This window comes from Pongo abelii, chromosome 19 (genome assembly GCF_028885655.2).
Source record: "Pongo abelii isolate AG06213 chromosome 19, NHGRI_mPonAbe1-v2.0_pri, whole genome shotgun sequence".
NCBI classification, from domain to species: Eukaryota; Metazoa; Chordata; class Mammalia; order Primates; family Hominidae; genus Pongo; species Pongo abelii.
Genome location: NC_072004.2, coordinates 18774506 through 18844256, shown reverse-complemented (window position 1 = coordinate 18844256; position 69751 = coordinate 18774506). Strand labels below are relative to the sequence as shown.

General features: G+C 47.5%; 2 protein-coding genes and 1 pseudogene across 3 annotated transcripts; 2 read left to right on the top strand and 1 right to left on the bottom strand.

Moving 5' to 3' along the window:
* The first annotated feature begins 29132 nt into the window (after positions 1–29132).
* Positions 29133–29972, top strand: LOC100432342 (tRNA-splicing endonuclease subunit Sen15-like; annotated as a pseudogene).
* Positions 29973–51317: 21345 nt separating this feature from the next.
* On the top strand, positions 51318–66088 carry MED9 (mediator complex subunit 9). Its single transcript, XM_009251362.4, has 2 exons — positions 51318–51633; positions 64103–66088. The coding sequence occupies exons 1-2, from the start codon at positions 51410–51412 to the stop codon at positions 64317–64319; spliced, it is 441 nt and encodes a 146-aa protein (XP_009249637.1). The 5' UTR covers positions 51318–51409; the 3' UTR covers positions 64320–66088.
* Positions 66089–67288: 1200 nt separating this feature from the next.
* RASD1 (ras related dexamethasone induced 1) lies at positions 67289–69310 on the bottom strand. Of its 2 annotated transcripts, none has more exons than XM_002827099.6 (2): positions 68750–69310; positions 67289–68538 (listed from the first exon to the last, which is right to left on the bottom strand). In XM_002827099.6, exons 1-2 carry the CDS (start codon positions 69033–69035, stop codon positions 67979–67981), a joined length of 846 nt encoding a protein of 281 aa, XP_002827145.1. In that variant the 5' UTR covers positions 69036–69310; the 3' UTR covers positions 67289–67978. The 2 variants fall into 2 exon arrangements, with proteins under 2 accessions (XP_002827145.1, XP_009249638.1); XM_009251363.4 differs by having other exon boundaries at positions 68382–68464; positions 68750–69306.
* Positions 69311–69751: the final 441 nt, after the last annotated feature.

The window sequence follows — 69751 nt, the reverse complement described above, 5'->3', positions numbered from 1 at the left end:
GGCACAGCCTGCCAGGCCAAGTGGGCAGAATGAGCCCAGAGGGTCCAAGCAAAACTCAGGCAAAAGTTACCACTGGCCACAGAGGTTTGTGGCCACAAAAGCAACACCTCAAGGATCCCATAACATTTTGGAGGGCTTGTCCAGCGTCTGCAGAAGGGTGAGTAAAAGCAGATCTACTCTTTTTATTTTATTTTATTTTTATTATACTTTAAGTTTTAGGGTACATGTGTGCAGATCTACTCTTTCTGTCCTTTTTTCAAAGTCTCTAAACTCCACAATAGTCAAAATGAAAGAAAAATACCAGGCCTCTATCAGCCAGTTAAGAGCAACTAGTGTGGCTGCCAGACTTAGGACACGGAGGACAGGCTTGCTGGGGAGGACACTGTCAACCCTCCATTACCCTCAGATGTTGGGACTGTTGGCTTTGTTCCAACCCAGTTTTCTTTCACAGAGGTCTAGCCATTGTGTGGGACCAGAAGGAGGTCCTGAGGCAACTGAGGGTATCTGGCCAAGGCTACCCTTTGGCCTAATTCAAAGGCCCCTGGACTAACTCCAGTCCCTGACCACCTGTTACAGTGTCAGCACTAGGACCTCCGGTCTTTCCTAACATTCTTTCTTTCTTTCAGGATATCAAGGTTCCTATTTCTTCTTTATGTACAATGTTAAATGTTAAGGATGTTGCCAGGCACAGTGGCTCACGCCTGTGCCAGCACTTTGGGAGGCCGAGGTGGGTGGATCACCTGAGGTCAGGAGTTCGAGACCAGCCTGGCCAACATGGCAAAACCCTGTGTCTACTACAGATACAAAAAAATTAGCCCGGCATGGTGGTGCCTGTAATCCCAGCTACTCAGGAGGCTGAGGCAGGAGAATTGCTTGAACCCGGGAGGCGAAGTTTGCAGTGAGCTGAGACTGTGGCACTGCACTCCAGCCCAGGTGACAGAGCAGGACTCTGTCTCAAAAAAAAAAAAAATGTTAAGGATGTTGTTGCAAACCAGAGCTATTACTGGATTGAATGAGCATTTGGTTTAGTCATCAAAAGTCTAAAATGGAAGGTTAAGAGTAGCACAGAAGCCAAGTGTGCCTTGGTATCTGTACATAAATTTGTGGCAAAAATGTTCTTGTCATTTCCTTGGGTGACAACTTAGTGCCAACACCTTGAGGCACAGAAAAGAAGCACGGCCTCAGGAAGGAAGCCTTTCTGTAAACGTGGGGGCAAATGGTCCATGGTCCCATATGTGCAGAACTTCTTTGCCTTGCAGGGTAGCCTGGAACTTTGCTGATGTAGGATTGATTCAGCCCTCATACTGGCCATCTCAGGAGAGGCTGCAAGGGGCAATACCAGGGAGGCAAACCCCAGAAATACCTCCAGCAGAAGAGTCAACCCCCTCTGCTCCTCCCTATCCAGGTTATCTCTCAAGCTTGCCCCAGCCTAGGAATCCTCGTTTTAGGCAGGTCCCAGTCTCAACTGCCCCTACAACAGATGCCTGGTGAATATGGCCCCATTAAGGTCCAGGACCCCTTTTCTCTACAAGACTTAAGGCAAATTAAGGAGGATCTTGGCAAGTTTTCAGGCAGCCCTGACAGGGATATAGAGACTTTCCAGAACTTAATCAAAATATTTGAGCTCTCCTGGAAGGATGTCATGTTACTTTTGAATCAATCCCTGACCACCACTGGAAAGCAGGCCACCCTGCAAGTGGTAGAGAATTTGGGGGATGAGCTTTATATCTTATATAGGGCCAAGGAAGGGAATGAGACTTATATAATTGGAAAAATAGCAGCACCACTGGAGGACCCTAAATGGGACCCTAAGGATGAAATGGGAGAATAGAGGGGGAAACACATTCAGGTGTGCATACTGGAGGGCTTGTGAAGAACTAGAACTAAGCCTCTCAATTCCTCCAAGGTCACCATGATAGATCAGGGATTAGATGAGAATCCCACTGCCTTCCTGGAAAGGCTAAGAGGGGCCTTGGTAAAGCACACCTCTCTAGCTCCTGATTCAGTTGAGGGACAGCTAATCCTAAAGGATAAGTTTATCACAAAGGTGGCCTCCAGATATTAGGAGGAAGCTACAGAAACAGGCTATAGGACGAGATAGTACTTTAGAGAACCTCCTAAAAGTGGCCACCTCAGTCTTTTACAATAGGGACCAGAAGGAAGTCCAAAAAAGAGAAAGGAAATACAAGAAAAAGGCAGAGCCTCTAAAAGCCACCTTGCAGGCTCACAAACGTCAGAGTTCCCAGGATGCATGACCGTGAGGGGCGTCTCAGGTCTTTCCTCCACCATGTCAAGAGTCATGGTAAAAATCACTGTATTATCTGCCCCTCCATGAGTTCAAAAGCTAGAAGTGTTGAAGTATTGGCCATTTGGCGTGGCTAAGATCAGGTAATAAGAGATTTAAAAGGACTTCTTAAAGAGGAGCCCTGTGGTTAAAAGTCAACTTTTGGGAGGCTAAGGATCATGAGGTCAAGAGATTGAGACCATCCTGGCCAACATGCTGAAACTCAGTCTCTACTAAAAGTACAAAAATTAGCCAGACATGGTGGCATGCACCTGTAGTCCCAGCTACTCAGGAGGCTGAGGCAGGAGAATCGCTTGAACCCTGGAGGCAGAGGTTGCAGTGAGCCGAGATTGCGCCACTGTACTCCAGCCTGGATGACAGAGCAAGACTCTGTCTCAAAAAAAAAAAAAAAAAAAAAAAAAAAAAAAGATAGGTATCCAACCTGCAAGCTATAGGTCAGGTTAATTAAAGATGGATGTCCATGCTATAGGTATATTTAAAAGGCTTTTGCTGTCTTTTCTCTTCATGGATCTTGTTTTTCTGGAAAAAGGTTTTTTGCTTCTCAGTCGATTGAATTATTTTTCTTCATTTTTGTCTTGCCACTCTTAATGCACACATGAGAGGCCCCACGAGAACTTCTGATGGCTGAGACTCCTTGGGAAAATGGAGGAGGCACCACGGACCCTGTTTTGGGAAAAACCTGTTTTCCTCACAGAACTCCAGGGATCAGACGCAGATGCATCCCTCTCAAAATTTGTTTTTGTCTTCCAGCTAGGCCTACCTATTAGGGCTTAGAAACTGCACGTTTTCCTAGCCCTTGTTCTTGAAGGACTCCACCCCAAGGGCAGTAATCCAACTAGGAGACTGGCAATCCAATTAGGAGATTGGCAAGTGAAAAATTTTACAACTACTGGATCTTCTTCTGTCTGTTCGTGTAGTTATACATGTGTCAGGTGTGACACATTAAAAAAAAGCTCTAATTGATTGGCTTAAAGAAAAATAAGTGCCTAGATCAAATATTTTGAAAGAAAGATAAAGCTGTAATGCCTTTTAGTTCACGTGACTTTCATCTTTGAAAAATAAAATATCTTCAACATGTAGACATATGGTCCAAATTATGCAGGTCAGATATTAGGTTTGCTAAATGCTTTAAAGGTTATAAACCGCTTCTTTCATTTTTGAAAATTGTTTAACTTTCCTGCTTTACAGTTTCATAGGGCCCAGGGACGTAGAGAGTTAACTACATCCATGCTAGAAAGAGTCAGACCTTATCTGCACCTAACACATAATTAAAATAACTTACCAGGTTTTACACCAAAATTAAAAATTGCCAAGAGTTACCATTATAACATGTAATTTGAGACTACTTAAAAGGAGATTTACATGTAAAATGTGTAAGGAAAGTAAAATGTGTCTTTAGTAAAAGAATATAAGAAGGCACGGGAATGTAAATTTTTGCCTAGTTTAGAGGGTTAAAGGATTGTTTTAAATTAGATAAGATAAAGCTAAAGGTTTAAACAAGTTATGGGAGGTTTTTAAAGATTAATCTTGAAAAAGAAATGCTGTGTGTGAACATATTGACTAAATTCAGAAGGGCATTATTTGGTTTTTCTGTAAATTGAACATTGGAATAAAAGCACAAGAGTTTCTCAGAGCACTGACCTCCTCTTTAACAAAGATTTGTAAAGGGTTATAAAAGGATTAGGAGAATCTCAGCTCATGGTCAAACTGATTAAGATTTTCAGGTAATGTTAAAGGATGATGAAAGATTTTTGTTTGCTTTGCAAATAAACTACCGAAAGAAGAAGGGAAAAACAAGAGACAGATTGTTTGGAAAGCCAAGTCTTTTCTCTTAATGTGTAAAGGTTTTTACCTTCTTTTTTTGAGTCATCATTTTGGCTAAATAAGTGACTTATGGTAACCTGGAGTTCTATTTCATAATGTCAAGTGTTTTAAACTTTTAACACATTTGATAGGCTCCCCAAAATCAAACTTCAGCTTCAAAATTGTCTTTTCTGACCCCTGGAGCATCCAAAGGAGAGGTAAACAGGATTATTTGACATGTTTAGTCACATGGAATTGTCAAAATAAAGTGGTGTTTGATCTTCTTCAGGTTACATTTTAGTGAATAATGTTAATATGTGTTTCAAAATGTATGGGATTTCTAAAATTCTGATGTCTGAGTATGTGTTTTCAATCATAATTAGGGTTATTGTGTTAGGTTATTGTTGACCACAGAGGTGATCAAATTTCTTTGCCAATCGTGTTTTTGACTGTGACTACCCTAGGACACTGTGATATTCACAGGCAATTGCTGTCTTGTTTTAATCCTCTTCAAAAGATGGATTATGGTCCTCGAGTGCAGGTTTCTGATAACTTTGGAGATTGTGAACAAGAGTTGACTGGGTGGACTGAACTTATGGAAGACTGAAGTAATCTTTTTTGACTTTTTGCTTGGAACATTGCTGATCCTTTGTTTTGTTTTTCAGAATCAAGGAAGCTTTTCTTTTGAGTTATTTGTCGCCTTTGACAATTATGGGCACAACCAGTGATTTCTGACTGCAGAGAGTGGGCAGAATGATCCCAGCGGGTTTGAGCAAACTCGGGCAAAAATGGCAGCAGCCATAGATGTTTCCGGCCAGAAAAGTGACATCCCAAGTATCTCATAACAGTAGTGGATTTTGGAAAGAAAAGAGCCAATTACAGGCTGAACACAAAGGAAGATGATTGCTCTGCAAGAAGTCACAGTGCAATGCTCCTGGTCTCCTCCTTCCAGCTATAAGAGATAGCCTTTGTTATTTAAAAATGGGTAAATATAAGGTATAAGGAAGGGATCCAGTTTCAGCTTCCTACATATGGCTAGTCAGTTTTCCCAGCGCCATTTATTAAATAGGGAATCCTTTCTCCATTTCTTGTTTCTGTCAGGTTTGTCAAAGATCAGATGGTTGTAGATGTGTGGTATTATTTCTGAGGGCTCTGTTCTATTCCATTGGTCTATATCTCTGTTTTGATACCAGTACCATGCTGTTTTGGTTACTATAGCCTTGTAGTATAGTTTGAAGTCAGGTAGCATGATGCCTCCAAACCACAATGAGATACCATCTCACACCAGTTAGAATGGCGATCATTAAAAAGTCAGGAAACAACAGGTGCTGGAGAGGATGTGGAGAAGTAGGAACACTTTTACACTGTTGATGGGACTGTAAACTAGTTCAACCATTGTGGAAGATAGTGTGGCGATTCCTCAAGGATCTAGAACTAGAAATACTATTTGACCCAGCCATCCCATTACTAGGTATATACCCAAAGGATTATAAATCATGCTGCTATAAAGACACATACACCCGTATGTTTATTGTGGCATTATTCACAATAGCAAAGACTTGGAACCAACCCAAATGTCCATCAATGATAGACTGGATTAAGAAAATCTGGCACATATACACCATGGAATACTATGCAGCCATAAAAAAGGATGAGTTCATGTCCTTTGTAGGGACATGGATGAAGCTGGAAACCATCATTCTCAGCAAACTATCACAAGGACAAAAAAACAAACACCACATGTTCTCACTCATAGGTGGGAATTGAACAATGAGAACACTTGGACACAGGAAGGGGAACATCACATACCAGGGCCTGTTGTGGGGTGGGGGGAGGGGGGAGGGATAGCATTAGGAGATATACCTAATGTAAATGACAAGTTAATGGGTGCAGCACACCAACATGGCACATGTATACATATGTAACAAACCTGCACATTGTGCACATGTACCCTAGATCTTAAAGTATTAAAAAAAAAAGTGTAAATATAAATGAGGCTGCTGGACTGTGTTTCCCTTCTTTGGTCTCTGCTTAGTTCCATCATATAGATATGATTGGCAGTTTTGAGTCAAATCTCAAAAGAACAAAGAAAAGTAGTCATTAAACAAAATAACAGGGAAAAAAATTGGCCCCTGCAGCCACTTCCTCAGGCCAGGAAGGGTGGCCCCTGCCCCCGAGTCCTGAGGATGAGGTGGAATCTGAGTTCTCCACGTGGTAGCGACAAGGGACCTTCTCAAATCCAAATATGCTCACACTCTCTTTTGCCAAAACCGTGAGGCCAGCCAGGTGGGAAACCACAGATGGATCTCAGCACCATAAAGAGAGGCGCCAGACGTCATGCACTCAGGGTGGAACCAGGAGGGGGTACCTGGTGCCAGGTGCTCAGCGCCGTCCATGAAGTTGTCTTGCAAAAGAAGAAAGACAAAGCTGGGAACCTGGGGCTATGCCTCTGGATCTCCCAGTTTATGGAGAGCCTGTGGGACAAGAGAACACACAAAACACAGGGGACTGAAACCAAATTACCTGGCTTCTTCCTGGAGGAAAGAACAAAAGGACAAAGAGGGCGGGGAAACTGCAGACCCAAAGAGGCTTCAGGGCCAAGTCCACCAACCCCAAGGAGTGGGCCTGTTTGGGTCCTGAACTGGCCTGAACTGAACAAACCAACCAAGAAACACTCACTTAGGAGGCAATTGTGGAAATGCAAATACTGACTAGATACCTCACAATATTAATAAATTACTGGAATTTTTTCAGATGTGGTTATGGTTTTGAGCTTATGTATGAAAAAGAGCTCTTTCAGAGGTACATGCAGAAAAATTTATAGATGAAATTATGCAGTGTCTGGAATTTGCTTTAAAAAATTTCAGTTTTTTGTGGGGGGAGGGGAAGTGGAATAAATGAAGTAATATTGACCATTTGCAGATAATTGTTGAAGTTCGATGATGGGCATCTGGAGATTCATTATCGTATTATTTTTACTTCTGTGCATGTTTGCAATTTTCCTCAATAAGAAGTAAAACAAATAAATAAATAAAAGAGCATCCTGGTTCCCCAGCACTATCTGTATAAAGGCCACGCTTGTAATGTGGGTGTGTCACTTTCTCCCTGCAGCTGTGCCAGCTCCCTCCATGCACCCCCACTTCCTACTCTCCAGGTTTGCTGAGAGCTTCCGGGCAGCTCCCTTCACTGCCTTGTGCTTTCTCCCTTTAACCTTTATTTATTATTATCTTTCCAATAGGCAAGCATTCATATGGTTCAGAACGCAGCACTGCACAGTAACGACTCTCCCTTCTTCCTTGTCCCGAACACGTAGTGTCTTAGTTTCTTGAGATTTTATGCATATGCGAGCAAACAGAAATAGACCCTCATTCTCTGTCTCCCCCTCCCTTTTTACACAAAAAGTAGCCTGATGACACGCTACTCTGTGCCTCACTTTCTCACTATATTCTGGAAAGCTTTCCGGATTTGTCCACTGTGAGCATCTTCTTATGCAGAGAAGATGAAACCTTTTATGTAGAGATCTCCTAAGAGAGGTCTCTGTGAGACCTTGATATGGTTTGGCTGTGTCCCCACCCAAAATCTCATCTTGAATTGTAATCCCCACGTGTCAAGGGCGGGACCAGGTGGAGGCAATCAGATCATGGGTGCAGTCTCCCCCATGCTGTTCTTGTGATAGTGAGTGAGTCTCACGAGGTCTGATGGTTTTTATAAGCATCTGGCATTTCCCCTACTGGCAGTCATGCTCTCACCTGCTGCCCTGTGAAGAGGTGCCTTCCGCAATTATTGTAAGTTTCCTGAGGCCTCCCCAGCCATGTGGAACTGTGAGTCAATTAAACCTCCTTTCTTTGTAAATTACCCAGTCTCGGGTATTTCTTCAGAGCAATGTGAGAACAGACTGATACAGACCTCTTATGCAGTTGCACAACATTCCGTTGTGTGGCTGCACTGCATTGCATTTACCCCCTCTCCTGTTGATGGGCAGTTAGGTCATGGCCAATCCTTCCTCTTTCCAACAGTGCCATAAGAAACAACCACATGCTCACGTCGTTTCTGGTGCTTTCTCTTTAACTCCCCCCACCTGCTGCCCCTCCCCCACCAGCTTTTGCCCCTCCAATTCCTGTTTACCCTTCAGCTCTTGAATTAGATATCACTTTATCTGGGACACATTCTCAGATTGGAGATAAAGAGGTGGATGTTAAGAACAAAGGCTTTAGGCTGGGCTCTGTGGCTCACACCTATAATTTCAGCACTTTGGGAGGCCAGGGTGGGCAGATTGCTTGAGCCCAGGAGTTTGAGACCAACCTGGGCAACACAGTAGACCCTGGTCTCTACAAAAAATACAAAAATTAGCTGAGCATGATACAAAAATTAGCTGGGCATGGTGGCACACGCCTCTAGTCCCAGCTACTCGGAAGGCTGAGGTGGGAAGATCACCTGAGCCCAGGAGATCCAGGCTGAGCCATGATTGCACCCTTGCACTCCAGGCTGGGTGATAAGCAAGACTCTGTCTCAAAATAAATAAATAAAGACTGCAGAGTCAGGGTGGAGCTTGACTCTTGCCTCTTCAACTTAAGAGGAAAGTTACTTCACTCTTCTGAAGCTATTTTCTCTCTGCAAAATGCACATGATACCATCTCTCCTGATGGGTTGCTCTGAGGATTATATGAGATACTATATGTGTAGAGTCTTAGAACACCACTGGGACCATAGTAGATGCCAAATAAATGATGCTATCATCATCATCATCATCATCATCATTGTACTGATGAACTTTTCCTTTAGAATGCCTTCTCCAGCCTTCAAAATACAAGTCATTGTTAAGGCCTAAGTTACATGCTTCTCAATCCATTTCTCGCTAATCCATTCAACTGGAAATTAATTTCTCTTTTTTCCATACCCCTGCAGTATCCAAATGGAACAGCCAGGAACTTTTTGGCAGCAAGTAACAGAAAACCTGCCCGACAGTGGCTTCATAATATCTGGAGTTATTTCCCTCATATATTAAGAAGTTGGGAGATGGGCAGCTACAGGCATTGATTCAACTACCCATGGAATCATTAAAGACCAGGCAAATCTTTTCTTCCTTCTCCTCCATTGTCCTCATAGTGTTGCTTATTGGTCTTTAAGAGTGTTGCCTTTTAATTACAATGTGGCTGCCGTGCCTCCAGCCATTATTATGCAACTTTCAAAGCCAGGAGGCAGGAATGACTGCAGTAATGTCTTTCCCAAAAGCCCTCTCGGACATTTCCAGCATCCAGAACTGGATCTAAAGCCCACCCCAAGACTGGGACTTCCTTCCCTGAAATCTAGAGCTATCAACTTCCTCCCTGAGTAGGATGAGGATTCTGAGTTCTGTCAATAGGAAGGGAAGAATGCCTGGGAGGGTCACTGTGGTGTCTGCCACATTCAGACACTCAAACTCAGGCTCCTGTACCTCTCTTTTGACAATGATAGTTTTCTACCTTTTATTATAGTTTTATCTCCTTTACTAAACTGTGGGCTTGGATCCATGTCCAAGTATGTCCATATGCCCCCAAGTGCCAAGCACAGCATCTGTACACAGTAAGAGCTCAGCCAGCATTTGTGGCTCTAGGGATGAATGGACAATCTCAAAGACACCATCTGATTCTAGCAGACAAGGATTCTGATTCAAGAAGCTGCCTGGGAAATCTGAGTTCTGTGTGTGCCAGTGACACGGCCCTAAGATGCCCACCTTATGCTCCCACCCCCAGGGGCTTTGAGTGTCTTCTTGTGGCTGTGACAGTGAAAATCAAACCCCTCCCTCACTCTCTCTCCCATTCCTCTTTCTTGTACTTATCTCCTATACCCTCCTAGGGAACCTTAGGATTTTATCTCCATGCCTGTGTGTGTTTAGGTTAACTGGATCATGGAGGATGAGTCACCTGTCAGAAATACTTGGAGAAAAGGAAATTTTGCCTGCAAAGCTCTGATTGTATCATGAGCACACTGTCTGCAGATGAGAGAGACCAGGCTGTTTATTGCTTTTGGGAGGCACCAGAGTCCAATCGGCGTGTGAGTCACTTTTCAGAGGCTGGATCGATGGGCAGCCCCCCCGGCTGCAGGAGCTGAGCCTGCCCCACCTCCCAAGAGTGCTGTTGGGCTGTGAGCTGGCAGTTAAGTTACTGCCTTGACCTCCAAAGTCCCAGCTGCTTAAGAAGCCTTTATCACATCAAATAGTGCTGCATCCCCTCAAGGTGGTAAATGAGGTGGCTGGTGAGGCGGCCAGGCTCAGCGTCTGTGTCACAGCTGCAAATGACGCTGGCCAGGGGACAATGAATGAGGTGAAGATACAGACGGAGGGATGCAGGGGTCCATTTGGCTGTGGTCCCCCTCCTACCCCCACTCCCCTTCATTCTTAAGAATCAGGAAGTGGGCAACAGTGGGTGACTCATTTTGGTGAGTGGAGTGTCAGCTGGTGGCCACATTATAGTTGGCTAAAATTCAGGATATTCAAACATAATAAAATACAATAAACACGCCGGGTGCGGTGGCTCATGCCTGTAATCCCAGCACTTTGGGAGGCCGAGGAGGGTGGATCACTTGGTCAGGAGGTCCAGACCAGCCTGGCCAACATGGTGAAACTCTGTCTCTACTAAAAATACAAAAATTAGCCAGGCACGGTGGCAGGCACCTGTAATCCCAGCTACTCGGGAGGCTGAGGCAGGAGAATCACTTGAACCCGGAGGGGAGGAGGTTGCAGTGAGCCGAGATCGTGCCATTGCACTCCAGCCTGGGCAACAGAGTGAGACTCCACCTCAAAAACAAAAACAAAAAACAATAAGCACTAAAACGAAATGGGATGCAGCCGGGGCTGCTTGTGGGGTGCTAGTTACTGGAGTTTTTTGTTTTTGTTTTTGTTTTTGTTTTTGAGACAGAGTCTCCCTCCATCTCCCAAGCCGGAGTACAATGGCACAATCCCGGCTCACTGCAACCTCCACCTCCCGGGTTCAAGTGATTCTCCTGCCTCAGCATCCCGAGTAGCTGGGATTACAGGCACCCACCACCATGCCCAGTTAAGTTTTTTGTATTTTTAATAGAGACGGGGTTTCACCAGGTTACCCAGGCTGGTCTCGAACTCCTGACCTCAGGTGATCCACCCGCCTTGGCCTCCCAAAGTGCTGGGATTACAGGCCTGAGCCACCAGGCCCGGCTGGGTTACTGGAGTTTTGATGGCTGGAGTCTGGGAGAGCGGGAGTGAGCAGGGGGAGTGGTCTTCTTTCCTTCAGCATCACTGGACAGCTGGTGTGACTGTGTCTCACTTGAGTCCCAGAACAGTGAGCACTGGAGTCCTGGTTTCTGTCTGGCTCATTTTACGAACTGCTTTGTGTGGGGGCCCATTTCACTCTCTGCCCTTGGCTAAGTCCAGCAAAACACTTTACCTGGCTGTAGAGGACCCCACTTTAGGACAGCTCAGCCACTCTCCTTCAGTGCCGACCCTTCCCTCTGGGGCCCAGTGATACCCACCTGCCACACAGGTAAGCTAAGAGTGGTTTCTATAGACCTGACAGGACTGGGGCTTGTCAATGGAGCACTGTAACCCAGGGTCATTCAGGGCTGCCTGCGACCCCGCCCACGGAGAAAGTTCTGGTACCATTAGGCATGTAGCAGTGTCCTCCTGGGGCTTGGCGTAAGCTCCCTCAAGGGTCTCACTCAGGCCCCCAATTTCATCGCCCATCACTTCTCTCTGCCCTCTCACTTGGCTGGCATAGTCAGGTGGTCTGGGGAGGGTGGTCTCACTTAGGAATCGCCCTCTCCTCCCCCTAAAAGGCCAAGAGGCAATCAAGTTGAGGCCCAGAGGGAAGGAAGCCCAGGCCAGTGGGAAAGAAAAGAGCTCCTTTTTTTTTTTTTTTTTTGGAAACGGAGTTTCGCTTTTGTTGCCCGGGCTGGAGTGCAGTGGTGCAGTCTTGGCTCACTGCAACCGCCGTCTCCCAGGTTTAAGTGATCCTCCTGCTTCAGTGTGGCTAAGTTTTTTCTGTTTAGTAGAGATGGGGTTTCACCATGAAGATCAGGCTGGTCGTGAACTCCTGATCTCAGGTGATCCACCCACCTTGGCCTCCCAAAATGCTGGGATTACAGGCATGAGCCACCATGCCCGGCCAAGAACTCCTTTTTGAGTCGCTTCTGATGTCTGGGCTCCATCCTTGTGGGAGACTCCCAGCTAAGCCCAGGGCTCATAGGGCCCTGCTGTTTTGTTCCACCTGCAGATGGCAGCAGGGCTAGCTTTCTCATGCCTTTAGAGTCCCACACATCTAGGGTTTCTCTGTCTATATTGTGGACTCCGTGGGGGCTCCGGGTCTCATCAGGCAACATGGCTGATGCGCAATACATATGTGTTGAATTGACATTAAATTCAGCTAGGTATAATGCCCAGAAAGACAAATACTGCATGTTCTCACTCCTATGTGGGGGCTCAGAAGGTGGATCTCACAGAGGAAGTGAATGGAGTGCTGGCTACCAGAGGCTGGGAAGGGTAGGAGGGAGAGGGGATGGAGAGGTTGGTTCATGGGTACAAGCATACAGTTAGATAGAAGGAATAAGCTCTAGTGTTTCACAGCACAGTAGGTGACTATAGTTATCAATAATGCATTGTATATTTCACAATACCTAGAACAGAAGATTTGGAATGTCCTCAACACAAAGGAATGATACGTGTTTGAGGTGATGGAAATCCCAATTACCCTGACACGATCATTACACATTGTATGCATGTATCAAAATATCATGTGGACCCCATAATATGATTATGTATCAATCAAAATTGTTAGCCAGGTATAGGATGGCAGTTCCTTAAAAAATTAAACATAGGCCGGGCGCGGTGGCTCACACCTATAATCCCAGCACTTTGGGAGGCCGAGGCGGGCGGATCACCTGAGGTCCGGAGTTCGAAACCAGCCTGACCAACATGGAGAAACCCCGTCTCTACTGAAAATACAAAATTAGCTGGGCATGATGGCGCATGCCTGTAATCCCAGCTATTCCAGAGGCTGAGGCAGAATGGCTTGAACCTGTGAGGCGGAGGTTGCTGTGAGCCGAGATTGTGCAATTGCACTCCAGCCTGGGCAACAAGAGCAAAACTCTGCCTCAAAAAAAAAAAAAAAAAATTAAACATAGAATCACAACATGACCCACAATTCCACTTCTGGGTATATGCCCGAAAGAATTGAAAGCAGGGACTTGAACAGACATTTGTTTATAGTTGTATTACTCAAAATAGCAAAATGATGGGACAAGCCAAATGTTCATTAACAGATAAATATGTAAACAAGATGCAGTATACCCATGCATAAACCAGGAATAAAATTCTAAGCCCCCCTAACGAACCGAATGGACCTCCTCTTGGCCAAGGGCATTCCAAAGTTAATCTGAGGCCAGGTGCGGTGGCTCATGCCTGTAATCCCAGCACTTTGGGAGGCTGAGGCGGGTGGATCACTTGAGGTCAGGAGTTTGAGACCAGCCTGGCCAACGTGATAAAACTTCGTCTCTACTAAAAATACAAAAATTAGCCGGGCGTGGTGGCAGGTACCTGTAATCCCAGCTACTTGGGAGGCTGAGGCAGGAGAATCACTTGAACCTCGGAGGCAGAGGTTGCAGTGAGCCGAGATCGTGCCACTGCACTCCAGCCTGGGCGACAGAGTGAGACTCTGTCTCAAAAAAAAACAAAAACAAAAACAAAGTTTTTGTTTGGCGGTCCAGCTGTGATGGGAACAAGGGCTCAGGCATGCCTCCTTATACCCTCCCTACTTTGAAATTCAGGCATAACTGACCAATATTAACATTAAAACAGAGACCTTAAGAGAATTTACTCTTTCTGAAGCCTGCTACCTCATCTGCATAATAAAAACCTTGGTCTCCACAACCCCTAATTTTAACCCATACACTCCCTTCTGTTGATTCCAGGTCTTTAGATAAACTCTTTCAACCAACCGCCAATCAGAAAATCTTTGAATCCACCTATGACCTGGAAGCCTCCCGAGGCTGTGTCACCAGCATGTCCTTAACCTTGGCAAAATGGACTTTGAAACTGATTGAGACTTGTCTCAGATACTTTGGGTTTACACATACAATGGAATATCATTCAACTTTAAAAAGGAAGAAATTTTTAAAGGAAGAAAATTTTGACACATGCTACAACATGGCTGAACGTTAAGGACTTTGTGCTAAGTGAAATAAGCCAGTCACAAAAGAACAAATAGTAAATGTGTAATTCCACTTATATGAGGTACCTAAAGTAGTCAGATTCATAGAGACAGAGAGTAAAACAGTAATTGTCAGGGGCTGGGGGAGGACGGGATAGGGAGTTACTGTTTAATGGGTGCAGAGTTTCCGTCTGGGAAGATGAAGAATATTCTGGAGATGAATGGTGGTGATGGTCCCACAACAATGTTAATGCACTTAATGGTGCTGAACTGTACACATAAAAGGGATTAAGATGGTAAATGTGTTACACATTTTTCACCACAATTGAAAGCATATATTATTTTAAATTAATTTTAGCCTGGTAATCTCTCAATGTCACCTTGTTTTGGTGCTGCTCTATGTAGATTGTTCAACGTGATACAAAACACGACTGGAAAAGATCAATCTTGCTGACATTTACTCGGGCTTAAGATAGGGCTCAAGGGCCTTGCTCTTTTGGTCTTGTGCAAACTGCCTATAGTCCACCTGCTGGCTGGATGCCCTCATTGCAGGCAAAGCACGAGGATTTCTTATAATACCACCCATAGACCCAAGTAGGACGCTGGTGGCCTTGTGGTAAGCTGTGACAGGAATGCACAAGGATCTCCCGGCTTGTTGGCTGGAATCGCTGGCCCAGTGATGTGAGGTGAAGGGATTCTTTGCTCTGACTCAGTTCAATCCCCCTATACAAAGGGACTAGGTGGGCTTGCTGTGCTTTTGGAAGGACCAGAAAAATCTGCTTCCTTCACTCACTGGGAGCCATATATTCTCTTTGACTTTTGTTTGCAGGAGCAAAACAAACAGACGCTTGGGGAAAACAAACCAAAAAAGGGGGAAGGGGAGGCTGGTGCTGGCTGGCAACCTTGACTCAGCGCTCGGCAGGAGGTCCATTCGGAACAGAAACCCTCACCCTGCACTTCCCTCACCCAGCCCTGAAATCACAAACAACCCCTTGGCCAGGGTCCTAATGAGCCTCCGACAAACACAGCCCGCCCTCCTGACACAGAAAACACAATTAGACATGCACAAGTGGCCTGTGAAATGCCAGGCCGGGCACTTGAGCTCTCCATGAATGGCACCCCCTGTACCCTGGGCCTTCTCGGAAAAACATTGCTTGGGCTCCTTACGGGTGGTAATGGCTAATAACGCAGAGAGAACACCGTGTTTTGGTTTCAGGCCTTTGGCCAGGGCGGTGAGAGAGGGGTGTGTGTGTGTGTGTTTAGTGATGGTAGTGGGGTGACATCTATTTTCATTTCTCCATCATAAAGGAATTGAAGTCCTATAGCATGTCAGCAACGTCAATGTTTCAGGGTGAAATAAACAAGTAAAAGGTGTTAGCGTTCAGATGAGCTCCAGCAGCCTGTGATGTTAGGAAAATCACCAACTCCTGGGGCCTCAGTCTTCTCATCTGTAAAATGAGGATAATAATAGAAACCACCTTCCACTCATGGTGATTGGGTGAGCCATCGCAAGTAAAGCACTCAGCCCCAGGCCTGGAACATAGTTAGGACTCATTGAATGTTGGCTATTAGTTTAAAAGCAAGCGTTACGCGTTTTAGTCTATTTAAGGAGCCACTTTTGAATATCTGTTTGTAAACTCCCATATGAAGTTGGCTGTGAAAACACAGAAAACACAGTCTTTATGCTCACAGAGCTTCAGGACAACCAGGGTGACAAGACAACCATCCGGGCAGGGCCAGCTCAATGCTGGCGCATTGGCACCAACCAGGAGACAGCTGTGGCTTGCTTTAGGTCTGTTTGTTTCTTCTAATTTGTGTTAGCTTTTTTCCTTTGGTGGTGGAGGAAGGGCGGTTTCCATAGGCTGCAGACAGCAGGGTATGGATCATTGGTCTGGTCAGGCTTTAACCAAGTGAAAATCTGCTCTTCATTTGTTTGTTACTGTTACAAAGCACATGATTTTCAAGGGATAAATTGTTAGGATGTTTTCAATTGTGATGATGAAATTCCAGCTCAAGTTAACTTAAGCAAAAGTAAACAAGCAAAATTCCAAAAAGGGAGTTTACTTTCTTACATAATTTCAGAGAACAAAGATGGGTGTCTTGCTAGCTTCAGTCATAGCTGGACCTAGGAGCTCAAATCTCTCTTTTTCTCTCTCTTCTTTCTTCATTGTCTGATAGCTTCAGGCATACACAGTAAACCCTCAGCTCATGATTTCAGAGTAAGAGAGAGCCTCCTCTTGGACCAACAACTCTAGACAGGGAAATGGGGCACCACAGTTGGCCAGACATGGGTCGCATTCCCCCAAAGCCAGGGGATGGGTTGACCAGCAGCTCCACAGGACCCACATGGGGCAGATGTGATGCAAGGCTGACAAACTATCAGTGAGACTCTGCGGGTAGAAAGCATGAGTAGGCGCCAAACATTCCAGGTAAGCAGCGAATATGCAGCCTTTCTCTTTGCATCTCACCCAACTGTGCTTAAAATGGCTTGCATTCAAAAGGTGAAGAGTTTCTAACTCTTTGTTCTTGAATCAAACCCAGTGACTGAAGACTAAGTGTTCCAGATGGGCCAACCACGCAGCAGCATGGTGGCAGCTCTGAGATGCTGCCCAGTGAGCCCCAGTAGTCACATCCTGGAGAGTCCTCTCTTCACTGAATAGGACCCATCTGGCAACCAGTAGGACTGCAGAAATGATGTCCAAGGCTAGGCCATAAAAGACATGGTTCCTGCCTTGCTCTCCTTGAATCACTTCCTCAGGGGCAGCCAACTGCCATGTTGTAAGGACACTCAAGCAGCTCTGTGGAGGAGTCCATGTGGTGGGAAACTGAGGCCTCCCACCAACAGCCAGCACCAACCTGCCAGGCATGTGGGTGCACCACCTCAGAGGTAAATCCTCCAGCCCCAGTTCAGCCTCCAATGACACAACCCCAGCTGATACCCTGACTGCAACCCCATGAAATCCCTGAGCCAGAACCACCCGGCTAAGCCACTCCTGAATTCCTGACCCACAGAAACTATGAAATAATAAATGTTCATTGTTGTTTCAAGCCACTAAGTTTTGGGGTCATTTGTTACACAGCAGTAGAAATCTGATACAGGCATATTATGGTCCCTTCCTCCCTTCCCAGGGACAGAGTCACTTTGGAAAACTTCCTTGGATCATTTTCAAAGCACTTCTCAATAACTATCTTAGTTCTTGTTACAAAGTTTCAGTTTCACAAATGGACTCACACTGATATCACAGGCTGCTCCATCCCTCAACAGTGAATTTGCCGATAAAACAAAATCAGGGACTGGGCGTGGTGGCTCATGCCTGTAATCCCAGCACTTTGGGAGGCCAAGGCGGGTGGATCACCTGAGGTCAGGAGTTTGAGACCAGCCTGACCAACATGGAGAAACCTCATCTCTACTAAAAATACAAAATTAGCTGGGCATGGTGGCACTTGCCTGTAATCCCAGCTACTCGGGAGGCTGAGGCAGGAGAATCGTTTGAACCCGGGAGGCGGAGGTTGCAGTGAGCCGAGATGGTGCCACTGCCCTCCAGCCTGGGGAACAGAGTGAAAAAAAAAAATCGGATTTCCACTGCATTTACTTCCCTCTCCTGTACTAGGTATGGAGGTAGTTGAAATTCTAACAGGAAGGATGCCTTCAAGGTTGGGCCAGTCTCCCTCCTTGTTACTGCGTATAACGCGTGGTATCACACGCTATCACAATACTGCAAAGTCATTGATAACATGTGGCAGGAGTGCCCTGGGTTCTGAAGCCCCATGAAGTCCACCAGGCGGTCTTCTGGCTGAAGTAGCGCCTCCCTGGGAGATGAGCTAGAATTCAAGGAAGTCTGATCCTAGGCTGCTTGCATCAAGGGAGGACTCGGGGAAGAGGTGGATCCTGAGCACACCCTTCAATGCCCCCCTTCCCTGAGGTGACTGGGACATACCCCACACATACCCCACCTGGGTCCCCTGCTGTTGCAAAGCAGTTTCCCTCCCCCTCCCAGAAGCCCTTAGTCACGTAGGTGCCAGCACCTGGGCCCCTCCCACAGAGAGCCCCATGCTAAGCACCTTTCTGATCCTATGTCATTGCTGGCGTGTGCTTTTCTTCCCCTCTCAGGATCCAGATATTATCATTCCCCAGGGGCTCAAACTACTCCATCTCCCTGCTCTCCCATCGTTGAACTCCAATCATGGAAAGAATGCCATACAAGCTAGTGCTCCTCAGTGTACCAGCCAGGACTCTGCAAGTGACAGAAAGCCCCGCACACAGGCTCCAGCCCATCCTCAGGTCTCTGCCTCCTGCTCTGGCTCTGGCTTCCTCCGCATGTTGGATTCGTATGGGTTGGTCCCCAGCTGCCCTGTGAGGCAAGGCAGGCCTTTGATGTTCACTTGCCGTATCAGGTCCCACCTGCCTCTGCAGAAAAATTTTAGGCTCCTCAAGGTCAGGGTCCACTTCTACTCCTCCTATCAGAGTGTAAATAAAAACCGTCTCCTCATCCTGCCCCTGATCATATAACCTCTGTGACAGGACGCTCACTACTTGCAGAAGTAACTCTTTTTGTGGAGCTGGTCTCCGCCCTTCTGTGACTGCCACCCACTGGGCCAGTTCTGCCTAATAGCAAAGAACACTGCTCACCAATCTTCTTCTTTCCTTTCCTTCCTTCCCTTTTGCCCATAAGTCACTGATGGACAGACTGGCCCCATGGGCAATGTCTGTGGATGACGCTGTGTTTGTCCTTCCACAGGGTGTGGGGCTCCTCCACCCTGCATCAGGCACAAGCCTGCTTTTGGGGGAAGTCCCACCATCTCATTTTCCCTTGCCTAAAATAGCTACTTCCTTTTTGGGGAATGCAGCATGGTGGGGAGCAATGAAAGTGATGAGGTAAGTCATCCACAGATGCCTGGTTTGGAATCATTCCTGAAAAGGTCAGTGTTTTCATCAGCCAAACAGGAGGCAGGGCGCTTCCGGCTGGTCATTAACCAAGGCAAACAGCATGGCGGGGAAAGTCAAAGCCATAGCTGACCACAAACAAACAAGTCATGTATCCTCTGTGGAGGTGACTTTCTTCTAAAGGAATGTGTGGTTGTTTGCAGATAATATCAAATCCATTTCACGTCAGATCAGGATGACAGACAGCCAGAGGCTATTGGGTTCTCACATTAACTGGCTCTTTTATGGTAATAAATTGTTTCCTTTTCACGGTTGCATGAGCAATCTCAAGTTTTATTTTGAAGTGTCAACTGCCCTCAGGGACACCTGCCACAGGCGGGATCTTGGGTCCTGGCCACCATATGTGAGAGAGCAGACCCTGGCTGAGTCACTCAGCTGTGGTCGCATCACCCCTGTCCCTGCCCCACTCCTCAGCCCCATGCAGGCCGGCAGGGGAGGCCTCCTCTCCCCCACGGGGTCTCCCTTTCTTCCTCTCATGCTGATCATTGGAAAGAGTGGCTTGCATTTGCCACAGTGCCAAGGACTGTCAGTCTTCACAGCTGAGGAAATGACACGATTTGTTGGGAGCCACTTAAAATAACCAGTTCCCCAGCTGGTCTAGCTGTCCCTGTGCTGGCAGCCCTGCTGGCACGGGGCCTGGCTAGAGGGAGGTGGGCCTTCTGTGCCCTCACCCCGGCCATCACCACCATGCGGTGAGGTTGGGTTACATCCAGCCAGGAGGCAGCTGGCAGGATCCCGTGGCTTGTCTGAGGACCCAAGGGGGAACTTATCAGAAGGCAAGAGAGAAGGAGGTCTGAGGGGTGGTACATAAGAGGGAGGGGGCTAGGAGAGTGTAGATGCTTCCCAAAAGGTCACGGATTCTATAGGAATTTCCAGCCAAACTTCAGGATTGGGAAGCACCCTTCTTAGGAGGCGGCTAGGGGCTCAGGCTGGCTTGGCTCATTCCTGGCCTGCAGGCCTTGCTCCTGAGCACAGGGCAGGGGCTGCCGGCCCCGGTTCAGAATGGGATCTGAAAGCTGCCTGGAGAGAATGGGCCTCTGGATCAGGATCACCAGGGTGGGACCTGGATATTTCCCATAGTCACCAGACGTGTTGCTCAGAGGGAGGTTCCTGGCCAGCAGCTCTGTTGGCATCACCTGGGAGCTTGTTGAAAATGCAGAATCTTGAGCTCTGCCCAGACCTTCTCCCTCAGAATCTTCATGGTAAATGATCCCTGAAGACCCGGGCACTGGGGTTCAAGGACCTTGGCCCTGCCAAATCTGAAATCCAGAGCTAGGCCAAAGTACACTTGTGGAATCAGGATGCTGAATCTAAGTTAAATGCAGAAGCATCCTTTGAGCAAAGGTGGTGGAGTGGGCTGAATTATGACCCTCTCAAAAGATGTCCATGTCTCAGAAACGCAGAATGTGACCTTATTTGGAAACAGGGTCTTTGCAGATACAATTTAAAATCTTGAGGTGAAATCACCCTGAGTTATCCAAGTGGGTCCTAAATCCAATGACAAGTGTCCTTGTAAGAGAAGAGGAGAAGACACAGAGACACAGGCAAGAAGGCCATGCAAAGACAGAGACAGAGATTGGAGTGATGTGGCCACAAGCCAAGAAACACCTGGAGCCGCCAGAAGCTGGAGGAGGTAGGAAAGATCCTCCCCTCAAGCTTCTAGAGTGCACACCCCTGCAGAAACCTTGGTTTTGGACTTCTGGCTTCCAGAAGAGTGAGACATTACATTTGTGTTGTTGTAATGATTACAGCAACCACAGGAAACTAAAGCAGGTAGCCTTTTCAGACTCTGCAGAGGAAAAAAAAGCATGGCCAAAGTTACCCAAGAAAGAGTTGATGACCCCACCAGTCCCCGGTCACAGCAATCTTAACTTTGTTCCCAGAATTAGCTGACCTCCTCCACCCCATTTCCTTATTCCTTTTTAATGCTCCACAAAACCCAAGGACAGTCGAGACCTGGTCCTGTGTGGCTGCCTGATCACCAGACCATCAAAAGCTGCCAGCTCCTTCATGCTCCCAAACATGACTATTTTATTTACTCCTAACTTCAGCTTGTTTGGAAATTATTTAAAGCAGTTTCAATGGAGTCAATCTGAGTCATATTTTAACTGCTTAAGTACCACTTAAAAACAGACTTTATGAGTTCACTTGGATTAAGAAACAAAAAAGGAAATAAAAGAAAAATGAAATAAAATAAAATAAAAAAGAATAAAAACAGATGTCAGCAAGTCCTTTGGCAAATGATCCCACGATGGCTTCATTTTCTGAGCTTAGATGGCGCCAGATGAGGTTAATTTAAAACGAGGTATACTAGTACTAGATTCGAATGGACAGAAACTCTGAAGGTTCTGGGATCGTTTTCCTTTTGGAAAGTTTTCAGGATTCAAAGATAAAAAGATTGAGGGCAGTGGTTCTCAACTTTGACTCACACTAGAATCATTTGGGGAGCTTAAAAAGAACAGCCACGTTCCAGACTCTCCCCAGATCAAGTAAATCAGAATCTTGGTGGGTAAAGCCCACCCTGGGGCTCCATGGAACCCCTGAGCCAGACCCTGCACCCAGCTCCGCACTGACCCCCCATGCTGCAGGGTGTAGTGTGGTCACGTGCCCAGGGCTGGCCAATCAGACGTGTTCACCCTGAGCTCAGCTGTGAAGGGGCAGGCACCATCCAGGATCCATTCTGCCAGGCGTGGTCAGGGCTCCCAGGCAGTGCCGGTGTGGACGGTGGTGGGATAAGCTGTGGGCTGGCACCCCATCGTACAGATGAGGACACAGCTCAGAGGGACCCAGAGACTTGTCCAAAGTCCCATAACTAAGGACTGGCAGAGCTGGGATTTGAACCCAGCCCCTCTGGCTGCAACGCCTGCCACCTTTTCCTCCCTTGAACCAGCTCCATGCCTTAATTAGGGGCAGTGTTGGCCAGGCACGGTGGCTCATGCCTGTAATCCCAGCACTTTGAGAGGCTGAAGCGGGCGGATCACCTGAGGTCAGGAGTTCGAGACCAGCCTGGCCAACATAGTGAAACCCCGTCTCTACCAAAAATACAAAAATTAGCTGGGTGTGGTGGCAGGCGCCTGTAATCCCAGCTACTCAAGAAGCTGAGGCAGGAGAATTGCTTGAACCTGGGAGGTGGAAGGTGCAGTGAGCCGAGATGGCGCCACTGCACTCTAGCCTCGGCAACAAGAGTGAAACTCCATCTCAAAAAAAAAAAAAAAAAAAAATTAGGGGCAGTGTTCTGGACTCTGGCTTTCAGGCCTAGCTCTCTGACTCTCCCAGTGCATCCATGAGCAACCCAAACATGCCTTCTGCTTTTTTTCAAAGTTAACTTTGTTATTGAAGTATTGGATACATACAGAAAAGATCACAGATCCTAAGTGTGCATTTCAATGAATTTTGACAAAGCAAACACACTCATGTAATCAGAACCCAGACCAAGAAACAGAACAAGGCCAGCACCTTAGAGACTCTCCTAGGGTCTCTCCTCCCAAACGTAACCACCACCAGATTTCTAGATTGGTTCTGCTTGGTTTTGAGATTTATAGAAACAGCATGATATAGTGCACACTCTTTTCGTGTCTGGCTTCTTTGAGTTAGCGTGGGTGAGAGTCATCCACGCTGCTGTACGTAGCTGAGGTTTCTCCATCCTCCGTGCTGTCTGGTGTGAAGGGCCGTAGCTGGCTTACCTGTTCTATTGTGAATGGACATTTGATGTTTGAATGGTGCTGCTAGGAATATTCTATTCTTATGCCTGTCTTTTGGCACCAGTGTGTACCCAATACCCTCTTAAGAAATGCTTCTGCTAAAGTGAGCAGAGTTGGTCTATGTTGCTTACAGCCAAGCACCTTGGTTGATGCCATTTATAAGCACTACTATTGTCCCCACTTCACAGAGGAGGAAACTGAGGTTCAGAGAGAGGTTCAGCCACAGGCCAGGCACAGCTGCGGCCTTAGTTACAAGGCCATGTCACTAAAGAGTAGCAGAGCTGGGATTTGATCAGAGCTGCCCTCTCAACCACTAGTTAAGGGACACAAGTGCATCTCCATCCGTTAGACCTGCCTGATGCCGCACAGTGGTTTAACCGATAATATCCACCCCCTTGATGGAAATGGCTGGGGCGGGGGACTGAGAGCTGCACTGACGGTGCTGTCCTGGGCAGGGCTTGGGATGTTGCCAGCGCGCAGGAGCCCTGAGAGGAGGATCAGTCCCTTCCAAGAGGGATATGAGGGAGGGGGAAGCCTCCTGGGCTGCCACTGTGCCTGGCATCAGCCCTTCCAGAGGGAGGCTCCTCCCTGAGGGCAGGGGAGCTTCCTTTCGGAGGAGAGGGCAGGCTCCTTCACTGGGCAGAGCGGTGGTCTGGGCATTGCTGAAGCGGCCAGTGGAGACAGGGATCCCAGCCTTGAGATTCACCCTCTGCCTCTGCCTCCCACGGGAATCCTAAGTAAGAAAATGATGCTTCTGACTGACTGTCTGGCAGCCCCTGGTGAGGAGCTGTCCCTACCCACTCACCTCTGCAAATAGCAGAACGGCATATGGTGGCAGAAGGAAGGGTCCAGAAGGTAGTTCTTCTGCGGAATGACCCATGCGATGGGCTGCTCCGTGACGCGTTGGAGTGGGGATCATTTCCTTGCAGTGGAGGAGTGGGTCAGAGGCCGGGCTTGTCACATGGAAGTCCCTCCTGGGGATGGGCCGCTGTCAGATCCCTCTGTAAACAGCATTTGCATCAGATTCACTGCACCAGAAAGTGGGGATCAGGGTTCCTGAAGCCAAGGAGCAGGCATACAAGAGGCTAGAGGTGACTGGCAGCATGTTTGACAGGGTGCATAAATCTTGTTAAATGGGAGAGAAGCCAAACACGCTGGCTTCGTATGGGCAATTTAGAACTTCCTGGGTCATTCCCTGCAGGGGCTGCAGGCCTCAGTGTAGTGTCTGATCTGCAGCAGCTGCAACAGTGTCTAGGAACTTGTTAGACTTACTGGTTTTCAGGTTGCTACTTAATCGGAAGTTCTTCAGGTGGGGCCCAGCACTCTGTGTTTTAACATGCCAAGGGGATTCTGAGGCATGCTGAAGTTTGAAAGCCGCCATCATAGTACAATATGAAGTAGGCATTATCATCAATCCCATCTCACAGCTGAGGAAACAGAAGTTCTGAGCCAGTTTTACCCCAAGTCACACAATTAATAGGAAAGACTTAACAAAATTAGGTGCAGCTGTGAATAACAGAAATCGAACTCCAGAGCACCATGAACTGAACAAAATTGTTTATTTTTCCTTCATGGTCCAAGATAGCTGCTGAAGCTCCAGCCATTGTGTCTATATTCTAGGCAGCAAAAAGGAGGGAAAGGGCCAGGTGCAGCAGCTCACGCCTGTAATCCCAACACTTTGGGAGGACGAGGCAGGTGGATCATTTGAGGTCAGGAGTTCAAGACCAGCCTGACCAACACAGTGAAACCCCATCTCTACAAAAAATACAAAATCAGCCAGGCGTGATGGCGTGCACCTGTAATCCCAGCTACTCGGGAGGCTGAGGCAGGAGAATTGCTTGAATGGGAGATGCAGGTTGCAGTGAGCCAAGATCGCGGCACTGCATTCCAGCCTGGGCGACTGGAATTTTTGAGACTCCGTCTCAAAAAAAAAAAAAAAAAATACCACTGCACTCCAGCCTGGGTGACAGAGTGACACTCTGTCTCAAAACAAAAACAAAAACAAACAAACAAAACAAGTAAAAGGAGGAAGGTCCCACCCTGTCCCTGTAGGGGATACTTCCTAAAATTGTATATATGGCTTCAGCTTACATCTCATTGGCTGCAATTTAGTCAATTGCTTCACCTAGCAGAAAGAGAGGCTGGGAGAATGAAGTCTGGGTCCTAAGTGACCATGCATGCAGGTAAAACTTGGGGTTCTGCTGCTATAGAAGAGCCTTGATATTGGGGGACAACTAGGCAGTCTCTGCCGCAAGGGTGTATCTGAGAATCAATCCGGGGTTTCTAATTTCACCATCTGAAGTTATGTTTTTGTTTAAACGTTGTCTTTATCTTCCCCTTTTAGAAGTCCCACCAAAAGCAAGCCTTCTTGGAAGTCTTCTCCGTTGCTGCTGTCTCCCCAGTGCCTATAACAATGCCTGGCTTGTAGTGGTGATCTTTGCTTGCTATTGAATATACGACTTTAAAAATTAAATTAAATACCTCATGTGAGAGAAGCTTGTTCAGGGTCTGGCACATGGAAGTTACTCAGAATGTGGTTGCTGCTAGGTATTTAACACAGTGCTTCCCAGCGAAGCCCAGCTGGCCCCTGGCAAGGTTTACCTCTTAGACTCTCAATCCCACCACCACCCCCTGCCTGCGTGTACAGACTCGCACAGAAATCCTGGCCCTTTCTTTGGACTTTAAGAATAATCAGCGCTGGTCAGGCGCAGTGGCTCACTCCTTTAATCTCAGCACTCTGGAAGGCTGAGGTGGGCGGATCACTTGAGGTCAGGAGTTCGAGACCAGCCTGGGCAACATGGTGAAACCCCATCTCCACCAAAAAAAAAAAAAAAAATTAGCCAAGTGTGGTAGTGCATGCCTGTAGTCCCCAGCTACTTAGGAGGCTGAGGCAAGAGAATTACTTGAACCTGGGAGGCAGAGGTTGCAGTGAGCCAAGTTCGAGCCACTGCACTCCAGCCTGGTCAACAGAGCAAGACTCTGTCTCAAAAAAAAAAAAAAAAAAAAAAAAATCAGTGCTGTTTGATTGGGTCTGGAGAATGCAAGCCACAGCCCAGGTAAGCAACTAGATTGGGAGAGAAAATTCATCTCGCCATTTCTTGTACAAGCCTGGAAGTAGGCCTTGAGGACAAAGCTGGGCTCAGGCTGCCGTGATGGGGTGTCTATTCTGGCGTTTGTCATTTGAGCTTTTCCTTTGTAGGTGCAGCCTTCCTGGGTTCCAGGGACTTGGTGCCCTTACTTACAGCCCATTGGGTGCCTGCCCCTTGTCACCAGTGTTCAGGTTTGTGGTCGCCCCTGTGTTGCCTAACTGGGTCAGGCTGGATGGAGCCGGGAGGGCTGTTTGCGTTGGCTGCTTTTCCCTGTCGACTGTCACACACGAATGCAGCCTCCGAAATTCAATTTAACATAAATCTTGCCATTTGGACCAAGGCAAGTGGGCCTTATTCAAATCCGAACAGTCTATTGTTGAGCTGGGAAACAGACAATAGCTGATGCTGTGTTGTTCAGTTGCAACTGCCCTAATTACAGACAAACACTAATTTCACAGGATTTTTTAGAGTGAAGCAAATCTTTTGAAAGAAGTGTCCTCATTTAAAAACTACAGATCGAGAGGGCTATGAGGGTTCATTTTATTTATTGATAATGTGGACTGCGTCAATTCCTGAATCTCATTTGTTCGACCTCCCAGGGCTGTTGTGAGGAGCAAAATGAAAATGAGGTAATGTTTGTGGAGGTCCCTAATGAAGAGCAAAGCAATCCAACAGCTACAGTAGTATTGTGCGTTCAATGCCCTGCACCTTGCAGATGCGTCCCACTAACAATGACCTCTGAGCTGTGAGCTCCAGGGCCTCTCCCCTCACTCTGAGGGCCACTCTCCATGGGTCCCTCACCTCCATCTTCCTCTTTCCTTGAATGTGGCTTCTCAACATTTGGGCCATGACTCAAATGTCACCTTGTTGAGGAAAAGGTGTCCAATCAGTACTTACTGTGGGGCTCTGCCCTGTGTCTTTCCGAGTTCTTAGTCCCATGAGATAATCTGATGCATTGGTTGGCTTGTTTTTAATCTCTCTTCTCCATGGGAGCACCAGCTCCATAAGGGCAGAGACCTTGTCTGTCTTGTTCACACTTGCATCTCCTGTGTCCAGAACAGTGTCTTGCACCTAGTAGGGATGCATGTATGTTGATTGGGAGTTTGGCTTGGGGAGGAAAGGAGAAAGTGAACTGTTAAGAAATTAGGGCTTTTAGCATTATCTAAGAACCTGAAGCAGTACCTGGGGTCCCTGAGTACCTGGAACAGGTGTGTGGTGTGGTACCCAGAGTCCCCGGGGCCCCTAAGTACCTGGAGCAAGTGTGTGGAGTGGTACCCAGAGTCCCTGGAATCTCTAAGTACCTGGAGCAAGTGCGTGGAGAGGTACCTGGAGTCCCAGAATCCCTAAGTACCTGGAGTAGGTGTGTGGAGCAGTACCCAGACGCCCTGGAATCCCTAAGTACCTGGAGTAGATGTGTGGCGTGGTACCTGGAGTCCCTGGAATCACTAAGTACCTGGAGCAGGTGTGTGGCATGGTACCTGGAGTCCCTGGAATCTCTAAGTACCTGAAGCAGGTGTGTGGCATGGTACCTGAAGTCCCTGGAATCTCTAAGTACCTGGAGCAGGTGTGTGGCATGTTACTTGGAGTCCCTGGAATCCCTAAGTACCTGGAGCAGGTGTGTGGCGTGGTACCTGGAGCAGGTGTGTGGCATGGTACCTGGAGTCCCTGGAATCTCTAAGTACCTGGAGCAGGTGTGTGGAGTGGTACTTGGAGTCCCAGGATCCCTAAGTACCTGGAGCAGGTGTTACGTGAGAGATTTTGATACCCAAGAAGCTTACAGATTAATATAGTAATTTGCAGTATTCAAACAAGTGCCACTAATGTGTGAGGTGGCAGGTGGTATGAACAGATGGTTATAAATACAGTAGGGGCTGTAGGGGACACACAGTTGTGGACACTGGAGCTATTCTTCTTGGAGAAAGGCATGGAGTTGCACCTCAGTCAGCAGTCTCCTCTGTCACCTCTGGCATTTTGCACCTGGCCTTCAACGACTGCTGCCTGTCGCTGTTGGCTCTGGGACCTTCCTTTGAGCAGCAGTCCCACAGTGGAGGCCCTGGTGCTGCCTCCACTCAGTCACACACTGTGTGTGGCCATAGCTGGCCAGGGTCCAGGCTGGACACAGCACCAACCAAGTGCTCTGTGAGATCCGTCCTGCAAGACCAGAGCTGTCAATGGGCAGGAGGAGACCATGCAGAGGTGGCACTAGTACTGTGCTTTCATTTTAGTTTAGGATACTCTTTGACATTTTTTCTTTTTGAGACGGAGTTTCGCTCTTGTTGCCCAGGCTGGAGTGCAATGGCGCAATCTCAGCTCACCACAACCTCTGCCTCCCGGATTCAAGCAATTCTTATGCCTTAGCCTCCCAAGTAGCTGGAATTACAGGCATGTGCCACCACACCCAGCTAATTCTGTATTTTTACTAGAGATAGGGTTTCTCCATGTTGGTCAGACTGGTCTCAAACTCCCAACATCAGGTGATCTGCCCACCTTGGCCTCCCAAAGTGCTGGGACTACAGGCATGAGCCACCGCGCCCAGCTACTTTTGACATTTTTTAAAAGAATGTTCTCTATCTCATTCTCACCCATATATCCCTTATGAGAGAAGCCAGGAAACCAGTTCTGAGGATGTCAATCTGGCTAGTAAAACCCTGAGGATTCCATTTTCAAGGGTACCTTGACTGTTGTGTTCAAAGAAAGCTTTGAACAACAAATGTAAAAACCCTGCCAAGCCAAGTCCACCGAGTAGCTCATTAAAATGTATTTAGGTTGAGGCTTATTTTTTAAGCTTACTTTATCAGAAAAAAAAAAATGGATTTAGATACTAAGGAAGGGTTCTTGCACAGAGAGGGATGTCAGTTGTCTTAGTTCTATGATCTCGATGCTTAGACAGGCCGCTCACCCCAGCAGGGCAGAGTTGTTCTCATGTCCCAGGGGGACCGCTGCAGAAGCTCTATCGACTCTCTCCCTCCTGTCATCACCTCGGGCCTTCCTCGCCAGCACCTTCATTCCTGAGGCTCACGTGGGAGAGACAGTGTGGAGAGAAACAGAGAAGAGAACAGGACTTCTTAAACAGCACCAGCAAGAATAGTCTTACAATGAAGTGTGCATCACGGGAGCGCTGCACTGGCCGGCATGGAGGAGCGCAGCGATTTCAAGCTGACCCCTGGCTGCAGTGGCCTGGGTCTGTGTGATGTTCGCGGCTTTGGCGACTGCCATGGAGCTCCCTCATGGGCCCCCGAGGATGCCTGGATGGGCACCCACCCTAAATATTTAGAAATGATGAAATTAGGCTGGGTGCGGTGGCTCACACCTGTAATCCCAGCACTTTGGGAGGCCGAGGCGGGTGGATCACGAGGTCAGGAGTTTGAGACCAGCCTGAACAACATGGTGAAACCTCGTCTCTACTAAAAATACAAAAATTAGCCGGGTGTGGTGGCGGGTGCCTGTAATCCCAGCTACTCAGGAGGCTGAGGCAGGAGAATCGCTTGAACCCAGGAGGCAGAGGTTGCAGTGAGCTGAGCTCGTGCCACTGCACTCTAGCCTGGGCAACAGAGTGAGACTCCATCTCAAAAAAAAAAAAAAGAAATGATGGAACTAGATACAGAAGATGCCACCCATGTTTATATAGCATTCTTGGTTTATCTGGACCTCATAGAAAGCAAAACTGGCATGAACTAAACTGTGTCAGATTACCAGAACTCCAGCTCATCTGCCTTGTTGGTACTGAGATAGAAGAGGAGGGGTTATAGACTGTGGTGCCTACCCCCATCACTGCTTCCCTCAGCCATCACAGGATAAGGGAGATCTTGAAGGCATCTTGAAAATTGCCAGGTGATCCAGATTTGCTGATGTCTTTTACTCTGGCCATAGTGGAGTCTGATTCTACAATAGTCTATTATAAACTTACTGATGGATTTATGCTGCCAGACCCTCAGAATATTTCTCTTAGAAGATGACATCTATGTTTCCTGATACTTGTTTTATTCATACAAGATTGGATCTGAGACCCATCAGACTGCTTCATCTTTTATCTCAGAGATAGTCCGGGTTGACTTAGATAGTGAGGGTTGACTTCCTTATTCCATAAGGTTTTCATTCTGAAGAATAAAACTTCCCCAGGGACTGGGCGCAGTGGCTCATGCCTCTAATACAAACACTTTGGGAGGCCGAGGCAGGTGGATCATAAGGTCAGGAGTTCGAGACCAGCCTGACCAACATGGTGAAATCCCGTCTCTATTAAAAATACCAAAAAATTAGCTGGGCATGGTGGCGCGCACCTGTAATCCCAGCTACTCAGAAGGCTGAGGCAGGAGAATCGCTTGAACCTGGGAGGTGGAGGTTTCAGTGAGCCAAGATCACGCCACTGCACTCCAGCCTGGGTGACAGAGAGAGACTCCAGAAAAAAAAAAAAAAAGAAAAAAACTTCTCCAGGTAGAAGACTTTTTCTTTCTTAAAAAATATAGGGTGGTTTCTTTAAAACTTTCTTATCTAGAGACAGTTTAATTACAGTTGTATACAGGTTTACGCCTAGGATGTGTTCAGACGGGTGGAACCTGTGTGCTGCTTTTGTCACCCCACACTTATAGCACTCATAGTTGCCTCTGTTTATTGCTCCCACTGCTAGCTCATTGTTGAGACTGCCATCTCTTTCTCTTACTCAACTCTCCCAGTGCCTTTTGGCCACTGCAGCTATCTTGGAATGGCATTTTATACATACCTTGTCACCTACTTCTGCTTTTTCCTCTCCAGTAGAAAGTAAAAGATTTCTTTCAATTGGTCTTTCTGTTGCAATGACTGTTATTTCTCTTTTTTGGTTAACTTTAAATCAAAACTCAAAATATGTTCATCCAGAGTGTAAACTTACATGTCCTGAGTAACAGGGATAGGAGACATGCTATCCACAAGAGTTCTGGGCCTTCCTTTTCATTCTTATTACCACCATTCTTATTATATCATAGCTTGAATATTACAAGAGAGATAGTGTGGGACAGTATCAGTTTTAAAAATGTCTTCATTAATTAGACCCAGTTATTCCACTTTTGTTAATGTCTCTCAAATTGTACAAGGTATGAAAAATTATATGCACAAAGATGTCATGAGTGACATTACTTTTAGTAGCCCAAATTATAGACCACTTAAAAGTCTGGGGTAAATATCGGCAAACTTTTTCTATAAAGGGCCAGAAAGTAAATATTTTAGGTGTTTTCTTTTTTCTTTTTGGAGACAGAGTCTCGCTCTGTTGCCCAGGCTGGAGTGCAGTGGCATGATCTCGGCTCACTGCAACCTCCACCTCCTGGGTTCAAGCCATTCTCCTGCCTCAGCCTCCTGAGTAGCTGGGACTACAGGCGCCTGCCACCATGCCAGGCTAAGTTTTGTATTTGTAGAGACAGGGTTTCACCATATTGGCCAGGCTGGTCTCGAACTCCTGACCTTGTGATCCGCCTGCCTTGGCCTCCCAAAGTGCTGGGATTACAGGCATGAACCACCACGCCCAGCCCTATTTTAGGTTTTGAAACCTACTGTCTCTGTCATAACTTGTCAACACTGCTATATGAAGCATAAAATCAGCCACACACAATACATAAACAACATGGGCATGGCTTTGTTCCAGTAAAACTTTATTTACAAATGTGTTGCCATAGTTTGCCATCCCTGGGTCTAGGAAATAGTTGATAAACAGGTATACACAAACGATACATAATGTACTTATTAAAAATTAGGGCCAGGCATGGTGGTTCACACCTGTAATCCCAGCACTTTGGGAGGCCAAGGCGAGCAGACCACGAGGTCGAGAGATTGAGACCATCTGGCTAACATGACGAAACCCCGTCTCTACTAAAAACACAAAAATTAGCTGGGCATGGTGATGCGCGCCTGTAGTCCCAACTACTTGGGAGGCTGAGGCAGGAGAATCACTTGAACCAGGGAGGCAGAGGTTGCAGTGAGCAGAGATCACGTCACTGCACTCCAGCCTGGGGACAGAACAAGACTCGGTCTCAGAAAAAAAAAAAAATAAAATTAGTAATGAATATTATTAAAAACATGAGAATGTTACATTAAGTAAAATTTGCAAGATGCAAAAGTGTATGAGCGGGTGTAATCATGGCTGAAATAACACATCAAGCATTTGATAACAAGATGACAAAGTAAATCAAATTACTAACTGTGGTTATAGTGGGATGGGAGGCAGTAAATGGATGACTTTGTCTTTTCTCAATGTTTATTTTTATTTGTATTACTTTTATAATAAAAATGTTTTAAAATTTAAAAAAAAGAATGAAGTGAGGGTGTCTAAGGTGTGGGAGCACTCTGCCCCAAGAAGGGGAGCTTTGCCGGGCTGCCATTTTGCCCAGACTTTCTTCCCTCCCCTTCCTCACCCTCTGGAGGCCTGGATGCTCCAGCAACCGAACCTATCCCCTCTCCATGAGGCTGTCTCTCAGTAGGAGGAGAGGTGGTGTCAGGAGTCACAGCCCGGCTTTGGTGGCCTTTTATCCCTGGCAGCACCACCATTTACATAGCTGTGTGCATGGTCCAATCATGCTGTGCCTCTCTTCCCTCTTCCATAAATTATGGAGTTATCAATGAGGCTGGAAATGAGCAATGAGGACTGAACAGTGAATTCATGTCTGGCTTTGGGAATGTGCCAGGCAGAAGGCATCACTCAGTATTGTTGGCTGTTGTGTGACTATCATCATTGCTGCCACCACCACCACCATCATGACCATCACCACTATCACCATCACCATCACCATCATGACCATCACCATCTCCACTACCACCATCATCACCATCACCACCATCACCATCACCACCATCACCATCACCACTATCACCATCACCATCACCATCATCGCCATCACCACTATCATCACCATCACCACCATCACCATCACCACCATCACCATCACCATCACCATCATCATCACCACCATCACCACTATCACCATCACCATCACAATCATCACCATCACCACCATCACCATCACCACTATCACCATCACCATCATGACCATCACCATCTCCACTACCACCATCATCACCATCACCACCATCACCATCACCACTATCACCATCACCATCACCATCATCGCCATCACCACTATCATCACCATCACCACCATCACCATCACCATCACCACCATCACCATCACTATCATCATCACCACCATCACCATCACCACTATCACCATCACCATCACCATCATCACCATCACCACCATCACCATCACCACTATCACCATCATCATCACCATCATGACCATCACCATTTCCACTACCACCATCATCACCATCACCACCATCACCATCATCACCATCACCACCATCACCACCATCACCATCACCACCATCACCACCATCACCATCACCAGTATCACCGTCATCACCATCACCACCATCACCATCATCACCATCACCAGCATCACTGTCATCACCACCATCACCATCACCATCATGACCATCACCATCTCCACTACCACCATCATCGCCATCACCACCATCACCATCACCACCATCACCATCATCACCATCACCACCATCACCATCACCACCATCACCATCACCATCATCATCATCGCCATCACCACTATCATCACCATCACCACCATCACCATCACCATCATCACCATCACCAGTATCACCGTCATCACCATTATCACCATAACCACCATCACCATCACCAGCATCACTGTCATCACCATCACCACCATCACCACCATCACCATCACCATCATCACCATCACCAGTATCACCGTCATCACCATTATCACCATCACCACCATCACCATCACCAGCATCACTGTCATCACCATCACCACCATCACCACCATCACCATCACCATCATCACCATCACCAGTATCACCGTCATAACCATTATCACCATCACCACCATCACCATCACCAGCATCACTGTCATCACCATCATCACCATCACCACCATCACCATCACCATCATGACCATCACCATCTCCACTACCACCATCATCGCCATCACCACCATCACCATCACCACCATCACCATCACCACCATCACCATCATCACCATCACCATCACCATCACCATCATCATCATCGCCATCACCACTATCATCACCATCACCACCATCACCATCACCATCATCACCATCACCAGTATCACCGTCATCACCATTATCACCATCACCACCATCACCATCATCACCATCACCATCACCACCATCACCATCACCAGCATCACCATCACCACCATCACCATCACCGCCATCACCATCACCATCATCGCCATCACCACTATCATCACCATCACCACCATCACCATCACCATCATTGCCATCACCACTATCAACACCATCACCACCATCACCATTACCACCATCACCACCATCACCATCATCACCATCACCACCATCACCATCACCACCATCACCATCACTGCCATCACCACCATCACCATCACCACCATCACCATCACCACCATCACCACCATCACCATCACCACCATCACCATCACCACCATCACCACCATCACCATCACCAGTATCACCATCATCACCATTATCACCATCATCACCATCACCATCATCACCATCACCAGCATCACTGTCATCACCAGCATCACCATCACTACCATCACCACCATCACCATCATCACTATCACCATCACCACATCACCACCATCACCATCATCACTATCACCATCACCATCATCACCATCATCACCATGATCATCATCACCATTGAAGACATCTCCAATAAATGCTGTTTATTTATTTATTTTTAAATGCAGTAGGGTTTACAACTAAATGATCACAAGCAGTAACAGATCTCTTTGTTCCTTCTCCACTTCCACTGCTTCACTCGACTTGCCTAAAAATAAAAAAATAAATAAATAAACAGCACTTATAATTCTACCACCGAATAACTGTTTTTGAATTTGAACATTTATTACCCTCTCATTTACTGTCCTTTTTAAAGCCTTGGAGAAACACAGCCATAGAGTCTTTTAGCCAGAAACCTAACCCAGCTTCTTCCTTTGACTAATGAAGAGACTGACATTCAAAGGGTTATGTGATAGGATTTTATACGGAGCAAGCAGAGGTGATGCCCCTAGCAGGGTTTCCCCGAGGAGCCTCTACCTGATCCTCAAACTCACCAGACACAGTCCAGTCTCATGGAGAATTTTGTTCATAGGCAAACCATTCTTTATCCAGATGAAATTTTGGTCACTTATTAAAGACTGTTCTATTGAACAGAAATTAAACTTTGACCAGTGAATTAAGTTCATTAGGAAAATCATGAACAAGTTAATCACTAAAAATAGATGAAAATTTCCTTAACCTCTAGTTTTTATCAAAAACCAATAGCAAATATAAAATTTAATAGTAAAGCATTCACCACATCCTCACTGAGTCCAGAACAAAACAAGAGCTATGAAGCTATCACTCACTTTTATTCAGTAAGTTCTACCAATCAAATAGAACAAAGAAAAGAAGTAAGTGTTATTAAGATTAAAAAGCAAGAGACAAGCCCATCAGTCGTTGGTGATGTGATTGACTTAACTAGAAAATTCAAAAGAATCAATTAAAAACGCATCAGAAAATCAGACTTCAGAAAAATTTTTAGAAATACTTACTGAAAATAGGCTGGGCGCAGTGGCTCACGCCTGTAATCCCAGCACTTTGGGAGGCCAAGGCAGGCGGATCACGAGGTCAGGAGATCGAGACCATCCTGGCTAACACGGTGAAACCCCGTCCCTACTAAAAAATACAAAAAAAATTATCCGGGCTTGATGGCGGGCACCTGTAGTTCCAGCTACTCGGGAGGCTGAGGCAGGAGAATGGCGTGAACCCAGGAGGCGGAGTTTGCAGTGAGCCGAGATCGCGCCACTGCAGTCCAGCCTGGGCAACAGAGCGAGACTCCGGGAGAAAAAAAAAAAAAAGAAAGAAATACTTACTGAAAATAACCAATTTTAAAAGGCCATAGAGCCAGGTGTGGTGGCACGTGCCTGTAATCCCAGCTACTTGAGAGGCTAGGGTGGGAGGACAACTGGAGCTCAGGAGTTCGAGGCTGCCATGAAATATGATTGCACCACTGCTCTCCAGCCTGGGCCACAGAGTGAGACTCCAACTACTAAAATTAAAAAAGGGTACAGAAAAAAATGATAAAGTGATGAAATGTCCCTCATAGACACCTGGACACTCTGGTTCTAATGTGCGTGTCTTGAGCACTGAGCTGCTCGCCTTTCTCAGCCTGGCAGGGCCCGCAGGAGCATAGGAAGCATCCTCTGAAGAATGAGTGAGTGAGTGACACCCGGCTTTGGCACCTGTGCTTTCTGGCATCTGGATGTCTGTTGTGTTGTCCCTCAGCAGCTTCCTGGCCTCTCCCCGTTTTTCCTGCACCACCTCCCTCCAAATAAGGAACGCTGCAAGAGCCTCCTCACCCCCTTGGAAAGTGGACTGTGAAGAAATGCTGAGACCAGCTGGACCCACTCAGGACCACAATAACCACAGAGGTGTGCTGGCGCTGTCCTTCCCACCGAGGCAACTCTAAATGCCCTGAGGCAAAGTCTGTGTTGTCAAAGGGAGGCACAAGGCTATCAGCAACCACCCCAGGGACACCCTCAGCCCCAGATGGCCTTTTGCACTGTGGGGGATCAACACAGAGGAACGTGCCCCAGGACCTGTACTCAGAAGCCGACTTCTGTGTGACTGTAAAGAACAGGAGGGAATGAGGCGGGTCTTCCGTTACCCGCTCCTGCTGCCCTTAAGATTCCCTTTCGGGAAACCCTGTACAGAATTAGGGAAGAACCATCTTGGGGAGGAATGATTTCTAAGACACCTGCTCCAGCCATTATTGCTAGCAACAAACCACCACAAAACTGAGCTGTGTCAAACGATCCTTTTATGACGCTCCTGGGCTCTGTGGGTCTGGCAGGGAGACAGGCACAAGGGATTGGTCTGTCAGCCCCACCATGGCTGGGGCCCCAGCTGGGGCCCCAGCTGGGGAGCCTTGGCAGCCAGGGATGACTTGCTCTGGCCTCGACTCACACATGTGGCGCCTGGGACCTCAGCTGGGCAGTTGGCTGGAACCCCCAACTGGGGCCTCTCCACGTGGTTTCCTGCCAGAGTTAGTCTGGGCCTCCTCACAGCATGGCTGCCAGGTTCCAAGAGAGAGTGTTCACCGGGTTCCAAGAGAGCCCGGTGGAAGAAGCTGTATCACCTTTTTTTTTTTTTTAATTTTTTGTGGTTGAAAGAACTCATAGTGGTTGGGTGCAGTGGCTCATGCTTGTAATCCCAGGACTTTGGGAGGCCGAGAGGGGCAGATCACCTGCAGTCAGGAGTTTGAGATCATCCTGGCCAACAGGGGGAAGCCCCGTCTCTGCTAAAAATACGAAAATTAGCCAGGCGTGGTGGTGGGTGCCTGTAATCCCAGCTACTCGGGAGGCTGAGGCAGGAGAATCGCTTGAACCTGGGAGGTGGAGGTTGCAGTGAGCCCAGATTGAGCCACTGCACTCCAGCCTGGGCAACAGAGTGAGGCTCTATCTCAAAACAAACAAACAAACAAACACCACATAGCATAAATTTCTCCTATTCCATAGATTGCCATAGACTGGGCATATATGCATTCATCAGTGGCTGCAGCTGAACTGGCATGGGTGAGATGGATCCCATACTGTTGAGCCCAAGCATAGCATCCCTACTTATCAGGATGATCATTCTAATCACGGGCCACTGTCATCTCTGAGGAGGTGGAGGTGAGAGTCCGGCTGCATCCACAGGACAAGCTGTCCTGTCTGCTTGCTGCTCCATGCCTCCCTGCAGAGGACATTCTGCAGGGCATTATGTAAGACACGAAGATCCACACATGTGTACCCACTCCATAGATCCAGCTCCATGCCTCTTCTCCAGAGTTCCTTGTCTGCGGCCTTCCAGGGTTACTCCCTCAGGTGAGTTCATAAAGAAGTTCGGCAGGTAAAATACTGGACAGCCAGTCGCTCCCTCAAGGAGGTTTGCCAGATGAAACCTGGGACACTAGTAAAATCTGAATTTCAGATAAGCAATAATTTTTTTAAGTATAAGTGTGTCTCATACACTACTTGGGACATATTTATACTAAAAAATCATTTGTTTATTGGATAATTTAACTGGGTGTCCTATAATTTTATTTGCTAAATCTGGGACCCCCACACTCAAGGCCCCTATCAGCCAGGCAAGCCAGATGCCACTGCTCCAGAATCCATGCCTATCCACATCTCAGGACACGCCCTCCACAGTGAGATGATACCCAGGCTTAGTGCTCCCAACTCTACCCACCAGGACTTCCGTTGACCACTGTCCTTCCAGGCCACTGCTGAATGGGGCTGTAGTGAGCAGCAGCCCATTTTCAGCCAGCACCAACAGAGTGCACAGCTGTGAACTAGCCCAGGGAGGTTTTCTTTTGTCAGCTGGTCATAAAGAGCTCCCCGTCCCTACCATGAAGCCATAGATGTGTGTTAGGGGAGACGTATCGGTGCAACAGAGCTGGATGACATCGGATTCTGGGTCATCTATTCATGAATTTACTGAAGCTCTCTGAGTTGCTTTGAGACTGGTCTGTCTGCCCACCATGGGGCAGTCCCAAACCCAAATGTACCATTTCCCAAATATTTGATTAACTGTTCTACACTCACCTGAACTTACTACCCAGCTCATGAAGATCATCTTTGGCCACAGAGTCACTTAATGCCCCATGGCTAGGGGCTTAGTCTCTACCTGAGCCCAGTAAAACATCAGAAGTAGTTATCTGCTAGACATGCTGGTCCTCCTGTCTTCGGGCTCTGTCGCAACTCTCCTATCTGCACTTTCCAGATATCCACACAGCATCCTTGTCTGCCACGCTGCCTCTAAAACTCTCAGATCAAGGTTCTATAACCTGAGTGGTAACCGTTGCTTCCATCGCAGTCTGGTTTTGCCGTAGGCTGTGTTCTTGCTCTGGGCTCCACTTGAAACTAGTAGTTTTTCAGTTAACCCCTAAATGAATAAGAACAGTATTCTCAAGTGCACGGGAATAGATGTTGCCTCCAAAAGTTAGCGTCCTGCCAACCTTCTTTCTTAGTGGTCAGGGCTACAAGGTGAAACCAGTTCTCCCTTGCCCATAATAAATCTCTCTCTCTGTCTCTCTGTCTCTCTCTCTCTTCCTCCCACCCTTGGTTTGCCAACTTAGAGTTTTATCTGGTAACCCTGGTAACCAACTTCTTGGAGAATGATTTGAGAATTCCGATGACTTGCTTTTTAATTCCAGAAAATAAAACCCAACTCTGTCCTTGGGTATAATTTCTAATCTTCCCTTTCTCATGTGTGGTCCTGTGTTTGGACTGTAAACTCATCTGGTGGGAACTGTACTTACATTTCTGTTTTATATGATGATGAGGGTGTGACGAGACGTCCATTAAGGTCTTTCTCAAGTCTTCAGGGACCTGCCGAGCCTATGATGAGTGACTTGGGCTTTGCCGCTTGCCAACAGGGGCTTCATAATGGTGCCCATCCAGGAAAGTAAACACACATATAATGAGGAGAGGGCTATACACATGTAATGAGGAGGGCTATATCCTCTCCCTGTGCCTTCTTGAGGTAAATACTGCACTGCCTACCAGTTGTTGTTTAGACTTTGATGAAGCAACGGTAGAGAAGAGTATGAAGGCAACGATTGTTCTGTTCAATACTCATTCAAAATGTCAGTCATCAGACTGGGTGGCCAGAAGGCAAGAGTGTCAAGGGCTGGTGCCTTCCTTCTATGCAGGCACCTTCCCCACCCACCAGCAGCATGGAGCCTGCTCCTTGATTTGCCACCCTTGAGGTGTTCTCACCCAGCAACAGTGCTGATAGAGAGCACGTTTGTATGCATGGTCGTATATGTAGGTACATTTAACTTTTAAGATCTAATACCATTTCCTTGGGCAGGAAGGAACAATAGGATATTAACAAATATTAATCAAGTAATTATTTATTAATAATAAATATTTATTATTAATTATTTATTAATAATAAATATTTATTATTAATTATTTATTAATAATAAATAATTCCCCCTTTTAAAAATTCCAGGGATGTCTGGAGATTCCAGGACAGCTCAACAAATATGAATCCCAGAGGAAGTAAAAATTGCTTCATTTCAATAAAAATGGTCCCCAAAATGCCATCTCTGTGATTCTTGAAATTCTGCCAAATCCTAACTTATTGTTGCCCTTTTACAGGAATTTGCTGGGTTTTTTCCTTTGACTTAGTTTTTAATGCATTGTTTTATTGATAATCATGTTGTAAATAAATATTAGCTTACATGCGAAGTCATTCACAACAAATTGTTAGGAGAAAAAAAGCAGATTACAAAACAAAATGAACTCAAGTTTATCTTCAAAACACACATATACATTTAAAATGTAAGAGAAGATAGGCTGGGTGCAGTGACTCACGCCTGTAATCTCAGCACTTTGGGAGGCTGAGGTGGGTGGATGGCTTGAGGCCAGGAGTTCCAGATCAGCCTGGCCAACATGGTGAAACCCAGTCTCCACTAAAAATACAAAAATTAGCCAGGTGTGGTGGTGCATGCCTGTAATCCCAGCTACTTGGGAGGCTGAAGCAGGAGAATTGCTTGAACCTGGGAGGCGGAGGTTGCAGTGAGCCAAGATTGCGCCACTGTCCTCCAGCCTGGGCAACGGAGTGAGACTCTGTCTCAAAAAAACAATTAAAATTAAAAAATGAGAAGTAAATAAATGAATATTAATGGCCAAAATTGAGTCCCATGGCCACCTGTAGACCAGTCACTGGCCAAGGAGAACGTGATGATCATGACTAGTTCCACCCAGTGACATTTCATCTCCCAGGGCTGGAATGGAAGCTGGGTAGGGCATGAGTAGGGAATGGATGATATTTGACTACAAAGTGTTTTGTTTTTGTTTTTGTTTTTTTTTGCCAGAAATGTCCCCATGGCTCTACAGATCATTTAAATCCCTGTCTTCCAGCTGCCCCTCCCCACCACAAGATTTCCAGCAGCAGCAGCTAGGTGTTATCAGCACCATGCATGGCTGATTCTTTCGGAATAATGGCAGAACGCCGGCCATTAGGATGAAGGATGGATGGCCACGTTGTTGGCAGACTAAAGGGCCAGATGCAGCTTCAGACACATGGAGGGCTCTGGAAAGGGAGAGACTTTGTAAGCCGAGTGTCCAGAAAAGACGTTCAGGAGGCAGGGAACAGGACCTTGAAGGATGCACCCCTCTCTCTAGTTTTATTAGTTCTTCTCATAGATTTATTTATCCTTATGAAATAATTTCCTTCACTTATATGTATTCTATCTGGATTTGATTAACTTTTTAGAGGTTTTGTCATGGGGGGTTGAACCCATTTGTATCTAAACTTGAGCTTTTGGAGGATTTTGTTTTGTCATCTGTGTGGTTTTAGCTCCTTAAATTGAGCTGTGCCAGTCCTGGGATCTGTTCCCCCTGCATCCTGCCGTCTGGTGTGATCTCTCTTTTCTCAGACAATAATCCTGCAATTGTTTCCTTTCGGATCCTCCGACTAAGGCTGTTTTAAGAACTGCTTTTCTTCCACATTTGCTCTTTCTTACGCCTCTTCTGCAGGAGGCTGAGCTGGCTGGGTTCCTTGATGTGGCCCACATCATTCAGACCAGACTCAGTGGCATCTGCTTGTGGCTGAATGGATGGAGGGTGAACAGGTGTCTCAGCTGGGAAATTAATCCTTGGCTAACGCCAGTGAGCCTTGTCACTCATGCAACATTTCATTTTACCCACAAGATTAAAAAGCTTCCTGAGCCAAACACCGTTTCTTATACCCTTCGTATCCTCACAGCACCTAATAACATGGCCTCACATGGAGCAGGAGTTCCATAAATATTTATTAGTATCCTAATCTTTCATCACTAAGGTAGTGTTAGCACCGATGATGAGCTTGTGAGTCAGGTTTCATATGACACCAAATGAGAGCTGAAATGCAAAAAGTGCAGAAGAAAAAAAAAAGATGCAACAACATGACTTCTGTTTACCCTAACTTATCTCTGATTTTCTTTTCTGCACTGCTGGCTAATTGGGAACCATGCACATGAACAACTCTCAAGATGTGTGAACAACAAACATAAGAAGAAAGAACAGAAAGCAGCCTGAGGAAGTTAGCGGGAATCGCTCCCTTAACTCTGTTTCCTGGGTGTCTCAGGAGCACCAGACCTGGCCTGATACTGCACATATGCACCCTCCCATCCCCCGGACAGCACTGAGATGGGAGGGGCATGACTTCCGTTTTATTGCTGAGATACTCAAGTACGAGGTGTTTGAATTACTCACCCAAGGTCACGGAGCTGGCTGTTGGCAGATGTGGGCCTGTTCTCTGATCTGTCCCTTAGGGGACACAATTCAGGTCAGTGCTCTCTGCAGCCCAAGATGGAACGATGAGAAGCTGCCCTGTGGCTGATTATCATGCCTGGCTTGTGGCCTCTTCTCATTATTGCCCAGTGTAACTCTGCATATCTAGTCCATCTCCACTGATTCACACTACAAGAAAAGCCAACTTCCACCTAGGAAACCAGTGTCTTAGTCCATTCCGGCTGCTCTAACAAAATACCATAAACTGAGTGGCTTATAAACAGCAGAAATTTATTGCTCACAGTTCTAGATGCTGGGACGTCCAAGCTCAAGGTGCCCACACATTTTGTGGTGTCTGGTGGGGGCCTGCCTCCCGATTCACATGTGATGTCCCCTCACTCTGTTCTCACATGGCAGAAGGGGCAATGAGCTCCCTTGGGCCTCTTTGATAAGGGCACTAATCCCATTCATGAGGGCCCCACCCTTGTGACCTAATCACCTCCTAAAGGCCTCACCTCCTAATACCATCACATTGGGGATTAGGTTTCAATATATGAAATTTTGGGGGACCCAAACTTTCAAACCATAGCAACTAGCTTGACTCTAACATGCAGGCCTGGGGCCAACTTGGAGCACTTGCCCCACAGCTGACTTTTCTCTCACCTGGCTTCTAGGGTGACATCTAGTTAAAGGCTTGGTGGTCACTATAGGGTCATAAGCTTGTCTGCCAAGAAGTTGTTAATAGATGCCCCTGAATTTTCCTTGCAGGAAGCTCCTCTGTTTCCTAGCCTGGGGATGGCTCTTCCCACACTTTTTCTCTCCCTGCAGTTAAAGCAGTCTCTGGCAAGGCCATTACATAAGCAGTGTCCCTTGGCAGCTGTCACCAAGGCCACCGGAAAAATCAAGATATATGTAAGCCAGCAATGGCTCACCAGAGGCTGGACAGCCCCGCATGCTCATTACCCACTGCTTGGAGCTGGGTTTGAGCCCTCTTATGACTGCCAGCCCTGGATTTTTCCAAAACATGAAAAACCACAATGATAGGCATTTGCTGCAGATTTTTTTCTTTTCTTTCTTTCTTTTTTTTTTTTTTTGAGATGGAGTCTTGCTCTGTCTCCCAGTCTGGAGTGAAGTGGCGCGTTCTCAACTCACTGCAACCTCTGCCTCCTGGGTTCAAGCAATTCTCCTATCTCAGCCTCCCGAGTAGCTGGGATTACAGGCGCACGGCCCCACACCCAGCTAATTTTTGTATTTTTAGTAAAGATGAGGTTTCGCCATGTTGGCCAGGCTGGTCTTGAACTCCTGACCCCAAGTGATCCGCCCGCCTCAGCCTCCCAAAGTGCTGGGATTACAGGCGTGAGCCATTGTGCCCGGCCAACTGCAGATTTAAAACCAATTAAGACACTGGGGAGGTAGAATACAGGCTAGAAACATTACCCTGAAAGCCATCTGTCCCTTTTGGTTCCTGATTTCTTCCTGAGGTCAAGGTCATGTACTTGTTCCTATTTCCACATCCCACCTTGTATGAGTCCATTGTGTGTTTCTGTAAAGGAACACCTGAGGCTGGGTAATTTATAGGAAAAGACGTTTATTTGGCTTATGGTTCTGCAGGCTGTACAGGAAGTATGGCATTAGCATCTGCTTCTGGTGAGGCCTCAAGAAGCTTCCACTCTGGCCAGGCATGGTGGTTCATGCCTGTAATCCCAGCACTTTGGGAGGATGAAGCAGGTGGATCACTTGAGGTCAGGGGTTCAAGACCAGCCTGGCCAACATAGTGAAATCCCGCCTCTACTAAAAATACAAAAATTAGCCGAGCGTGGTGGCACACACCTATAGTCCCAACTACTCGGGAGGCTGAGGCACAAGAATTATTTGAACCCAGGAGGCGGAGTTTGCAGTGAGCTGAGATTGTGCCATTGTATTCCAGCCTGGGCAACAGGGCGAGACTCTCTCTCAAAAAAAAAGAAGCTTCTGCTTGTGGCAGATGGTGAAGGCAGAGTGGGTGCACCACATGAGAGAGAGGGAGCAAGAGAGAGGAGAGAGTTCTCCGATTCTAATGGCCAGCTCCCATGTGAACTAATTGAGCAAGAACTCACTCATTGCTGTGAGGAGTGCACCAAGCCACTCATGAGGGATCCGCCCCATGACCCAAACACTTCCCACCACACCCCATCTTCAACACTGGGGGTCACATTTCAACATGAGAGTTGGAGGGAAAAAATATGCAAATGATATCTCCCTTCTCCCGCCACCAGCTGCATGACCGTGAGTGAGTCATTTGGCCTCCCTGGGCCTCTGCATCCTCACCTGAAAAATGAATGAAACCATCACCAGGGTCCCCTTCATTCTGAAGCTCAGTTTGTTCTAGTGTGGGCTGGCCTGGAGCACCCCTTCCTCTCCTCTGTCTATCAGATCCTGCAAGACCTGGGCATGAAGCCGGTGCCCACACCTGGCGTGTGGATGGCCAGGGGTATTTCCTCGCAGCTCTTAGGTGAGGGACCACACCGTTTGTTGGTGCCAGAAGTGAGTATGTGACCCCTAGATTCATTCTACCAGGTATTAGGTGGCCACAGGGCTTCCCATACCAGGTCCCCAAATTCTAACTGGTTTATTTACAGAGCCCTTTGTCTACATCATCTCACTTGCAGCCTCCCCATGAAAGCAGCAAAATCCCCAGTGTGAGGATTCCTGATCTGCAGATGAGGGAGCTGGCTGGATGGGAGGGAGAAGTAACTGAGGACAGCAGTGTCATAGATTACGACCGCTGCGTCCTCCACCTGACCCACTTAAAGAAGGGAAAGGAGGAGGGATTGGGGAGGGTTCACTCTGCATCGCCCGCACACCGATGCCACGGCTCACCCTTCCAGGCCAGCACCTGCATGAGCCAACACTACTGGGAGGTAGCAGAGCTGCCATCCAACCCTCCTGGCTGGCTGCACTCTTCCTTCAGCCCTCCAGCCCCCAGCGTGCTCCGTCCCACACAGAGAGAGCCAGCAGGAAGGAGGGCAGTCAGGTCCCTGTAGGTGACAAGATGAGTGAGCTGTATCTAAGAACTCGGGAGCTCAGGGTTCAGAAAGAGCCGAGGTGCGAGCCTTCAAGAGAAAGGCTCAACGTGAGTCAGTTTCCCCCTCTGGCAGGTAGGGTAATGGATATTTCAGAGTTTCATAAGAAGGAGGCAAATCTACGCAAAATGCCCAGCACAAGGTTGGTCAATAAACAACCGTAATACTCTCTGTGCTCCCTGTGACTATCAGGCTGGGACCTCGCAAGCCACACCACACTTTGAGGCAGCAAAGATCCCAGCCTCTTTGGCATTCCAGTTGCATAATCTTTTTGTTGTTGTTGTTGTTGTTGTTGTTTGAGTCAGGGTCTCGCTCTGTTGCCCAGGCTGGAATGAAGTGATGCCATCATAGCTCACTGCAGCCTCCAACTCCTGGGCTCAAGCAATCCTCCTGCCTTGGTCCCTCAAATAGCTGGGGACTACAAGCAACACCATGCCTGGCTAATTTTTTTTAGCCAGAGATGGAGTCCCACTCTGTCACCCAGGTTGGAGTGCAGTGACACAATCTCAGCTTATTGCAGCCTCTGCTACCTGGGTTCAAGTGACTCTCCTGCCTGGCTAATATTTATTTACAATTTTGAAACTGGAGTTAAGAGTCAAAAGATGTACAATAAATCTAGTAAAGTGAAACCCAAAACAACTTCTAGAAAAGGGGAAGAGTCGGGCCAGGTGCAGTGGCTCACGCCTGTAATCCCAGCACTTTGGGAGGCCGAGGTGGGTGGATCACCTGAGGTCAGGAGTTTGAGACCAGCCTGGCCAACATGGCAAAACCCCATCTCTACTAAAAATACAAAAAAATTAGCTGGGCATTGTGTCGGGTGCTTGTAATCCCAACTACTCGGGAGGCTGAGGCAGGAGAATCGCTTGAACTCAGGAGGTGGAGGTTGCAGTGAGCCGAGACTGTGCCATTGCACTCTAGCCTGGGCAACAAGAGTGAAATTCTGTCTCAAAAAAAAAGCTGGGGGGAAGAGTGACAAAAACAAAAAGATGACCATGAGAAGAAGGGTATTTTTTTAAAAAAAGGATTAACAGAAGGGGTTAAGATTGAGGCTTTTGGGGAGCAGCTGGTAAACAGAAAAAGAAATTGGCTAACAAATAATTCGGATGAAAATTACTTAGTAAAGAGATTGGAAAAAATATGGCGTCAGAAGAATAATGAACCATTTTTGATAAAAGCTAGTTCCTGGAATGGATTGCCTCTCATTTGTATCATATCAAAAGCTGTTTGGTAATTTAAGGGCAGCTGGTGAAGGTCTGGTGAAAGATCACAAACAGAAGGACTAAAAGAAGGGACTCAAGGAGAACATTCTCTCAGTCTGAAAAAAATACAGTTGGATTTGTATGCTGAAATGCCCCCAAAACAAATGATTCTGAGAAATGAAACCACTAACAGAAATGAGTTGAGAAAATGAACATAATGGAGTATCTCAGAGTAAGGGGAGGATGGCTGAAAAGAATAAAAAGAAGAGATTTAAGTGGAGCTCAGAGAGAGAAGAAAGACAATCCACAGGGTGAACCCGAGCAAAGGGCTTTTGTCTGAGGTTTATGCAATGAATCGTGGCTTCAGTGAGCTGATTCCTGGTATACATTGCACTACATTTGGCCAGAACAATGATTGCTGCCTTTTTTTTTTTTTTAACTCACAAAAATCAAAGTATTGTGTAGCTTTTTCCACCTGCCTGAGGCTCCAGGTTATGAAAAGAAAAGGATGAATCATAAGTAAGAATATAGCTTTGATGAAAAAGCCCTCTATCATATGATGACATGATCGGTTTAACAAGACCCATGGTGTTCGTCTGACGGAGACATGACTATTTTTGGACTTCACGTAGCAGAATTCTTGTATCACAAGAATATTCATAGATATGTGTGATACGGGTCCACTTTGAGCACCTGAAAATTCAATTCTGGGTGCAGTCTGGTTTTTGTATGTGTTCTTGTAGTAGCAGTTTATTGCATAAGGAATAATTACTCTGGGGTTTTTGAAAAAAAAAAAAATTAAGTAGCAGTAGTAGCTAACACATAGATGCTTACTATGTGCCAGGCACTGTTTGAAGCTCTTGACATGCATTCACTCCTGTAACTGTTTCAGCAGCCCCATTACGTAGGTACTGTATGATTCCATTTTGCAGATGAGGAGACCCAGGCTCAGGGAGGTTAAATAACTTGCCCAATGTCATAGAGCCAGAGAGGAGCAGAGCACGGATTCTATGCACCAAACCCCCTTGCACCCACCCCTCTATCTGGCCATTGTTCATATTTATCCTATTTGCTTCAAGTTATCTCATATACAAGAGATAAAACACCACGTAGAAAGCTGCTGTGCCTGTTATATTTCCAGTCCTTGCTTCATCCCCTGTCCCATCCATGTGGGGTGTGCCCTCCAGTTCCTTTTTCAAATACATTTACATAGATGTCATATTTATGGACAATAGAGAATGTTATTTTTCACGTTTCAACATTTGTATAAGTGGTAATATACTCTGTATCCATTGTACAACTCGCCCTTTCCTCCATTTCCACCATCATGATGTGAGTGTCGTCTATGTTGATATGAATCCATTTCTCTGCACCATCCAGTTCTGTAGTTGCTGGCCACATTTGGATGCTGAGCAGTGATACGTGACTAGCCGGAATTGAGATGTATCGTGAGTGTAAAACACACACCAGGTTTCAAAGACAGTAGGAAAAACAGTAAAATATCCTATTAATAATTTTAATATTGATTACTTGTTGAAATTATAATATTTTGGATGTATTGGGTTAAATAAAATGTATCATTAAAATTAGCTTCACCTATGTTTTTTCTTTTTTTTTTTTTTTTTGAGACGGAGTCTCGCTGTATCGCCCAGGCTGGAGTGCAGTGGTGTGATCTCGGCTCACTGCAACCTCCGCTTCCCAGCTTCAAGCAATTCTCCTGCCTCAGCCTCCCAAGTAGCTGGGACTACAGGTGTGCGCCACCACGCCCGACTAATTTTTGTATTTTTAGTAGAGACGGGGTTTCACTATGTTGGCCAGGCTAACCTCAAGTGATCCACCCGCCTTGGCATCCCAAAGTGCTGAGATTACAGACATAAGCCATGACACCTGACCTGTTTTCTTATTTTTTAATATGGTTGCTAGAAAACTGAACACCGCCTCTGTGGCTTGCATGTTTGGCTTACATTTTTATCAAAGGGCAGTGATGTGGATCATTCCTCTTAGCTGCTGTCCATCTAGGTTTTGTTAATTGGTGAAGTAAGAAGTCTTAAATCTGAATAGTAAGAAGAATTACTATTTACTGTGCACAGATACTTACTCTAAGTGCTTTACAAGTAATGGCCCATTCAGTCTTGCGAGGTGGCACGGCTGCACGAAGTGAGGTTAAGCAATTGCCCAGGAGGCTCCAAGGAGGCTGAGTTGAGGCTGAAGTCAGACTGCTGGCTCCAAAGCCTGACCTTGTAACCACTAACCGGACAAGGCCCTGTGAGAAATGGCATAAATCCACCTACGAAAGCAATGACCTTAGAGCTTGCCTTGTGGTGGGGTGAAGTTTCCTTCACCACAATACATTCTCTTTACATATCAATGGAGCATCTGTCTTTCCTGACTTTTAACAGAGCAGGTTATAAACAGACACACATTTGTTGCGGCAATTTCAGCTTTAATGAAACCAGCACAGGCAGTATTTTTCTGACATCCGCTTGCAACATTATGAAGTCAGCTTTACTCTTTGCCACTAATTATATTAACTATTTTTAGGGCAAACTGTCAATGCACCATACTGGTTCATGCTTCCTAGGTTTTCAACTTGTTTTCTTTAGCCATATCTATTTATACCTCAAATGTTTTTTCTTTTAAGAGGCGTCCTCATTTTTCTGACAACGATATAGTTGTGGCTCATAATTAAGTTATAAAACACTCTGGGAGGGCAAAGATGACGTGTGATTGCCATGGGGATATTATTGATGAATATTGGATTGGTTTTTGAATTCTGAATTCAAACCCACTTTAACATTTTGAATCATAAATTTACAGAACTGGTAGGGATCTGAAGTCTCTTTAGTGTTGGTTAAGATCATAGGCTTGGGGTCAGCAACTGTGTTGACCCTTAGGCTGGGATCTTAACCATTGTAAGTCTTGGTTTTCTCATCTAGAAAATGGGGATCCTGACATCCATCTTCTAGACCTCTTTTTGTGGATTAAGTGAGACAGTGACTGTAACTCTGTTCCCTGTATCTACTTTTATTCCATGGTAGTTGTAATTACTATGATTATTACTATTACTATAGCATCTTTCCCAGATGACTCCAAGGGTATACAGTCTCTTCAAGCACATCTGGCCTTTTTCTCCTCCATGCTCAACCAGAACTCTTGAACTTTCCCTTAGTTGGAAAGGTCAATGGTTAGAAGGAAGAAAACTCCGCAACCCATTCCCTCCCTTTGCTCTCTCTCTGGGACACTGTGGGCAGCTCTTGCTGCAGAGAGCTGTGCTGAGGCCCTTTACTACAGAACCTGTACAGCGCACCCTCCAACAGCACTTCCGTCTATGGTCCTACTCCCCAAGAATCTGCCTCCGCACAGCCCTCCCAATGTGCCTGAAAATATCAGCATTGATCCTTTCCCCAGCCACCTTGCTCTTAAGGCTCCTGTTCATCATGCTACGTGGATGTGGACCTCCTCGCCTCTCTGTACTGCCCATGATGGTGGATTACAGCAGAATGGGCTCGCCAGTTGACAGCTTTCCCCACTCATGTCTTCTACTCACTAGCTAAGCTTAGGGTGGGTGTCCCCATTGCCTGGAAAATTACTACACAGCCCTCATATCAAACTTGTTTTGAGAAGCATAACCATAAACCCATCTTTGGCCTATGATCCTAGGGAGTCCTCATGCCAACAAGACCTTTTGGGGTCAGCCACGCATGTGAAGTTAGAATGCAGTTTAGGCTGTGCCGTGACTCAACTAAATATGATTTTAGAGGTGAGGAAACTCGGACCTAGGGGCTTGGGGAACTGGCCCGAAGGTACGGAGAGTACCTGGACCTTGTCGTTCTTCCAGGATATGATATTTATTCCTGGCACCAATCCCCTCTACCTTGTATTGAAAGCAAGGACAGCCTGCCTGCAACCACACATACAGGTGGCCATCCAGCAGGTGCATACTAAATGTGTGTTGAGTTGCATTATTAGACTCTCTCTAAGCAACCATGTAGCATTGAAGGGACCGCAATCCCTTTGCCTCTGCATCCTTAGGGCTAAGCACGAGGTCTGGATGTCTTGCACTGTGGGCTGGGCCGGGTTTGGTGCCTCACCCAGCAGGTAAGTGCTGTCTACGCCTCCCGCAGGTCCTCTCCAGACTTGGGTGCACTGGGCCAGGCTGCGCCTTACTAATCTCAAGGCTTCCTGTGTTTGTGGCTTTGGGGCCCTCTTCATCGTGTGAATAGGAATAAGAAGATTGTTATTTCTGGCCGGGTGCAGTGGCTCACGCCTGTAATCCCATCACTTTGGGAGGCTGAGACGGGCGGATCACCTGAGGTGGGGAGTTCGAAACCAGCCTGATCAACATGGAGAAAGCCCGTCTCTACTAAAAATACAAAATTAGCCAGGCGTGGCGGTGCATGCCTGTAATCCCAGCTATTAGGGAGGCTGAGGCAGGAGAATCGCTTGAACCCGGGAGGCGGAGGTTGCGGTGAGCCGAGATCGCGCCACTGCACTCCAGCCTGGGCAACAAGAGCGAAATTCCGTCTCAAAAAAAAAAAAAAGAAGATTGTTATTTCTGAAATAAACCCCTGTTTCTCACTATTTAATAATTTAGCAATTTTGACTCACAACCCAAATCCAGGCACCCCAGACCCACCCACGGCCCGTTGCATAGCAACAGCCTCCCCACCCCCGCCTCCGCGCCTTTTCCTGCCGAGTGCCCAGTGCGCACGCTCAGAGCCTTCCTCCACACCCCGCCCCTGCAGGGCGCGCGGTGGTGACGTGTAGAGTCCGCGACGCTTTCGGCGAGCCGACCTCTGGGCTAACCTAACACCGGAGCCATGGCCTCTGCTGGGGTCGCAGCCGGGCGACAGGCGGAGGATGTATTGCCGCCAACGTCCGACCAGCCGCTGCCTGACACCAAGCCGCTGCCGCCTCCTCAGCCGCCGCCGGTCCCTGCGCCTCAACCGCAGCAGTCGCCGGCGCCACGGCCTCAGTCACCTGCCCGCGCGAGGGAGGAAGAGAACTACTCCTTTTTACCTTTGGTTCACAACATCATCAAATGGTAAGAACCTAGGAGAGGACCAGGCCCCATACTCCCTCCAGCTTCTCCTCTCAGCCGTTTCAGAGCTACAAGAGGCCTTGGCGCTCTGGGGCACGCCCCCGTTTCACAGATGGGGAAACTTCAGACCCAGAGCGGGAAGAGGCCTTTCCCAAGACCACAGACACATTCCATGAGTTAATAAGCAAACGATTTGAGCCTCGAGAGGTGCGATATCCTTAAGAATGAAGGCAGCTTAGAGACTACATGCAGACTCTTGTCCAGCGGCTCAAATGTACATCCCAGCGATCTTGAGCAAATCTCTTTAAGCCTCAGTTTTCTCACCTTTAATGTTGGTAATACTCACTTTAGTTCCGTAGTTCAACAAACTCAACAGATAAGCATCATCTTCCCTGTGCCAAGTGCTACGGGATGGACACAGTAAAAGGGGCCAACTTTTCACCCCCAAAGATTTCACCAGATAAAAGGAAAAAAAGACATGATTGGAAATAACCCATAATTTAAAAAGATTGAGAGGGGAGCGGTGGCGATGGGAAACATTAGACTAAACAAAAACACAGAAGTTGCCTCAGATGATTAGACTCACCTGTACTGATTTGGTTCTAACAGTACCAAAGGAAATGATTTTCATCCTTTTGGCCAGCCTTCAGGGTAGCCTGAGTTTTCAGAGTGACTCTGTAAAGGAAAAACCAAAAACAAAAACACAAAAGTCTCACTGATCCTCATGTTTGCCTAAATTATTATTTTTTTTGAGACAGGGTCTCGCTCTGTCACCCAGACTGGAGTACAGTGGCGTGATCTCAGCTCACTGCAGCCTCAACCTCCTGGCCTCAAGCCATCCTCCCACCTCAGCCTCCCAAGTAACCGGAACCACCGGCATGAGCGACGGCACCCAGCGAATTTTTGTATTTTTTGTAGAGATGGAGTTTCACCATGTTGCCTAGGCTGTAAATTATTTTCATTATGTTACTTCACTGTATATCCACGTGATATTAGGTGTAAACCCCTAGGCTTGTAACTCTTACTCAAAGACCAAAACAAAGTAAATTAAAGGAAAATTACGATTCCAGTAACATTCAGGTGAACATGAATGTGATCTTCACTGTTTTACTGAAATGGAATTGTTACAACGTGAAGGTCTTGACTGTTAGTGGCCCACCCACTTTTGAGTTTAAGCAAACTAGATTCACTTGCTGTGGGATGACCTGATGCTCTTCTGCCACTTTTCAAATAACTACAAAGGCTTTGTTCTCACATTAGACCCTGGCTTCATTTGGCTTCACTTGGTGTTTAAATACTGTTTATAGGGGCCAGGCGTGGTGTCTCATGCCTGTAATCCCAGCACTTTGAGAGGCCAAGGCGGGCGGATCACGAGGTCAGAGTTTGAGACCAGCCTCGCCGACATGGCAAAACCCCATCTTTACTAAAAATACAAAAAATTAGCCGGGTGTGGTGGCGGGTGCCTGTAATCCCAGCTACTCAGGAAGCTGAGGCAGGAGAATCACTTGAACCCGAGAGGTGGAGGTTGCAGTGAGCCGAGATCATGCCATTGCACTCCAGCCTGGGCAACAAGAGCAAGACTCTGCCTTAAAAAAATATATAAAAAAAAATGTTTATAGGATAAGGCAGCCTGTTCAGTTTTCGTGAGCCTGTGATAATGATCACAGACAGAAATACATATGGAGCCCCTGTAATCCTAGGGCAGTGCTGGATTATAAAGGGTTTATTCAGATTAACCCTAGTTTACTGGTTTTAAGAAAAATGTGGAAAAATGAAAACACAAAATGTACACATTCACAAGGACAGCTCTTGAACTCCCCAAGAGTATATTCTTGAGCCCTGGTAGAGCAGCTGGGTTGGATTGGCCTTAAAGATGTAGTAGTAAGTTATACTAGAGAGAACAGGCTTTGAAGTTAGACAGCCCTGAGTTCAAATCTGTGTACTGACATTTTCTTGCCTTCTAATCTTGATATAAATGCCTAACCTTTCTAGGCCATAATCTTCTTATGTCTAATATGTCCATAGTGGACCTCAAAATAGAGGTTCAGATTATGTAATAGCTCTATAATGTGCTGACTGGGTGACCTTGGCAAGTAGCTTAGCTTCTTTGAGCCTGTTTTTCTCTTGTGAAATGGGAATGCTTATGTCATAGGATTGTTGGGAGATGTACTCAAGAGCGTACCTGTGAAACATAGTGGGTTGATCACATGTGCTTGTCTCTGTTCCGTCTAAAAGGACAGAAAAGGGACTTAAAAAAAAAAAAAAAAGCATAAAACCTTCAGACACGGTGGCTCATGCCTGTAATCCCAACACTTTAGGAGGCTGAGGCGAGCCGGTCGCTTGAGCTTGGGAGTTCAAGACCAGCCTGGGCAACATGGCAAAACCCCGTCCCTACAAAAAATACCAAAAAAATTAGCCAGGCATGGTGGTGTGTGCCTGCAGTCCTGGCTACTTGGGAGGCTGAAGTGGGAGGATCACTTGAACCCAGATCATGCCACTGCACTCTAGCATGGGCGACAGAATGAGACCCTGTCTCAAAAATAAAATAAAAAGCATAAAACCGAAAAGAATAGGACAGGAGATGATTGCCACAAAGTGGATGACCAGGGCTAATTCACCTACCAACTCCTAAGCACCTGGTTTGTTAACCATGGCCTATCCCCAGATCTCAGGAACTCAAGTGCAGGGACCCTCTGGAAATAGGGGTGAAGGTGGGTCTAAGAACAGGAAGATTACTTGGAAGTCTGTTTAAGAAGCAGGTCCCCACAGTCCTGTCCCACCTCCCATCCCCTCCAGGCGGCCAGGTGACTACCCTTCTTCCAACTTGGCAGATGGTTAAAAGGTTACTCTCCTGAGATTTATTCTTAGGAAGGAATAAGCCAGAGAGTACCTAGGCTGAGGGACACCAGGCACACTGCAGGGGTATGTAGGGGGAGCCATACTGAAAAGAGGGATTAAGAGAAAGTTCACAGTCTGAAGAGAGACCCCACCTGAGCCTTCCCCTACCTGGCTTCTAGATTGGCAGCCAGAGAGAGTGGAAGTGCCCTCTCTATGGTGTGTGACCAATTAAGAGAAAAGACATTGAAAAAAAAAAAGCCTAGTCAATTAATTCTGAGAAAATGAACAAGCATCACTCATTTGCAGAGCTTCCACTAAGCCTTTTAGTGTTTTATTCTTAAATATATGAGTGGATGGCCAAGGCCACTAAGCATAGGAAGAAACCCCCTGGTAAGAAAGACACGGGTCAGGCGCGGTGCCTCATGTCTGTCTGCAAGCCCAGCACTTGGGGAGACTGAGATGGGAGGATAGCTTGAACCCAGGGAGCTGAGGCTACAGTGAGCCGTGATTGCACTGCTACACTTCAGCCTGGGTGACATAGACTCTGTCTCAAAGAAGAAAGAAAGAAAGAAAGAAAGAGAGGAGACAGAGGAGAGAAAGAGAGGAAAAAAGAGAAAGACAAGACACAAGAGCAGAAAAAGCCACTTGGAGGAAACAGTAGCCACAAAGGAATGGAGTGGTTCTGCAGCCATAAACATGAGAAGAGGCTAGGATCCAACCTGAAAACCTTCAGTATAGGCGTGTCTTTGAGTTTATAGGCGAATGAAGGAGGAATAAGGGCAGAGGAGGAAGGGAGAGGAGACCTCGTGAAGCCTGGGGGAGTCAGAAGGCTTGGTAAGAGTGATGCCAACAGAGTCTTCAATTAGGAAAGGGAGGCAGGAGAAAGGTTGGTATAGGAAAAACATGTAAGGACACGAAGCCAAGAAATAACAACTACTCATGGGAGTCAGCTTCTAGCTTGGTGGTGCTGAGCATACATCCAAGGCAGGAGGAGAGGGCTGGGGAGGAGGGAAGAGCCAGGAAACAGAGTGCAGGGGTCTTCTGAGGGATGGGAAGCTAGTGAAATGTCAGGCTGGAAGCCAGTCAAGACACAGTCCTGGCGGGTGGAGATGAGGGCTGGGACCATGTCCGGTCCACCCAGGTGGTGATCTCTGGCCCTGGGTCCCTTCCTTTCCTATAACTTCCCCAATGTTCCTTTTATTCTTTGTTTACTTCTTGCACAGGGGATGAGTAAGGAGGTAAAACCTGAAGTAGTGAATTTAGCCTTTCTTGTTCTCATAAAGAATTCAGAGTTTTTGAACAATTATTTAATAAAAGTAACAACTGCAACTTTAGAAGTACAGAGAAATGTAAAATGGAAAAAGGGTTCCTTCCGCCAAGTCCCCTCACCTATAGTAACTGCTGTTAATACTTTCCTAAGTTCTTTCTGGGAATTACATATGAATGTCATTTCAAAAATTTATACAAATTGAAATCACGTCGTACTTGACTTTTTTCACTGATTAGTCTCTTTTGGCCACCTTTCCATACTGCACATAAAGATCTACTTCATTAAGGCAGCTGCAGAAAATTGCATCTTGTGGATGCACCATAACTGATGCAACTGGTTTTCTGTTGATGGGCTTCTAGGTGTTTTTCTTATTCTTGCTATTACCAGCAGTGCTGGCGTTAGCATCTTTGTATAGGAGTAAGTTTGTGATCAGATAAATCCCAGCAGTAGAATTGCTGGAGCATAGGGTACAAACATTTTTTATAGTGATAGTTATGCTAAATTTAGAGCACTACGTCTTTTTAGCTAACTCTTTTCCAAAAGTCAGTCCTTGTAGACTAGACTGCTTCAGTTAACCTAAAATGGCCTATAAATCTGCCTCCCAGAAAGCATTAAAAAAAAATTAAAGTTGTAGATGGATTCTACAAGTACCCATGGATATGAAATGGAAAGAGGGCCTCTCCCTTCACTCCTCCCAGCGCCCTTGCAAAGCTGTGTAATATTCCACTTTATGAACGTGCTGTCGTTTATGTAAACAGTTTCTTGCTCAAGGACACTGTCATTGTTTCTGCATTTTGCTGTTGGAATCAGCACTGCAGCAAGCATCTTTGCCCATGCTATGTTGGTGAACTGTTGGTAGTCTCTGTGGGGGTAAATTTCTAGCAATGGGATATGTGAATCTACCGTTTGGGTCACTATGAGCAAATTCAGAAAGAATGCCCTGATCTGTGCTTCCACCAACAGTTTTTGTGTCTTTCCCCATCACCTGCCATCACCATTAAATTTTTAACTTTGGCAAATCTCATAGGTCAGAAATGATATATTGATCTTTCATTAAGTTAGATAAAGCATAGGCGATTTTATATGTCACTTTTATTTTTCCCTATAAACTGCCCATTTCTCTGTCAGATTTTTTTATGTACAGAAAGGAAATAATGTGTGTCAAATGTACTGTAAATACTTCCCCCAGGTTGTTGCTTTTCTTTTGACTTTGTTCATAGTCATGGTTTTTCTATTTGTTTTTCATTCAGATGCATATAATTTCATGTAGTCAGATTTGTTAAGCCTTTCCCTTATGGCTTCTGAGTTTTGGTCCTACTTAGAAGGGCTTTCCCACTCTAAAATTATAGGTATTGATCTCTTTTTTCTAGAAGTTTCATGGTTCCATTTTTTACTTTTAATTCTTTGAGGCTCCTGGAATTTATTTTGGTGGGAAGAGTAAGGGGACCCCGGTTAGCCACATCTTCCCACTGCTGTTTTTGAATATTTGTTATTTTCCCTGCTTGCAGTGCCATCTTTATCATGCACTGAATTCCCATATGTTTTCTGATCTACTTATGGACATTCTCTCCTTCTCCAGCACCAAACTATTTTAGTTCTTAAATCTTCATGGTACATTTAATTATCTTTTAAGGTTAATTTTTCGCCCTTCCTCTTTCTTGTCAGTATTTCCCTGGCCTTTCCTTTCCTGTGGAGTTTTCTAGCAGCCTGCCTGATGCTAGATCATGATGCTTTTGGTTAGTGGAACATTTCGTCTTTAATCTGCTTCTTTACTTCCAAGCCTGTTGATACCACTCATTGGCCAGGTCGTTCAGCCTCGCTTTTGAGTATTATAATCAGCATTTAATTAGTCTCTTTGCCTTTATGCTCATTTTATCTTGTGAATGTTATTTGGCTAATTTTTCTTTGTTCTCCGTTCTTCTCAAATTGAGCCCAAACTTAGGCCTTTACTCAGGGATCTCTGCAGACCATCTTCAGATTGCCTGCCGGAATAATCCAACACAAAGCCCACAGAGGGTCCTCTTGCTGCAGGTGCTGTTGGGTGGGCGGAGTCCTCCAGGCTGGCAGACCCTCCAGCCCTTCCAGTAGAAGTGCCCACAGAAATGCTGCACAAAGCCCTGTGAGCGAGATCCTCTCCTGTACCCCCAGGGACCCACCTGGTTCTGGGAGTGCTCTGGCTGGGCCAGCCTTGCTTGGAGTTGGAACCCATAGCACTTTCATCTCTTCTAGTGTCTTTCCTGCAGTTGAATGAAAAATTAAACTACACATTTATATTATTTTTAAAGAATGAGGAAAGGGAGGCTGGGCACGGTGGCTCACACCTGTAATCCCAGCACTTTGGGAGGCCGAGGCGGGCAGATCACGAGGTCAGGAGATCGAGACCATCCTGGCCAACATGGTGAAACCCCGTCTCTACTAAAAATACAAAAATTAGCTGGATGTGGTGGCGCACGCCTGTAGTCCCAGCTACTAGGGAGGCTGAGGCAGGAAAATCACTTGAACCCAGGAGGTGGAGGTTGCAGTGAGCTATGATCGCACCATTGCACTCCAGCCTGGCGACAGAGCGAGACTCCATGTCAAAAAAAAAAAAAGAGGAAAGGGAAAAGAAATCACATTTTCATGCCTATAAGAAATATTATAAATCCCAACTTTGAGACTTTCTTGATATATATATAGATGCTACATTTTAAAAATGTATCTTAAAGGAGTAATGAAATGGGGTCTGTTAGATTGGGGAAAATTATTATTTTTTCCTTTAAACTTAACAAATTGAGTTTGGAACGAAGTAGCTCAGCCTAGGCCTTCTGAATTACAGTTGTTGCTGCCTTGCCTGATGGTTTTGGCTCACTTTGTAAGAGTAATCTGTCAACATTGGGTACTTTAAAAACATTTTTTAAATTCAGTGTTTTAATTCTTTACAAGGTCTAAGGCTGCTAGGTAGGTAGAGGGGAGCCGTCCTTGCCACCACAGATGGGGCTCAAGTGATGAGCACGCTGTCCGGCCCCTCCAGCTTGGCCTGGCCACTTCAGCAGGTCAGCAAGACCTCAGAGCCCCAGCCAGACCTCTTTCGTGGGAACAGGGTGTTATTGACTGTCTTCTTCCCACTCAAGTACCTATTTTAATCTGCCCCGGCCTTCCATGCCAGCTGAGACCTGTTCCCGGGTTGTGCAGGAAGCGGCCCTCACTAAGTGCCCACACTGGCTTCCTGGGGATAGTCTGCACGCAGTTACTGCAGGCCTCTGCCGTTCACTTTCTTCTCCGTCAGCCACACCCCAGGGAGCAGAATGAGCGGCCACAGATAGGGGGTGTTCATAGACTGCTTGGTCGAGGTGTTTCCAGTCTGCCTAAAAGCCTCTTCACTCCTCTGCCATGTCATTTCCATCCGCTCAGTATGACTTATAACCAGAAGGTGGGCCCCAGCAGAGGGCAAGCCCCACGAAGGCAGGCCTTTGCGAGTCAGCACTTAGTGGGCGTGAGAAATGCCAGGCAAGCATTTACATGGGTCCTGGGAAGGGTGGGAAGCTTTGCCTGGGAAGGCTGGAGGCGCTTGTGGTGGCACTGGGGGGTCTCCTTCACAGTTTGAATTTGCCTGAAAGGTGTTGTCTGTGGGTAGGAGGCCATCTGGAATTATTTTATTTTTTATTTTTGAAATGGAGTCTCACTCTGTCGCCCAGGCTGGAGTACAGTGGCGTGTCTTGGCTCACTGCACCCTCTGGCTCCCAGGTTCACTTGAATCACTTGATTTCCATGCCTCAGCCTCCCAAGTAGCTGGGACTACAGGCACACGCCACCACGCCTTTGTAAAAAAAAAAAAAAAAAATTGTATTTTTAGTAGAGACAGGGTTTCGTCTCTGTCTACAGGCACACGCCACCACGCCTTTGTAAAAATACAAAAAAAATTTTTTTTTGTATTTTTAGTAGAGACGGGGCTGGCCTCAAGTGATCTGCTCACTTCAGCCTCCCAAAGTGCTGGGATTACAGGCGTGAGACACTGCGCCCGGCCGCCATCTGGGATTTTTAAGCAGCATAGTGACCTGCTCAGAGTTGGGTTTCTAAAGGTGGGTGGGGCAGAAGTGTTTCAGAAGAGGGAAGGACCTGGGTCCACAGGAAGGCAGTGGCAATGGGAGGTGGCTGGTGTAGAGGAGATGGAGCTGGCAGGATGGTGGCTGGGAGAAGGGGGCACACAGGTGCGAGTCTGGGGGTCCTAGCACGGCCAGTAGAGTGTGTAGGTGGGACTGCACCCTCCCCCCTTCCCCTGCTGACAGCAAGTCTATGCTGGACATTTGCCATCTGCCAGACTCCAGGCAAGAACGACTTGGTAACTGTGGAGGGAGGAAACTCAAGTGCAGGAAGGAAGGCTGACTGGGGAGGTGCTCCCCATGTCGAGGGTTCGGGAGTGGATGAACACGTTCTGGGCATTTTGTAGTGCAGTGATTTTTCATACTCCATTTAGCAGCAGCACCTTTTGTCACTCTTCACGAAAAAGAATATTTTTTACATGTAATGCTGTGAGCAGATGAAAGCAAGGGTGTGAGTTCAAGGCCTCCCTCTCCCGAAGGCCTCATAGGTCTTGGCAGAACTGGAGCAGAGAAACACAGTTGATAGGTAAGTAGTAGCCAGTATCATCCAGGGCGGGAGGGAGAAGTGCGTCCTCTGTGGCTACAGATAATCTACAGTAGCCAGTAGATTATCTGTAGTACAGTACAGTACAGTTTTTTTTTTGGAGGACATTTTGGTAATATCTGTCAAAAATTTAAATATATATAACCTTTGACCCAGAATCCCTACTTTTAGAAAATGATCTTACCAAAATACTTGCACAAGTACATAAGGGTGTAAGTACAAGATGTTCACTGTCATTCTAGTACAGTACAACCACCCATGAATAGCCAGGGTAATTTCGCTGTCTAATTGTATATGTGTTAACATGGAAGGACATCTGAGGTGCCTTGTTAAGTAGAAAAAGCAAGAATGAGAACTATGGATGGTCACATTTCTGTCAAAACAAATAAGAAAAGTTTGTGTGTTTTGTATGCTGTTGTATATTTCAAAGCCATCTGAAACAGTGGACACCACATGTTAGCAGAGGTTATCTCTGGAGCAAGGGGTTAATGAGATTTCCCTTTTCTAAGCCTCAGTTGTCTGTCATTTTTGAATTTTTTCCCTCAAGTACTTATTACTGTCATTTTTTAAAAAAGTGATCTTAGAAAAATGAAAGCCACTGGAGTTAGTACGGTGCGAGGAGAGCCTGTGGGCAGAGGAGTGGACTGGTAAGGGCTGATCTGAGGGCAAGGCAGCTGGGACAGAGTGGAGTGTGAGGCACGGTGCATGGAAGTTGTGAGGAAGAAGAAATGGGAAACTGAGTCAGATGCCACCAAAAGGTCAAAAGAAATGACTGTCAGATTTGGGAGGAAGTCTGTGTCAGTGGTTCTAGCACAGTTATTGGCCAGTCTGCATCTGTACTAAAGCATCCATACTAAAAAGAAGAACAACAAAGAAAATCAGGGCATGATTCTCAGACACCTGCCTAAACCCTGTGATGTTTGCCTGTGAGTCTGGTGACACGGATACAACTGTCTGTCAGACGTGGGAAGGATGCTCAGAGGATCACCCCTGGCAGTAGTATTTTTGTCCACTCTTTAAAAAAACCATGGTAGGGGGCTGGGCGCAGTGGCTTACGCCTGTAATCCCAGCACTTTGGGAGGTTGAGGTGGGCGGATCACCTGAGGTCGGGAGTTCGAGACCAGCCTGGCCAACTTGGAGAAACCCCATCTCTACTAAAAATACAAAATTAGCCGGGTGTGGTAGCGCATGCCTGTAATCCCAGCTACTCAGGAGGCCAAGGCAGGAGAATCACTTGAACCCAGGAGGTGGAGGTTGCAGTGAGCCGAGATCGCACCATTGCGCTCCAGCCTGGGCAGCAAGAGCGAAACTCTGTCTCAAAAAAAGAAACCACAGTAGTTGGGACCAAAGTGCTCTGACCTTGCCTTGTTTGTATGATGTTCATCCTCCTTGACCTAGTGGCTTTTTTCATTCCTTCTATAGTTGGCCGATGACTAACCTTGAACACAAAGGCAGGCCCACTTAGAGCTTTCTGCTTTTATTCACTCGGTATTTGGGCCTGTCCCTTTTTTTTTGGCTTGAATAGTTCACAGTCATCCTGGCTTAGCAGGTGCCCACTTCTGAATACCATGTTCTCTTCACTCCAGGAGTTCCATGCTATTTACCTCCACCAACTAGGGCAGTTGGGCTTGCAGAGGGGCCTCCCTGTTGGCTGTGCGGCCCCTTTTGGCTCAGCTGCCCTCCAGGCGGCTTGTCTTACAGCTCCTTTTTTATTATCTGAAGACTGTCTCCTTTCCTGAAAGTTCACCAAAGAACAGGCAAGCCTTGCAATTTGGGGGTTTTCAGAGATGAGCATCTTAAACATGACCCACTTTTCAACTTTCAGAACTAAACTTTCTTTTGGGCCAGGTTACGTTTGCTTCAAGAATGGAATTATCTGTCATCCAAATTTCTATTTTAAGTACTTTTTGTTTGTTTTACCATGTCCTTTGAGACTCATGTGATGTGAGTCAGTTTTTTTAAAAACTATATTTTAATTTTAAAACTTCCTTGGGACTTAAATTCATAACAGTATGTTAACACGCATGCCATCCGAGTAGAAGGATTTCAGAAGTCCAGATGGTTTCTGTCCACATTTGTGGATCAGAGCTGAGACTTCAAAGAATTAAAATAAAAGACGTTCCCTATTTGCTTCCTTCCAAAGGATTTTTAGTTCTCATGAATACCAGTTCATCCTCTCTAGAATCTGCAATAAGGTATACTGTTAATGGTGTCTCTCAGTTGAGGGCATCATTTCCTGGAAGAAGTGATTGATTCTCCATACCCTCCCTCTGAGTTTAGAGCTGTTGGTAAATACTGAGCTGGCCATGGTGGCCATCTGATTTGCAAGGTGTGAGACGTAACTGATGGATTGCCAGGAAAGATGGATATTCTGCCTGCGTAAGCAGAGAAATGATGAATAGTAAACATGAATTAGCACCATCTGGGTTGAAATTTCCCACTATGGATGAACATTTATTTAAAAAAATTAATGATCATTGACAGTTTTTCCCTCTTATGCCTCAATGGCTTACTTTCAGAACAGCTTACTGAATTGCCTTTTAGTTTTGGTCTCAACCACTTGTTTTCAAAAGCTCATCCACTTACTAACTTTTAAAAAATGTATAGGAAGCTGGGTGTGGTGGCTTACGCCTGTAATCCCAGCACTTTGGGAGGCCAAGGCAGATGGATCACCTGAGGTTAGGAGTTCAAGACCAGCCTGGCCAACATGGTGAAACCCTGTCTCTACTAAAAATACAAAAATTAGCCGGGTGTGTTGGCACGCGCCTGTAATCCCAGCTACTCAGGAGGCTGAGGCAGGAGAATTGCTTGAACTGGGACCCGGGAGGTAGAGGTTGCAGTGAGCCGAGATCGCGCCACTGCTCTCCAGTCTGGGCAACAGAGTGAGACCCTGTCTCAAACAAACAAACAAAAAATGTATAGGAGCAACTGCCAGGCTGTTTTTTTGATCTTAAGTGAGATTGTTCTTGCCTCATTTTTCATTGAGTAGGACCTCTGTGCAGCTAATAGCTGTGAGATGGAGCGAACGGTCTGCCTTGAAAGTGAACTTGACTCAGACAAGGACTGTCCGTGACCATGGTAGAAGAGAGCCTGTGTCTGCTGAGACATTTAAATCAGTTCCATTTTAACTAATTTAACATTTATGAACAGCTCTGTGGAAATTAGTCTTTATGTTAACAGGTTCAAGCCAGCATCAAAACCTCAGCTAAAATTAGCTCTTGCTAGCGGTAAAGCCTCCTGATTGGCCTAGAAATGGCTCCAATTAGACAAAATGTCATATTTCAGCAAGTTTTTTTTTGGCATTTGTCACCTGATATTGGTATTGGCTTGTTCATTGAACCAACATGTTCATGAGCTTATTTGCCAAGCATTCATTCTTTCCACGGACATTTCTTGAGTGCCTGCAGTGCCCTACACACTGGGCCGGGGGTAGGGAGACACCTGTGACCAGGCAGACACAGTCCTTGACCTCACAGAGTGACAGTTGACTTGACAGAAGATCAAGAGTGTCTGTGTGTGATCTGCAAGTGTGCTAGGCCTGGGAGCTCTTTGCCAGCTGCCTGAAAAAGAACCCGTCCCTGCCCTCTGGGGGTGGACAGCCTAGTCAGGGGATAGATACATAAAACAAAGTGTTCTAAAAGCCACGGCAGGAATGACAGCAAGCTCTAGGGGGTGCAGGGCAGGAACGCCAAGACGTGTATAAAGCTGTGAATGGTAACAGCTGTTCTTCTTCCCCCACAGCATGGACAAGGACAGCCCAGAGGTCCATCAGGACCTGAACGCCCTCAAAAGCAAGTTCCAGGAGATGCGCAAGCTCATCAGCACCATGCCCGGCATCCACCTGAGCCCCGAGCAGCAGCAGCAGCAGCTGCAGAGCCTCCGGGAGCAAGTCAGGACCAAGAATGAGCTTCTGCAAAAGTACAAGAGCCTCTGCATGTTTGAAATCCCCAAGGAGTAGAGTGAGGCTGACTTCCTGAGAAAGAGGGGGAAGCCAATGGCCTGCCTCCCCACTACCATCCCCAAACGCTCCTTGGGGCATGGTTCCTGTGGACCCCGACTCAGAACGTCAGGCTGCAGGGGCGGGGCTCCTGTGCTGCTGGCTGCGCGCGCGTCGCCTGTGCGGGAGCCAGCGCAGAGCTTGGCTGCGCCGGGGCTTCCTCGTGTAGCTCCATATGTCTAGATGCATAATAACTGGAGTGCCTGCTGGTAGAAGTCAGAATGCTCCTGGAGGCTGCGGAGGGGGTGGAGGACTCTCCCCTGCCTCTGGGGAGGGGGCCATCTGCTGCACCTGGCCCCACTGACAGATCTGAAGAGCACAGTAGGAAGGGAGGCGGCTCCTCTTTGCTTCCTTCCCTCTCTCTCCTCCCACCCCCATAGGATCAGTGTGTACCAGGTACACGTTGTTCCTGTTAACAGCAGCTTCTTGAAACATTTGCATAGAATTCACTGGATGAATTAAGCCTGCACTCATATGGCATAGAACTGTGAGAGAATGTTTTGAAAGGCCAGAGGGTGGCCTTTTTCCCCAAACAGTTTGGTTCCTTTTATGTTTGAGCCAGTGAAGGGAACTATGCTGTGGGGGTGTCAGCCTAGAGCCCTGCCAGGCAGCCCCTGGCTCCAAGTTCCCTGCCTCTTCCAGGTTCCCTGCCTCTTCCAGGTTCCCTGCCTCCTAGCGCTCTCCTCGCCTTCAGCTCTTGCTCCCTTCCTCGTTCATCACCCTCAGTCAGTGCCCAAGAGTGGCCAAACCGCTTCACATCTGCAGTGCTTCCCCAGGGTTGACAAGGGGCCGTCCTTTCCACGCAGGCTAGAAGAGGTCTTTAGGCGAACCGACCTTCCCCCTTCTGGCATTTCATATTCCCATTGCTGTGGTTAAAAGGTCTTTCCCTCGTGGCCTTCGCACTTGCGACAGCAACGTGTACTACACTACAGAGGGGTTCAGTATGCACCTTGTGTTGAGAGAGAGGCAACCCTGGGGGCCAGTTCAGGTGGTCCCCAACCATGAGCTAGGTGTGAAAGTTACACAGCCAAGTTTGAGCTCTTAAAAGTTTATCTACAGCCCTCATTTCCCCAGCTTCCCAGATTTCTTCCAGAAGGGACGTTTTATTTGTGTGCTCTCCCTTGACTGTCAGATTGAGGTAAGAGCAGTTCTCTCCGTTGCCTCTCGGGGAGGAGGTGCGAAGTCCTGGAGTATTGTTTGGGTCTAGGAATGAGCACATAACCTGCGCTGACCAGTTTAGGGGCTTAGCAGATGCCTGCCAGCTGACCTCGTTGGCAGGAGGATTGGGTGGAGATGTTTTTAGCAGAGCTTCCATTAGTGTAGACCTGTAGCCACCTGTCAGAAGGTGGGTGGCATATTGGAGACCTGGGAATGTGTGAAGGAGGAGATCAAATTTCAGTGGCTTTGGACAGAAAAGGAGGCTCTGGATTTAAGCGGGTGGTCACCTGTGAGACCAGGTCTACCTTGGGACTGTTATTTAACTGAATCAGTTATTTCCTTGAAATTTCACAGTAGTGGGTGGGCCTGTTTTAAGGGTCTGACAGATACCACAAAACATGAAGCACGTAGAACTACAAGACCCCCGGGGTCTTTCTGAGTGCAAGGCTGAAAGGGACAAGGGCTCCTCACGGGGGGGTGGAGGGAGCCGGAGCCTGCCTTGTGTTGCTTTTTTGACTTGTGACATTTTTCAAACACATAATTAAAAGGACTTACGCTCTGCTGTCTCAGGACATCATGCTTTTTGTACTGAGAAATTCATAGTGGGATGGCTCTCAGACAGTTGAGAGGAAAATGTTTCTCTCACTCTGTTCAGACACAGAACCACACCTCTGCTCCTCACCTCCCTCCGCCCCAGCACACACACCTGCTGAACCAGTGTGGAACGGGAACTCCTCTCCCAGCTGGCCTCAAGGGCAGTTTGCCTGGCGGGTCATCCCTGCCCCTGCTTGTCACGGGCCCCTGGGCTGTCCTTAGTTGCCTTTTATTTTTGGAGGTGGGAGGTGGGGGGTGCCTTTTGGTGACTGGAGGAGGTTCAGTCCTGTGGGGAGCTGCCCTCACTGGAGCAGGGTTGAAGTCCTAGGACAATTTTGAGTGTCTCTCACAGGGCTGAGTGCCTTCTCAAAGCCACCAATTACTTGGATTACTGGGTGGCCAGCATTTGTGCTAAGTACTTTTCAAACATCACACTTAATCCCCACAGCGAGCCCATGCCGAGGGTGTTCTGTCTTCCTGGGGTGAAGAATTAGAGGCTTGGCAGGTGTCACCCACCAACAGGTTTGCAGTACTAGTGGCAGAGAGAGTGGTGTTCCGGGGTGCCTTAGCCATGAGAGGGAGACAGCAAGGCTGAGGGGGGATGGGGCTCCACACCTGGCCATGAGCACTTCCTGGAGCTAGAGGGGAGCAGAGGCTGAGGAGTTAGCTGTTTCTAGACAGGGTGGCACCCTGGAGTGAGGGGGTGGGGGTGGGTGCCTGGATGGTCCTGCTTCCAGATGGGGTCTCAGGCTCTTTCCCCAGGGCCTGAGTGATGCCTCCAACAGTCTGAAAGTTTGCCTGGGCCCACACTGAGTCTGGTGACAAAATGGCTAGGCACAGTTCCAGTGGCTTTTACACTGAAGAATTCAGAACATTCAGAAAATGAGGCCTTTTGTCATTGGTGGATGGCTAGAAAGAGTTCATCTCGGGGGGAGGGAGGGGACCCTGAAATCCTTTATATTCATCCTGGTTTTCTAGGGAACCATCCCCTGCATAGATGCCCCAGGCATCTGGGGCTTTTCTGGCAGCTGAAGCTGCTTTCAGAAGGCCAGGATTATTTTCCAGTTGTGGTGAACGTAAGTTCTAGTTCCACCTAAGTCAAAGCCCAGCCCCTTCCTTCCCACCCTTCCCCACTCCAGCCATCTCTAAAAGCAAAAAAAAAAAAAAAACAAACCCGGTTTCCCATTTTAAATTATTTTATTGTATATTAAAAAACCAAATAAAGCAATAACTTTAAAGACCTCACACACACACAGTATAAACACCTGGGTAAGGTTTTGTTCGTGTCCACGTTGACACCGGAACTACCGTTAAAGTGCAAGTTTTGTTTTGTGTTCCTTTGTGCAGTTTCACTCACATGTAAACAAGTCACTTGGCTATGATTTGACCCACGCTCCCCCGCTTAGTTTCGGGAGGGCAGAGGCTCTACCGGCTGTCACGGCAACCCGGAATCACAGACAAGATAATGCCCCGTGGGTCCTGACCCTCAAGCGGGCAGGACGGTTTCTTGAAGCCTAGCAGAGGCTGGGTAACTTCACATCCCTCCCCCACCCCGCGCTCACTCTTAGGTCTTTGAGAAGACAAATCCACCCTTGGCTGGGCCCTCGCCCCCCAAGTTATCGGGGTGGCGGGCCTCAATGGGGGGCCGGGGGTCGGGGAATAGTTCCAGTCTTGGCCAGTTCTCTTTCCTTCTGGAGCAGATGACCGTCCCTTCTCGGTTCAGTGGCGCCTCCCCAATGCTGGGGGCGGATCGCGGGGAGGGGAGACGCCAGTCCGCGCGTTCACGGCCCGGGGCGCACCGGGCCGTTGGATGTGACTTTTAAACAAAAAGGTCCTCCTTAAGTTGTGTCGCCGGCGCGGCGGGGATCCTAGCTGATGACGCAGCGCTCCTTGTCCTTGGCCTGGCTGCCGGCGCTGGCCTTCTCGCGGATGTACATGAGGTCGCTGTGTACGCTGGGCCGCCGCGCGAAGGGTGCCACGATGCCGAAGGCGTCTCCCGGGTCGCCGCCGCCGCCGCCGCTGCCGGCCCGCAGCAGCTTCTTGTTCCGCAGCGCCTTCTTGTGCAGCACGTCGCAGTACTGCACCGAGACCTTGCGGTGCAGGTCCGGGCTCATCTCGCTGGGCAGCTTGGCCATGGCGAAGAGCGCGCGGAACATCTGGTCCAGGCTGCTGTTCTTCTTGGCCGAGATCTCGAAGTAGGCGCAGCGCTGGGGGTCGTCGCCCACCAGCTGCTCGATCTCGCGCTGGTCCACCTCGCGGTAGAAGTCCCGGTCACCCTTGTTGCCGCAGATGACCAGGGGCACGTCCACGTTCTCCTTGGTTTTGTTCTTGAGGCAAGACTTGGTGTCGAGGATCTGCTGCCTGAGCCGCTGCACCTCCTCGAAGGAGTCGCGGTTGTCCAGGCTGAACACCAGGATGAAAACGTCTCCTAGAGGGGGCACAGAGAGCAGAAAAGGAGAAGGTGAGGGTGGCCGCCCAGGGCACAAGTCGGGCTGACTTTGAGGCCGCGCGGGGCGCGCTAGCCTCTCTAAGCGCGAAGCGCACTACTCGGCGCGCGGCAGCCGGACCGGCGCTCGCGGGGCGCCCTGGCCGAGGGTTCCCCGCCCTTCCCTCCCGCGCCTGCCCGGCCCCCGGCTCACCTGTGAGGATGGAGAGGCGCCGCATGGCGGGGAACGGGTGGTTGCCGGACGTGTCGAGGATGTCGAGCTGGTAGACCTCGCCGCGGATGGAGTAGAACTTGCGGTGGAAGTCCTCGATGGTGGGCGTGTAGGCGTCCTCGAAGCGGCCGGTGAGGAAGCGCGACACGATGGCCGTCTTGCCCACCTTGGACGAGCCGAGAATGACCATGCGATAGCAGTTCTTGGCCGGGATACTCAGCTCCGAGTCGCTCGGGCACATCTTCTTGATCATTGCGGCCAGTTTCATTGGGCAGAGGGGCCGCGAGGGCGGGCGCGGGGCCGAGAGAAGGGCGGAGAGCGGCCGAGGGGCGCTGGGGTGGCGCGCAGGGTGAGCGGCCGGAGGGCTCTGCTCGGGCTGGGCGCGGCTTGGGCTCGGGCTTGGGGCTCCGGCTCCGCTCGGGCTGGGATTGGGCTAGGCTGGGCTCGGCTCGGGTTCTCCCAGGATCTAGGCACAGACCGCTTGTTCTGGCTTTGGCGCCCGGCCGCCGCCCTTATATGCAGCCTGCTTGGCTGACCCGCCCCGGCCCTCCCAGCTCGGTGCGTCACGCCCCGCGGGACCAGCCTCCCCCTCACCGGCTCCCAGCCCCGGCGACCTCGCCTCCCGCTGCCCGGCTCCTGCTCTCTGGGCACGGGGGCTGGGGGGAGCAGTCCAGGGTCGGGCTGAGGCTGGAGGCGCTCGGACTCCGCTTTTCCACTGCCGCGGCCTCGGCGGCCGCAGGGGCGTCAGGGTTCTGGTCCCAGCGGTGCCCCTGTCCCTCTGCGACTTCGGGCAAGGACCCCCCTTCCTGCACCTCCCGCGCGCGTGCGCTTACTTTCTTTGGTTCTCAGTTTCCCCAGAGAATAGGACTCTAGTAAGTAACCCAGTAAGCGCAGCAGCGTTTGCTGGGTGCTTGAGCGGACCGTATATTTCATTCCTCAGAGCACAGCCCCAGCCCCAGCCCCAGCCCCAGCCCCCTTCCGCTC

Coding starts and splice junctions, on each gene's coding strand:
- MED9 (XM_009251362.4), top strand. CDS start 51,410: ATGGCCTCTGCTGGGGTCGCAGCCGGGCGACAGGCGGAGGATGTATTG. Junction 51,634..64,102: donor GTTCACAACATCATCAAATG/GTAAGAACCTAG, acceptor CTTCCCCCACAG/CATGGACAAGGACAGCCCAG.
- RASD1 (XM_002827099.6), bottom strand. CDS start 69,035: ATGAAACTGGCCGCAATGATCAAGAAGATGTGCCCGAGCGACTCGGAG. Junction 68,539..68,749: donor GCGCCTCTCCATCCTCACAG/GTGAGCCGGGGG, acceptor TGCCCCCTCTAG/GAGACGTTTTCATCCTGGTG.